The 52672-nt window shown below is 33.3% G+C and overlaps 4 protein-coding genes across 8 annotated transcripts; 3 read left to right on the forward strand and 1 right to left on the reverse strand.

The window, feature by feature from the left end:
- Positions 1-18435: 18435 nt before the first annotated feature.
- On the forward strand, positions 18436-20827 carry LOC114184135 (Pentatricopeptide repeat (PPR) superfamily protein). Its single transcript, XM_028071388.2, has one exon. The coding sequence runs from the start codon at positions 18526-18528 to the stop codon at positions 20083-20085; it is 1560 nt and encodes a 519-aa protein (XP_027927189.1). The 5' UTR covers positions 18436-18525; the 3' UTR covers positions 20086-20827.
- A 3747-nt stretch (positions 20828-24574) lies between these two features.
- On the reverse strand, positions 24575-30251 carry LOC114185655 (KH domain-containing protein At4g18375-like). 4 transcript variants are annotated; one of them, XR_003604881.2, is made up of 9 exons: positions 29561-30251; positions 28473-28889; positions 28127-28384; positions 27757-28020; positions 27589-27656; positions 27381-27446; positions 26649-26754; positions 25021-25122; positions 24575-24936 (listed from the first exon to the last, which is right to left on the reverse strand). XR_003604881.2 is itself a non-coding variant. In XM_028073516.2 (7 exons), the coding sequence occupies exons 1-6, from the start codon at positions 30131-30133 to the stop codon at positions 27401-27403; spliced, it is 1626 nt and encodes a 541-aa protein (XP_027929317.1). In that variant the 5' UTR covers positions 30134-30251; the 3' UTR covers positions 24575-26754; positions 27381-27400. The 4 variants fall into 4 exon arrangements, 2 of the variants coding, with proteins under 2 accessions (XP_027929317.1, XP_027929316.1); XR_003604879.2 differs by having other exon boundaries at positions 25021-26754; XM_028073516.2 differs by having other exon boundaries at positions 24575-26754.
- Positions 30252-35205: 4954 nt separating this feature from the next.
- LOC114184985 (polypyrimidine tract-binding protein homolog 1) lies at positions 35206-41618 on the forward strand. Of its 2 annotated transcripts, none has more exons than XM_028072435.2 (10): positions 35206-35570; positions 36534-36743; positions 37874-37936; positions 38020-38093; positions 38200-38295; positions 39438-39495; positions 39570-39674; positions 39762-39843; positions 40462-40574; positions 40808-41618. In XM_028072435.2, exons 1-10 carry the CDS (start codon positions 35388-35390, stop codon positions 41285-41287), a joined length of 1464 nt encoding a protein of 487 aa, XP_027928236.1. In that variant the 5' UTR covers positions 35206-35387; the 3' UTR covers positions 41288-41618. The 2 variants fall into 2 exon arrangements, with proteins under 2 accessions (XP_027928236.1, XP_027928237.1); XM_028072436.2 differs by having other exon boundaries at positions 35207-35570; positions 36538-36743.
- An 8551-nt stretch (positions 41619-50169) lies between these two features.
- On the forward strand, positions 50170-51781 carry LOC114183408 (expansin-A1-like). Its single transcript, XM_028070422.2, has 3 exons — positions 50170-50457; positions 50557-50845; positions 50999-51781. The coding sequence occupies exons 1-3, from the start codon at positions 50316-50318 to the stop codon at positions 51306-51308; spliced, it is 741 nt and encodes a 246-aa protein (XP_027926223.2). The 5' UTR covers positions 50170-50315; the 3' UTR covers positions 51309-51781.
- The last annotated feature ends 891 nt before the right edge of the window (positions 51782-52672 follow it).

Below are 52672 nucleotides of genomic sequence, written 5' to 3' on the forward strand. Positions count from 1 at the left end.
TTGACAATGCCTAATTTTAAAGAACCATTTGTCTTGGAAACCGATGCCTCTGGCAGTGGAATAGGCGCTGTGTTGAGTCAGAACATGCATCCTATTGCCTATTTTTCCAAGAAGTTATCATGTAGAATGCAGAAGCAATCTGCTTATGCTCGAGAATTTTATGCCATTACGGAAGCGATGGCTAAGTTCAGACACTATCTTCTTGGCCATAAGTTCATCATTAAAACGGATCAGAAAAGTTTAAAAGAATTATTGGAGCAGAGGTTACAAACCCCAGAGCAACAACAATGGCTTCCTAAGTTCTTAGGATATGATTTCACTATTCAATACAAGCCCGGGAAAGAAAACATTCCAGCAGATGCGTTATCCAGGACTTTTTTTATGGTTGTTTCGGGACCCATTCATGTTTGGCTGAACCAAGTGATTGATATGACTCAAGCAGATTCTGAAATGAGGAAAATTTATCAAAATTGTGTGCAAGGGAAACCGCTTTTCGCAGACTACATTGCTCATAATGGGTTATTGATTTTCAAAGGTAAAATTGTTTTGCCTAAAGATGCAGCTCTGCTAAAGCAAATCATACAGGAATTTCATGCTTCCAAAATTGGAGGACACGCTGGAATTAATAAAACAGTAGCTCGAATTGCAGCACAATTCTTTTGGAAGGGCATGCGCAGCGATATTACTAAATTTGTGAGAGAATGTTCCATCTGTCAACAAGCTAAAGTAGATCATGTCCTCCCTGCGGGGTTGCTTCAACCACTGCCAATTCCACAACAAATTTGGGAAGATATAGCCATGGATTTCATTGTCCAATTACCGGCATCACAAGGGTTTTCCACGATATTGGTGGTAGTGGATAGACTCTCAAAATTTGGATATTTCATCCCTATGAAAGCTGATTTTAACAGCAAACTCGTTGCAGAAGTTTTCATTAACAACATTGTCAAAATACATGGGTTTCCCAAGACCATAGTATCAGATCGAGACAGAGTTTTTATAAGTTCCTTCTGGCAGCAATTATTCAAGGCTCAAGGCACAACTTTAGCTATGAGCTCATCTTACCACCCACAGTCAGATGGCCAGACTGAGAACCTCAATAAAACGCTGGAAATGTACTTACGCTGCTTTGTTTTTGAGCAACCCAAGTTGTGGGTTTCAATGCTTCCCTGGGCTCAGTTTTGGTATAACTCTTCTCATCATCAAAGTTTAGGAATGACACCATTCCAAGCTGTTTTTGGCAGGCTTCCACCATCCATAAGTCCATACATAGAAGATGGTCGAGATCCTAGTCAGTTACGAGACTCTTTGAAGCAAAGAGATCAATTATTATCCCAACTGAAAGCAAATTTATTGAAAGCTCAACACTATATGAAAATGCAGGCGGATAGAAAGAGGAGGGATTTGCAGTTTAAAGAAGGAGATTTGGTTTTGGTGAAACTTCAACCTTATAGGCAACATTCTGTTACCTTAAGAAAGCATCAAAAATTAGGAATGCGATATTTTGGACCTTTTCCAGTGTTGGCGAAGATTGGCACGGTTGCATATAAGTTGCAATTACCAGAATCAGCAAGGATTCACCCGGTTTTTCATGTGGCACTACTTAAACCATTTCAAGGAGTGATTTCGCAGCCTTATGTTCCCTTACCTCTTACATCAACAGAGATGGGTCCACTCCTCAATCCTGTTAAAGTGTGGGACGTCAGAATTATAAAAAGAATTAACAACGAAGTTTCACAAGTATTGATTCAATGGGAACACACTGATGCCATGGATGCTACATGGGAAGATTTTCAGGACATTGTTGATTCTTATCCTCTGTTCAACCTTGAGGACAAGGTTTGTCTCGATGAGAAGGGCAATGTAACAGGTGTCAAGAAAGAAGGGAAATTAGTGTCAAATGCTGTTAGAAAGGGTGGACACGTGGCTGCTGATCCAGGTGAGAGGAAAATTAGGAAAGGCACTAGGCCAAGAAAAGAGAATATACGGCTAAAGGATTACGTGGGAAAGACAGTCCAGGTGTTGCTCCCCTCTGCTTTGTCTCTCTGCTATTCTTTTCCTTTCCTGAAACCCTGATCATTCTTCTTTTACCCATTCTAATACTGGCTGTAATATCCATTGGTACAGGTGAATTGCAGAGCATTAGTGGAAGAAGGCAAACGGCTGATAGAATAGACTGAGTGTTGATATTCTATTTCACTGTTTTATTGAACCACTGCACTTTGTGCTTTCCTTTTCAATAAAATAATCAGCCTATGTTTCAACCATTCACGGGATAATTAAAAATTAATGTTATACGACATATTTTAAAAATGTTTGTTTAAACCTTTTTGAAAAAAGTATAAGCAAAAGAAATTTGAGATTAGAGAGTAACTTATTTAAATAAATTGTGCAGAGACAGATGTCAAAAGCACGGGATGCCACTTATAATTAAAAAAATAATTTTAATGGTAAATAAACAAATAATTTCTATTTTTTAAAATTACTTATTGATAATCACTTAAAAAAACAATTATTTTAAAGTTAATATAATCTTCTTTAACTGTTGTTAAGAAAGTTATCACTTTATTCTTCATATATGGAAATAATGATAGTTGACAAATAATACATTATATTAGATAAGTTATTACAAAACTAACATAAAGAGCTGTAACATTTTCGTAAACAAGTAAATAATATATATTAGCTTGTGAAGTTCAAATTTTCTACCCTTTTTTTTTGTTATTTTCTGCTAAATCTTCAAAATACATTAATTTTAGTATTTTAAAAACTTTATAATATTTTTAAAACATCAAAATAAATATATTTATCGGTGTATCTTAAACACAACAAAGTAATGTCTGAATATTGATTGTATTAAGAATATGCATGGTATGTTTTTCCTTTTAGAAAGCTAATTGTGTGTTCCTTGGTTTGCACTTTTTTTGTCTTTCAACCTAATTGTCGTTTTTGTCTTCCTCTAATTGCATGTTTGTGCCATCACTTGTGCCAAATCTCATGTCATCATCACACATCTGTGGTGGGATAGACAGTCGCAACGGTGGATCTCTAAAAACATCAAAAAGGGATCATGACTTTCCAAAATGGATAGAGACACACATTAAATTCTATTTCTCTAAAATTCTATTTCAAATTGTATTTACCATTTTATAATTTGTTTCAAGTTTTTATCTTTTCTAAAAATTTTAATTGTTTTTTATCGCATGTAACTACATGTGACAAAATGTATAAATTTGCTCTCTTATTGATAAGTAAAAAATAAAGCGGAATAGGTTGATCCGTCAAAGAAAACGGACTTGAAATCATAACTTATTTCATTGACTCACAATAAAACAAAAAATTTATTTAAAAAAAAAAACAGTACAATAGGTCTAGGTTCTTACCAAAACCGAAGCAAAAAGGTGGTATGTGGCTTCGGTTCTTACCATAATCAAGGTCAAAGGCTTTGCGAATTTTGTAATTAATTAAAAATGTTGTGAACTTATGACTTCGGTTCTCGTAGACCCAAGACAAAAAAGAATGTTTATGGCTCTGGTCCCTCTACAACTGAGGCATAAAATAGCATCTATGGCTCTAGTTCATTTACAACTGGGGCGTAGAAGCACTTCTATGGGGCAATAACTGAGGCCAAAAGGCACTCTTTTTGGTCTTATCCCAATATACCGCGGTTATAAAATCGAGACAGAATAACGAAAACAATTGGGACAAAAAGGACTTATTGTACCGGTGAAATTACATTGTTTCATATCTATCTATAAAATCCTTCAACTTTCATATCTTTAATTACACCACTTAGTGTCTTGTTCCAATTTTGTATTTTTTTTTTTTTGTATTTCTCTCTACATATCAACATATAAATAATAAGACACTGCTTAGTGTCTTTAATTTAAGGCATGATGTGGGATGAATACACCATTCAACAAATGAAAATCCTGCCTTTCAATATTTGTTAGTTATCCAACTTCACACTTTTACTTGAACTAAATATATATCTCTATTGCATCTAACCTAGCATTTTTGTAGATGATTATTTTTCCTTAGCTCTTTACTATTACTAATTGAAGATCTCATGTTATTAAATGGTGAAGGCATGCAGCTTCTAATAATCTATTTTGTTATTGCAATAATTTATGTTCATTATTGGCCAATATCATATAAAGATGGTCCCAATCAAAAAGTATCTTTTTATTAAATGACCAACATTTCATACATAGCATAAGGATTATAGCACGAGATCGGGTACTAGCTAACCTATACAATTATTTATTATTTTTTTTAGAATACTTCTACCTGAAAAAAAAAATACATCTAATTCATTAAAAAATATAAGAGTATTTGTCTTTTTTTTCATCTAATGAGCAATAGAATATACAAAAGATGTTTTAATATTAAATTGGATGATGGTAAACTTAGTCAATTAAATAATTGACAAGAGTTTGAATCCTAGACACTTTCGTGTAAAATAATTTACCTCTAAATATTTTTAAATAAATTTATATTAAAAATTATTATGAATTTTATATCTCAATTATATTAACTAACACATTAAAGTTCATCAGTTATTTATTGTTACATAAACAATTATTAAATATACAAAATATGGAAATATCACACAAATACTACTAAAAAATTCATATTCTTTGTCAATTTTGTTTTGAATTTTTTTTCATAGGAAATATTTACAAATTTTGTTGTAAAAAAATTTACAAGAAATTGGTACCAATTTTCTTGCAAAATATTTTGTATAAAACACTTTTCGAAACAAATTTTGTATGAAATACTTGCAAATTTTATAATTTTGTAGGAAATGATTACTCACGAAAGAATTACCTGCCAATTAAAATTCTTAGAAAAATGGTAGAAAAATATTTTTTCTTGCAAATTTTTTTAACAAACTTGTAAGAAAAATCACATGTAATATGAGAATTTCTAGTAGTGAAAACCCATATAAACATACATTTCATGAAATATAGACAAATTAAAAATTATAAATAAATATTATTTTTTTGTAAATAAACAAGCATATATATTAAAAGTTAATAATTTTTAATGAGAGATTGAAAATAGTGCTTACAATCATAACTTACCATAAAAAATGATTTTGCAATTTACATAATGGAGCTACAATAAATATTAGGGGTGGATACAAAAAGGTTCATCTTGATCTAATTTCCTTGAAATTGATTGTGATATTATTACTTGGAAAAAGCACATGACCTAGCTAAACCAAAAGGGCATAACAAGAGCCATGTTTGTTCTCACAAGTGTTGAACAAAAAAAAAGGGGGCAACATTGAGGTTCATTGAAGAGGGAGGGGGGGCAGTTTAGTAATTTGGGAGGTGTAGGGGCAATTTATGGGGGTGGGACTTTAGGGTTGGGGCAGGGGTTATTGAATGGTGTGGTGGTGAAAAGACCAAAAAGGGGCCCCGTGATGAAAAAAGGGGGCGAAAATAGAAAACTTAAATGAGGGTGTGTGGTGTGTGAGGGAAGGTTTGAAGGGACAATGGGGACACACCCTTAAATTTTCCTTCATCACTGCCAGCTCCAGCATTGTCATATGGTCCAATCTACTTTTAATGATCTTATTTAATGATCACTGTGCCCATGCATGACACGTGTCGCCATCGTATCCCTCCACTGTGGTAAATATCTATATGTAAATAAAAACTATTTATATATCTTAATTATCACATCATCTAAAACTTAAAACCTAACGTTAACATAAAGACTCATTTATGTAATTAATGCAAAATTTAATGATGCAGTGCCAGCAATTGATTGTAAAATTATTTTCGTGGTTGTTGCATTAATTAAACATGTGTAATAATAGTACAGTTTTATTTGTACATACTATTTGTTGTACAAGGTTTAAGCTTAAATATCATTAACACAATTTAATTATTGTATTTTTATAAATTTATTATGGTTAATGAGTGATTTCAATGTCTAACTAAGACCTATTTCAACTATAATAATAGAAATTATAAATTGTACTGTAATTGGAGTGAAAAAATAAACATAATTTGAAGAGTACTTGGTTTAATATAAATAAAATATATTATATGTATTTTAAGAAAATGAAATTGATGACTCAACCAATTGAATCTGGACACCTCAATTCTTAAATACATATAAATTTGGCCATTATATATGCAGCAGTTGTGATTTTATTTTTATTTTTTTATAAATAAGAGAGGAGATATATTTACGTTGTTGAGGAGAATATTGTTTTTAAATTTATTTCACTTGATATTTTGTTCTAGATATTGGATTTTATTCACCCAACTGTTGCAGTGGTTGATATGAGAGGTTTTTTCAAAATTATTTACTATTTCAATTAATCAATTTTATTTTAAACGTACGATAAATATACTTTTTGAAATAAAAAATGTTGAATAAATGGATCATGAAAGATACATGATACATGAAAGATATATGAAAATTAAATTTATATAAAGTTTAACATACGTAAATATAAAAAAAAAATTATAAATATTAAGATGATATCTCATGGTATAACGATTAAATTTATTAATTTTTTATTCTGTATAAAAACTATTAAATAAACGTTATAGAATTTACTTATGGAGGAGGAAGTTAATCCTTTCCATTAAAAATATATTATATCATATATATATTTTTAAATAATTGTATCTCTATATACATATTAGAAAAATGTATTAATTTAAGTATTATTTATTTTTATCTCTACGAATCAAATCTTTTACAGATAAAATATATATATATATATATATATATATATATATATATATATATATATATATAAAAGTCCATATTTATATAAATTTTCTTAAATATTTAATTTATATACATAATATTTTTTTTTCTTGTCTTTTACTAAAAGAAAACAATTGAAGTATAAAATTCAATAGATTAACACATCGAATATATTATGGAGAAGGGTGCAGTTTTTTTGGAAAATGTTACCTAGAACCAGTTAAAACACAAAAATGTGGAGACAAATTCTGTGACATTGTCCAGGAATGTCTTCTTTTAATATTCTCCTTGGACCAAGATGCACTAATTATATTAAAGAGGCGGATAACTATCATCACCTTTTACCTTCCGTTGCTCCTCCACTTATACTAGTAAATATATTTCTATCCTCAATGTAAAACTAAGGGGTAGCGGGGCTTAACAGAGAAATAAAACTACCGGCTAATTTTCATTCCAAAAATTTTAGCTTATAGATTTACGGAGACTGTGCTAATAAGATTATCATACTTAATCAAAATAGTTTTTTTTAAAGAAATAAGTGTTAAATATTGTATTTGTATTACTTCTAAAGTTACTAATAATGTAACTATTAAGATTTTTATACTATCAATTGAGATTTCTTAACTTAAGTGTTGAACTGTTTTGGTTTTCATGAAGGTTTTTTAATGTGCATTCTTCGTATTTTGCAATATGCTCATCTTTTTATTTGGGTTAATGATGGTTTGGTTGATTACTTCACTTGTGGTCTAATATTTCCTCTGTTTTTTGTTTTGATGAGGAGTTTTGAATAGGGGCATTCTAGAATTTATTTCTAAGAAGTTTATGTTTCTTATGATTGGTCATGAGAGATACAATTTCCTTGTCATACTTTCTATGTTGATGATATATTTAATTTTTGTATACGAGATACTAGAACCATGCAATATCTGAAATATTTCTTACATGAGTACTACACTTTCTCTAGTTAATGGGTGAGTCCTGCAAAAAGTTGTTTTTACACTACTAATGTTTATGTTTCTTTTGTGAGACATCTCAAGTGTCTTCTCTCTTATAATCAAGGATCTCTTCATTTTTCGTATTTAAGCGTGTCAATTTTTGTGGGGGCTCCTAAGGCACGATTTTTTCAGCCTTGGTTGATAAGATTCGTAGTAAGTTTGTTTTTTGGAAAGAGATATTACTTAATATAATGGGAAGAATTTAACTAGTAAATTCGATAATTGTTGGCTTATTGCTTTATAGCTTCCAGGTTTACAAATGGCTTAATATTAAGCTTTTTTTCTTGAGGTGGAACAATGGAATCAAAATTTTGTTTTTGGACTAGTGATACACAAAAACAATGATTGGTCACAGACACTAGTGCATTTTGTTAGGAATAAGTCAAAACTGAACCTTAGTTAGTTAAAACAGTTAGTACTGTCATATGATAGTTGCTTTCATTTTTTTTTGCTTTTGTACTGTGTATAAATACGTTCATTCATTTCACATAATATACAGACTTCCATTCATTCTTCTATATGTGTGCATAGTACTATTATATGATATCAAGAGCAAGGTTGGTTCAGAGGGGGGGGGGTCTTCTAGTACGTGCGTTGAGAAGTGGTTCTTTTGTCTGTGATTCTGTCAGACTGTGTGTGGCGTGTCTTGACGATTCAGGGTGCTCTTTGTGAAGCACGTGTGAGGTTCAAGAAACCTATAGCGATTCTTCAAGAAACGTTCAAGAATCATGGCTGGACTTGGTGGATTCATTCCTAGAGGGTTGCCCATGTTCGATGGAAGCTGTTTTGATGATTGGAAGATAAAAATGCGCACGGTGTTTGGATTCCAAGATGTGGCCGAGGTGATCGAAGTTGGCGTCGTCGATCCCGGTAGCAAGGCATCATACGAAGAGAAGAGGAATTACAAACACATGCAGAAGATGGATAGCAAAGCCAGGTATTTGCTATATCAATGTGTGAATTCTGAGATCTTTAACAAAATTTCAATGGCTGAAACGGCTAAAGAAATATGGGAGATTCTCATCAAGACTTACGGAGATAGTGACAAGCACAAGCGAGTGAAGTTGCAGGCCCTACGTAGAAGCTTTGAGTTCTTGATAATGGAGGACAACGAATCTGTGGCGAGTTACTTCAACAAAGTTCAGAGTGTGGTTAACGCCATGAAAAGCTGTAACGAGACATTGTCTCAAGAACACGTGGTAAACAAGATTCTTCGTTCTTTGCATCCAAAGTTCGATCATCTTGTTATCACAATTGAAGAAACAAAGGACATCGACACGCTGAGTATTCAAGAATTGCAGCACTCGTTGGAGGCTCACGAACTGCGCATGAGTGATCGCAAATCGTATCAGGAGTTGGTTCTTCAAGCAAGAACTTCATCGAAGCCAAAGAAAGATACCAAGAAGGGTCACAAATCCAAGAAGAAGACTGATCCAGAGTCGAAAGATGGTGAATCGAAGCAAGGCGGGAATGGGAGTAAAGACAAGGTGTTTGACAAAAAGCGAGTGAAATGCTATAACTGCCAGAAGTATGGCCACTTCGCACGCGACTGCTGGCATGGTGATGGAGCGAAAAACAAACCCAAGCCTCAGTCCCAGGCAAATCTCGCGCAAGAAGAGTCGTCCGATTCTAAAGCTGTCTTACTCATGGTTCATACCAAGAACGAAGACAATGATGATGACGCATGGTATCTTGATTCTGGGTGTTCTACCCATATGACTGGCCAGAGGGAGTGGTTTGTGAAATTGAGTAATGAGACTCAAGAACGGGTGCAATTTGCAGACGACAACTGTTTGCATGCAGAAGGGAATGGACGGGTCGTGCTAAGAAGCTTCGACGGAGAAGAAGTCATAGTCGACGACGTCCTGTATGTCCCTGGGTTACGAACCAATTTGCTGAGTCTTGGCCAGTTAATGCAGAAAGGGTTCAAGATGGTTCTGGAGGAGAATTCCCTACGGGTCTATGATCAAACAAAGAAGCTTGCCATTTGTGCTGCACTATCATCCAATCGTACGTTTAAGGTAAAAATGACTACGTTAAACCATAAGTGTTTTGCAACTGCAGTGAACAGAGAAGAGTGGCTGTGGCACCTACGCTTTGGTCACCTGAACTTCAAAATTTGAGTGAACTGAGCGTTAAAGGAATGGTTGAAGGGATGCCTCGCGTGTCTGTGCCAGAAGAAGTGTGTCATGACTGTGTGCAATGCAAGCAAATGAAGAGCAAGTTCAACAAATTCGTTGCCACCAAAACAACGAAGGAGTTAGAACTGATATATTCTGATCTTTGCGGACCATTGCTTGTGGAAACACCTGGGGGCAGTCGATATTGTGACCTTCACGGACGACTACACCAGGAAGTTGTGGACGTTTTGCCTAAAGCGCAAAAACGAGGTCTTTGACACATTCAGGAGGTTTAAGACTCTCGCTGAAAAACAGAGTGGTTGCATGATACAGCGACTACGGTCTGATGGAGGAGGTGAGTATAACTCACTGGAGTTTCAAAACTTCCTGGCTGAAATGGGAATCACACACGAGGTTACACTGCCTCACACACCGCAACATAACGGAACCGCTGAGAGGAGAAATAGAACTCTCCTCAACATGGTTCGATGTATGCTCAAAAGTAAAAACGTGCCTATGTATATGTGGGGAGAAGCAATTGCAACATCAACCTATATTCTAAATTGCACACCTACGAAGAGGTTGGAGGGAATTACACCAGAAGAAGCCTGGTCAAAACAGAAGCCAGATGTCAAGCATTTGAGAGTTTTTGGTTCCCTGTGTTTCCATAAAGTGCCTGAAGTGCAGCGAACCAAATTAGACGACAAAGGAAAGCCTATGGTGATGATTGGTTATCACACTACTGGAGGATATAAGCTGTTTGACCCAGAAACCAAGAGTGTAACTATCAACAGAAATGTAGTTTTTGATGAAGCCTCTAGTTGGGAGTGGGAGGAAAATAAGGTGAATGAGGCAGCAGAGGTGGTCCCAGTTATTGCGCTAGAACCTGATGATGTAGCAGATTCTGGCGAGATTGAACCCGAAGAAGATGTTCAGCAGCTTCGAAGATCCCAACGTCAAGGACAACAACCAACTCGTTTCAGAGATTATGAACTGTTTGGTGTTGTTACTAAAGAAGGAAACCCAGTGCATTTTGCATTGGCAGTAGAGGCGGAGCCAGTGGAATTTGAGGATGCTGTGCGGGATGAAAAATGGAGAAAAGCGATGTGTGAGGAGATAGAGTCCATTGAATGTAATGGAACGTGGAGATTTGGTTAATCTCCCACCGCATAAAAGGCCTATAGCACTGAAGTGGGTATTCAAGGTTAAAGTCAATCCCAAGGGAGAAGTGATAAGGCATAAAGCCAGGTTAGTGGCTAAAGGATACTTGCAAAAGGCTGGAACTGATTTTGGAGAAATATATGCACCCGTTGCTAGGCTTGATTCAATCCGAGTAATTATAGCTATTGCAACATTAAACAAGTGGAGAATGCATCAGTTAGATGTAAAAGCAGCTTTTCTAAATGGGTTGCTTGAAGAGGAGGTATACGTAACTCAACCGCCAGGATTTGAGGTTAAGGATGATAAACTGAAAGTTTACAAGTTAATCAAAGCTCTTTATGGCTTGAAACAAGCCCCGCGGGCTTGGAACAAAAGAATTGATCAGTTTATGCATCAGATTGGCTTTGAAAGATGCACCACGGAGCAAGGATTATACGTGAAGTATTGGATCAGCAATGGTCAAGAAGAAAAGTTGCTCGTATGCCTCTACGTGGATGACATGCTTGTCATAGGAAGTAAAGCGGAATATATCAATCAGTTCAAACATCAGATGACCACTGAGTTTGAAATGAGTGACTTGGGGGAACTCAATTATTTTTTGGGAATTGAGTTCATGCAGACAGATCATGGAATGTTAATGCACTAGGCGAAGTATGCGAAAGACCTGTTGAGCAGGTTCAAGCTTCAAGACTGCAACATAACAGCTACACCGATGGAAACAGGGTTGAAGTTGGGAAAGAATGAAGATGATGAACCTGTGGATGAATCAGAATTCAGGAAAATGGTTGGGTGCTTGAGGTATTTATGTTGTACAAGACCTGACCTGAGTTTTTCAGTTGGAATAGTGAGTAGATTCATGCAGGAACCTAAACAAACCCACATGAATGCTGTGAAACGTATCATGCGTTATGTGCAAGGGACAAAGAACCTTGGCTTGCTGTTTCCAAATAAAGGGTGCGAAGGAAGTGTTGAACTGAAGGGGTACGCAGATGCTGATTGGTGCGAAGATCAGATTGATAGGAAGTCCACTACTGGTTACATATTTTTCCTCTGTGGGTCACCTGTCTCATGGCATTCCGTGAAAGAACCTGTTGTAGCTCTTTCCTCTTGTGAAGCAGAATACATTTCTGCTTCTCAAGCTGCGTGCCAAGCTGCATGGTTAGCAATGCTCTTGGAAGAGTTAAAGGTGAAGATGAATAGCTGTCCAAAATTAATGGTGGACAATAAATCTGCTATAGATCTAGCAAAACATCCTGCTACTCATGGTAGGAGCAAGCACATTGAAACTAGGTTCCATTTTTTGAGGGAACAAGTCAATCAAGAGAAGCTTGAAATTGTTTACTGTAAATCTGAGGTTCAGTTGGCAGATATCTTTACCAAAGCCTTAAAAGGGGAGAGGTTTAGGTATCTGAGACAATCTATTGGAGTTGTAAAACCTGTTTTGACTTAAGGGGGTGTGTTAGGAATAAGTCAAAATTGAACCTTAGTTAGTTAAAACAGTTAGTACTGTTATATGATAATTGCTTTCATTTTTTTTGCTTCTGTACTGTGTATAAATACATTCATTCATTTCACATAATATACAGACTTCCATTCATTCTTCTATATGTATGCATACTACTGTTATACATTTTAGAGTTTTTACACTGCAGTATATGCCTTGGTTCCTGCTAGGGATGTTAAAAAAATTCATACCCGCTGGTATCCGCGAATAAAACCTGCAACGGATAGAAAATGGATATTAAAAATGGGTACCCGCTACCCGCGGGTACGGTTATTTTTGATACTCGTATGTTAACGGGGCGGGTATGGATATCATAGTAGGTATGGATAAAATAGTATCCATACCCGTGGATACCCGTACCCGCTAAACTTACACACCTTGACATTCTTCTCTTTTCTTTCTTTGACATTGCACATATACATCAAACCTTATATAGACAATGACGTTTATGATATGCTTGTTGTCAAATGATAGAATCAAAATAAGAATACTTGGCACGCGTCAATTGAGGTTTATTATTTGTTTATTTTGTTTATATTTTAGGAATCAATAGGAGAAAGTGAGTTTGTTGATCAAAACACTAATTAAAGAATTTCCATCGTGTTTAACGTCATTTTATATTTACTTTTACAATTATTTGGACTTGTATCAACTTGAATTCATTTGAACTTTATTTAAAATTTATGATAGTGATGTATTTTTATTTTATTTTATTTGAATTTATAATTAAATATTTGTTTTTTAAATAATTTTGCAAATACCCGTGAGTACCCATGGATATCCGCGGATATGAAAAAAATAGGCGGGTATCCGCATAACGGATACTCGACGGATATGGATACGGGTACGAGGCCGATATTTATCCAGCGAGTAGGGTACGAGGGAGCTATTACCCGTACCCTACTCGCCCCGTTGACATCCCTAGTTCCTGCGCACCCGCTGCATATAAACACGTGGTGGAATTTTTGTAATTAACCCGAAGACAAAAGTGGAAAATAACCGCTATCGTTTTCCTTCCCTGTACTAGTGAGAGTTAAATGGTCCATCTTGTATGGTTCTAATTAATGGTGGTTTGGAGGTTACTAACATTCAATTGGAGAATAAAGCCTATCTATTATGTTTAGCTTGAGAGTTTGCTTATGAAAAAATGACTTGGACTGAACTCATGCGTATTAGATTTGTTAAGTCTAAAAGTATAAAAAATATATGTTTCCTAAATCATTGTCAAGTTGGCATGGTATAAAGGATGCATATGATATTGTTTTTGAAAATATTTTTTGGAATTAGGTAAGGATGATTGTATTAATCTTTAGAATGATCATTGGTATTCTCACATTTACATATCTAAATTTGCTAGTGAAAAAACAAACTATATGAATTTCTTGAAGTGCATATAATCACTGGGCCTTAAGGATTGTCCATGATGTGTTGTGTAAGTCTCTTAGGATAGAAAAGGAATATCTGGGCTATTTTCAAGGAATCTGAAACTAGCAAGATTATCTCTTAGAAGAGTAAATAACCTAGGAAGGAAAGAAAGAAATAAAACAAGATAAGAAAATGAGAGAGATGAGAAAAAGTGTGTTTTTGGAAGAGGATTGAAGCATTTATTTATAAGTGAAGGATGAGAATAGGAAGGGTGAAATATCCCATAACTCATTGAGAAAATCTTTGTAACAAACTCAAAAACTCTCACGCAACCCTTACGGCTCAAGCTCAACGAATTATTGCACCATTTTGAAAACCATATATCTGCGGCAAAAAATCAGCTATGCATGAGAGACATGAAGCGAAACTAACATAAGAGAAACAAATTTAGGTTTCCGATATATAAGGAATGAAGGAAGCATGGATATCTTTTGCGATACCTTATTTTCCAACACAATATGCCTTATTGGATTCTAAACAATACTGATGTGTTTTTTCATAAAGTTACAAAAACTTTTTACTTTTTTAATATAAAACATGTAAATTTAGAGAATTTGATTTGATTGTATAATGTACCACGAACTAAACTTTAGTTCTTTTGAAATTATTATATTGTTTTACCTATTAATTTGAAGGTTAAAAAAATGAGTAATTATATGCTCTATGTATTTTTTTTAGATAATAATAATATTTAATTTTTATCTTATTTGTTCTTTTATTATTCTATTATTATACCGTTGTTAGAATGGTCGAAGAAAGTTTTTATATATTACAAAGGAACAAAAGGTGTAAATCAAAGGAGGAAATTAACTTACCCTAACTGAACTTAAACCACAAGTTTTTGTTTGTTTTTTTCTTGAACAAAAATTACGAACTAGTATATAATAAAATTAGGTGCATGATCCTGTCTCTATATACAGAAACATCAAACTAAACGAAAATAACATTTTTTTTTTTGTTTACAACTTTTTATGATTCTTCAGTAAAGTTGATGTTGGCAACACCATTAATGCTCATAGTTCTCCTATCGCAAGGATCCCTGAAAGATCTTCCACCTCATTATCTACTCCGAATTCCATGTATTAGATTGATATCTACAATTAGACATGTTAAAATAGTCAATACACGACTTATATATAGAGATAAGAGGTTAGACAGATCGACTCATTATAAGTCAGGTTAAAAATGAGTGAATCTAATCCAATTTATTTTATAATGAGTTAGAAATTTTACATTCCGATTTAATCTATTATAGGTTGGTGGGTTAAGTGGATTGACTCACTAATTCACATAAAGAATTATTTATGTATTTATTTTTAAGTATTCAAATACTTAAATAATTTTTTAAGCAACCCATGATATGACAATTACAGTAAAATCAATAACTAATATTTTCATCATGCTCATCAATATATGGACCGCAACACATTTTTTTTTAAAATAATTAAATGAATAAAGTAATAATAATTATTTGAATAATTTTTTTTATATTAATAATGATAAAGGATGACGAAAATGGTACAGTAAACTTGTATTTTTAGAAAAAAAGTGAAGTATAATTTACTCTATTTTTTTAAGTTAATAACCAATTACATCTAAAGTTGTAATCTACCTCAAGTATGCACCGAACAATTCAGAGCCATCAACAAACTGCATAAACAATTAATAACCAATTACTGTAAAAACAAACTGTCAATCCAAATTATATTAACTGGTAAAGACAGATGGCTACACGCATGTAACTATAATTAGTTCAGTTTAAAAAAGTAATTAAATTTAAATTAACAGTATTTAAAAAACAAAATAATAAGAAAATTATTACAATTTAAAAAATAATTAAATTTAAAGAAAAGATCATTTAAAAAATAAATGATAGGATTTATTTTAATTTAAAAAATAATTATTTAAAGAATAAAATTAGAAAAAAAAAATCCTCTTTATTAATAGTGTAGATTCAATGGCTTCACTTAATATCGGCAAAACGCAATGTACTAACTCAAAACAATATGCTTGTAAATGTTACATGATTCAAAATATTTATAACCATTTCCATATTTCTTTCACGTACATGAGTTTATACAAGTAGTTAAAGATATAAATTTAACGATCTAACTTTATTTTTTATAAGAGTAATTTAATTATTTGTTATTAAGGACATTTTTTAATTTTAAAGTTATTTTATTTTCTTAAAGTTTGACGACTTTATAATATAATATACATAATGATAAATTTTTATCGATATTTTATATTAGACAAACATGTATAAATCTAGATAATAAATTTGGATAAACCTAACAAAATTTGATTAAAAGGACTAAATATTCAAAAAATGAAGAACTAAATTGATCAAAAATTTTGAAATTGACTGAAAGTTAAAGAACCAAAATCACATTTAACTCTTGTATATAACAATAATGAATCTTTAATCACAATTCTAATAGATTAATAATGAAATCATTACTCTTATTCGAAAGAAAAATATAAATATACTTTTTGTTTATTTATATCTGTTTGATGATAAAAATTTATTAACAATTATATATTTATGTAATAACGAGATTTTATTAGTAATTATATATTTATATAATAATGAGTTTTTACCAAAAATTTTAGAAACATACGACACATAAGCAAATAGTATTAGAAATAATTTAATCTTTCATCACTTTATTTTTAGAAAAATACACGTATTTTTTTTTATCTTATCTATACTAACGTGATAATGGAATTTTAGTGACAATTACATTTACAAAGTTGTAATGTACCTCAAATTGACAATTACATCTAAAGTTGTAATCTACCTCAAGTATGCAATGAACAATTCAGAATCATCAAACTTGTTTGTTACATCTCGTAATAAATAAATCAATATATTACTATATAAAATAAATATTTAATTTTGGGGTATGTGTATGTTCGATCCAAATGTATGTGTGATTATAAATTCTTATTAATGATTTTACATTTATATAATAATGAGATTCAATTCAATCATTCAAATTTTAAATCTAAGTCTACAACTCAAATAAATTATCAACATTAATAAGAGTATCAACATTTAAATCCATGTCTAATCATCCTATAAATTTCATTATATACCCTTATTACCTTGTTAAAATCAAAGTTAAAATGTCTTTCTCTTTAAAAATTATCCTTGTCGGAAAGAAAACTAGTTAAGGATACTTAAAATCCTTCATGTATCGTTCACAAGAAGATAAACCTACCAAATAAACACACCACAAACTCATTGATTCTTATTCAAATTAAATTAAATTAATTCCAAACTAAAGTTCCTTTAAGAAAAAGAGAACGTGCCTTAAAAAAACAAAAGAAACATGATAAATCACTTTTTATATGTATTGAAATAGGTGTGTGGAAGTGAAAGAGAGAATGCATGAAAGCTAAGCATGCGTATGCATATTCGTGGTAGAAGGATAATATATATAAATTTGTAGTGGTAACTACATATTAACTAATTATTTTGTTATTTTGTACATGTATATTCTGGTTGAACTTGACATGACACAAACTTATGTAAGAATATGGAACATCCAAGGTGCAACTTATTATAACATTACTGTTTCATTAAAAAAAGGATTCATTGCAAATCAAAACTCGGAAGGATGCAAAGAATCCAAAAAAAAAAAAAAAAAACCATTTATTTTATAATAATATAATACGTCTGTTTAAAGTTTCTTTTGTGAAGGTATCGGCATAAAGGTACTCTAAGAAATCAAACTAAACTAAAATTCCACGAACACGGCTTAAGTGGAATAGATACATGTTATCGAAATAATAATTTAATTACTTATCACTACACGTTTTTAACACTTTTACGGATTTTCAAAATTATTAAAAATTGTGAAAACAATTGGTGGAATCTATGACATTTCGTGAGTCTGTATTTTTATCTAACTATATATATATATATATATATATATATATATATATATATATATATATATATATATATATATATATATATATATAAAGAATTAGTGTAATTTCAACGTATTAATTTTAAATCTTCATGGTGTTCTACTTGTTTAAAAAAGTAAAAGTATATTATTGTTATTTTGTTTTAACTGTTCATATATTAATATATTATTTATTATCATTATATTTGGTTATTTTTATTAATGTGATTATTAATTACAATGTTTTCTGTGACTTACTTCTCAAATATTTAGGTACATTTTTCGTTTTTATGTTTTACTGACTTTCTTACAATTGTCATTAGTTTCACAAATAAATATAAACGTTAAATTTATAAGGATTTGATAATATTAAGAATTACATTAACTTTATGCTATTAAAATTAAAACAAATGATGAATAATGAAATTATATATGATACTATGAACTAAGAATGCAAAGGAAAAAGTTAAAATTAAATACTCACTACTTTTTGTATTTTTGTGAAATAAAATATTTAAATTGGATAAATATGTATAATCTGGATTAATTATCTTTGTATATTGGGTTCACAGAAGCTGAGTGTCCATGTCCATATTCATGCAGCTTTTAACAAACTCAGTGACAAAATTAAACTTTCTTGTAAAGAGAGACCTGTGTTTGGAAGAATGATAAGAAAAAGAACAGGCACCACCACTGCTGTTACCAACGTTGGAACCCTCAAACAAATTCGCGCCTTAATGATCGTTAATGGTTTCACTTCCAACGTTGGATTCCTCCGAAAACTTGTCCTCGCCGCAGCCATGTCAATGGTCGGCCCCGCAGCTAATGCCGCTGTGACACAATACACACTCCAAATGTTCGCTCAAATTCCCCAACCAGACACCTTCATGTGGAACACCATCATCAGAGGCTCTTCTCAGAGCCGTGATCCCTCGCACGCGGTGGCACTGTATGTCCAGATGGACCAGCGTTCGGTTAAGCCTGATAACTTCACTTTCCCATTTGTTCTCAAGGCTTGCACCAAGCTCGTCTGGGTCAAAACTGGTTCCGCTGTTCATGGTAGGATTTTGAGGTTTGGGTTAGGTTCAAATGTGGTTGTGAGGAACACCCTTTTGCTTTTCCATGCCAAATGTGGAGACTTGAAGATTGCTACTGAGATTTTTGATGATTCGGATAAGAGGGATGTGGTTGCTTGGTCTGCACTCATTGCTGGGTATGCCCAAAGAGGGGACTTGAGTGTTGCACGGAAGCTGTTTGGTGAAATGCCAAATAGAGATTTGGTGTCATGGAATGTGATGATCACAGCCTACACAAAGCATGGTGAGATGAAGTGTGCTAGAAAACTTTTTGATGAATCTCCTATGAGGGATGTTGTAAGTTGGAATGCGATGATCGGTGGTTATGTGCTTCGTGGCTTGAACCGGGAGGCATTGGAGTTGTTTGATGAGATGTGTACAGTTGGGGAGTGTCCCGACGAAGTAACAATGTTGAGCTTGGTGTGTGCTTGTACTGATTTGGGGGATTTAGAGAGTGGCGAGAAGGTTCACACCAAGATCATGGAAATGAGTGAGGGAAAGTTTAGCACGTTGTTGGGAAATGCTCTTGTTGATATGTATGCCAAGTGTGGAAATATTAGGAAAGCAATTCATGTGTTTTGGTTGATAAGAGATAAAGATGTGGTCTCGTGGAACACGGTCATTAGTGGGTTGGCCTTTCATGGCCATGCTGAGGAATCACTTGGTCTGTTTAGGGAAATGCAGAGTACCAAGGTTTGTCCAGATGAGATCACTTTTGTTGGTGTTTTGGCAGCTTGTAGTCATGTTGGGTATGTTGATGAGGGTAATCGTTATTTTCATCTTATGAGAAATAAGTACAAGATTGAGCCAAACATTAGACATTGTGGGTGCGTGGTGGACATGCTGGGACGTGCTGGACTTTTGAAGGAAGCGTTTGATTTCATAGCTTCCATGAAGATTGAACCAAATGCAATTATTTGGAGGAGTTTGCTTGGAGCTTGCAAAGTTCATGGAGATGTGGACTTGGCAAAACAAGCAAATGAGCAGCTGCTCAGAATGAGAGGGAATCAAAGTGGGGATTATGTGTTGTTGTCAAATGTATATGCTTCACAAGGTGAATGGAATGGGGCTGAGAAGATAAGGAAGCTGATGGACGACAATGGTGTGACCAAGAATCGCGGCTCTAGCTTTGTTGAGGCCCACAGTTGATGATCGTCAAGTATTATGTGGTAACATGAATGTTGATCAATTATTGAAATATCTTTTATTCACTTTGGCAAGACACCAAGTAGTAGGTGGATCTAAAAATGATCTACGTTCAACTCCACACTGTGGCACTGATAGCCATAAAGTGAAACTTCATAACTGCAGGAGGAAACTAGTTCTGGCATGTTCATGCAAAGATCAATTTGTTTCTGCGGACTGAACATGATTGGGTGGAGTTACATTTGATCTTTGGATCTGTTAAGATGTTTGTGCCTTCAATGTTTCAAGTCATTGAGAATGAATCAATTCCATTACAAAGTTCTACATATCTCAAGATTTGAATTCATAACCTGGATGAGGATTGTCCATAATTCAGTGATTGGAATTTCGATGGACTTTGCTTGGAGCTTGCATAGTTCATGGAGAAGGGACCAGGGTGGTGAGTGGAGAATATTTGATGTGCCTGGGTTGGAGGACAACATGCATTTTATAGGCATATGCTCTTCAAATCCATCAATGCACTAACAATGCTAAATAGTTCCTTTTGAAAAAACAAAAGTTGAATAGTTGCTGTCAGTGTTGAGAGGCTGACTTCCAGGAAATGTAACTGATCAAGATAAACTAATCCATTGCTCAAGACTTTTGCCTTCAATTGACAACACATCTCGCAACGGGCTTTTTGAGAGGGATTCATATGGAAGATACATTATTAATGAGAAATAAGATTAGTCCACATAACTTCTAATTATGAGTACCTTTTGTTTGTACAGTCATTTTTCATAAAAAATTTATCAGCAACAAACAAGTATATTATTAATGGCACAAGGTGCCTCCCTTAAATTACAATATTATATTTTATCTAAATATGTTTCTCAACCCTCCGAACATTCCATCCTTTCTTATACATCTTTTTATTTTACATTCTCAATCTGTTTACATATTACTATGAAATCCACCTATATTTAATTCTACATATTGTTTTCTGTGTAATAGTGTTTTTTTCATTTTAATATCTCTTACTCCATCATATCTTCCTTATTCTCTCCCCATATTTTCATTGAACTGGTACATAATGGTTCATACTTGTCTTACTCTCGTTAGAAAGACCTTTGATACATGTATTTGTCTGAATTGATTACCAATAAACTTTCGATCCAGATATCACTAGCAGGTCTTTCGAGAAAGATTTACAAAAAAAAAAATACAACAGAATTGAAACATGAGTTTAATTTACATAAAAAATTAACACAATCTCCGATTTAAAATCTTAAGTTTATGAATTTTCTTTTTGTTATATAATTCTTTTTTTTTTCTCTTCTTATAAGACTTAAACTCACCTGCTCAAATTTCCAACAATCACGATTTTTTTTTTTACAATGCCTTGATGTATGAGGGTTCTTGTACCCTTTACCCATTACAGACTAATATAACTTGTCGTTGGTGATAAAAAAATGGCATATTTTCGTTTCATGCTGGAAAAGTTGCTAAAGCCAGTTCTTAAAGTGGAGTAACTACTAACTAGTGTACTAGTTCTATTTCTATAATAATTTTTAAATTAACTCCACAGGTTCCCACGATTGGAAACTTTCTTCTTCGGAAACTTTAACTTCTCTGTATCTTTCTATTCTATGTTCACTATTTTGATAACTTTTTCTCTTTATTTGACTTTGAAGTTCATAAGGATGAATGTACTTTAAATTTTGTATTTGTAAATTCTGTATGAGACAACTGGATAACCGATGCTTAATCAATAATGGAACCACACTTGTCGAAAAATGGGAAGGGGGGATATATACCCTCACATGTTTCATTTTTTTAAAACTATTCAGTTAGGTTTTGTCATCTTTAGATTTGTATTATCAACTGAACTCTATTAGTTTAATTTTAAAATATGTATGCATTAACAGTGTAAAGAAGTTACATTGATATCTAATTATATATTGGATATATATGATACGATTGTTAACTTCTGTGCTACATATATTTCAAAAATTATATTAAAGTGACAGATTATTGATTAAAACTGCTTACATTACAATGTATCAGAAACAAAATAGTATTACAAAATAAAAATATAAATGTGACAATTTATGATAACATAGAAATACAAAAAATAATAGATCGAGTGTTTTTTATATTATCAGTTACACTATCAAACAAATATAATATCAAAAACAAATTTAATAACCAACCACACCACTTGGAACATTGTAAATACATAAGGAAAACAATGAAATGCAGATCAATCTCATTTATGAAATAAATTTTTGCAGTTTCATCAAAGACTTCTCCAAATCATGTGATTATTCTCTCAACTGCACCATGTATCAGGTATAGTGAACTAAGTCTGGAAATGAGAAAGAACAGTAAATTAATTAACCAAACTTTTTGAAAAAGTTGCATGACTTACTCTTGACCTAGATCTGTGCATTATTTTATCTTTGTGGCGTTTCTTGGTGCATGAGCCAGGCTCAACATGTGTGTGAATGGAGTTGACCATATATTGAAAATGTTCATCCAATATCTGACATGGGAGAAGGAGGCCTTAGCGTAGCCATAGTTGACTTGCCGGTTAACTAGTTAGCATGGGAAGATGATGAAGTAGGTTTTCATAAGAATGCCAAAACAAGCTTAACGGCAAGTCATCCTTGGCTGCACTACAAGACCTCATTCCCACATGCAAGACAATTTGGATGAAATCTTAATTGCGTCAAAACTCTCTCAGAATTTAGTGTGACCAATCAAAAAGAGAGGTTTTTTTTTCCCGAATGGGGAAGACAACATTCTGAGCTAAGAGGAAGGGAAAAGGTGGAAAAGAAGAAGGCAATTGGGGTTGAAGGGTTTGGTTGGCAGGAAATGAACGAATAGAGTTTGGTTTGAAGCGAACAGAAAGGTTGTGATTAGTTGTTGTTATATAGAGAAATTGGTTATGGTGTTAGTCAGAGCAAAGCATTAATGCATCACTGCAATGGGGACAGCCAAAAACTGTCCTTTGTCTAAGGGAAATTTTGAAAAAGGAGGGTAATGTTAGGGTGGTGTTAGTGGTGGATGTGACTTTGCATGGGTGAAAAAGCCAAAAAAACACACTTTATTAGATGCATCCCCATCACCAAAGTCTGAGTAGCTAGTTTCTCAGATCTCTTATTAAAGCTCATTTAAGGGAAGTAGCAGCTTTTGACCAAGTTGAAGGACCATCCTCTAACTAGGACCCTACTGCTGAGTTGGGTGGAAGAATTTACTGCATTTGGCTACCACAGAAACAAAGCATTAGTGTGTTACTTTGGTGAAACTTACTCAGAAAAACACTTGTATGTTTTTCTACCTACCATTGCCCATTTCACGTTTTCAAAGTTTTGCTGTCGCATTCATTAGGAAGAAAACCCTTCCTAGAACATAAAAATTACCCCTTAAGTGTATCTTGTTGATGTGGAGAAATGGGTGTGTCCCATTGTTGAAAGCATTGGTGCTTGTGGATTAACTGGAATTAAGAGAAGGACAGTTTTTGGTAGAAGTGGAAGAGCAAAAATTTGAACAGTTACTTGAAGAGGGTCGCACAACAATTAAGAGAAACCGCAATTGTTGTAAAAGTTGGGACAATTGACGTAAGACAAATATCTCTCCTTTCTGATAGTATGACACATGTTTCCTACTAATCCCGCAAGGGTATTATTAGTTTTGTTTTAGATAATTGAAGGAACTTTTATATTTTATTTTTGTAAATTTAAAATTAATGGATTATTTTAAAGTTATTTATATAGTACTCATGTTAAAATTAATTATTTTTTTAATAAATATATAATAATTATTAAATATCATACACATGTTTAATTATTTTAATGTTAAAAAAAATTGTATTAAGAAAATTATTACATTTTATCTTCTTTTTTTTCATTTTTTAACCATTAGAATTTATCTCTAAATATTTAAGTGTTACATACGAATTGGCGTTTATCTCTAAATAACTAAATATAATAATATTTTATCACTAAATTGTTATTCGGTGGAAGAAAACTCTAACTCATTTAACAAACTCATCAAACATAAATATCATTAATACTTGTGAAGAAAATACATAAAAAACATTTATTAAATAAATGGTCTAATGACGAAAAAAGAAGGAAAATGAATCCTTTGTTTGGATGTAATTTTTTTTTCAAAATCTCTATTTTTAGAGAAAATAACAACAAAATTAAAAATAATATTAAAATTTAAAAAAAAATAATTGTTCCTTCACCAAACAATTGATATTAAAAAATTCTCTTAATTCTTTCTACTCCAATCTTGTGCTGAATTATTTTGATTAAATTTAAGATGCAACATATTGCGGAACCACATAATTGTAAGTCGTATTACTTGCAGTAACTAATGTAGGGTATTACAGAAGATTGGTTCACACAATCTCGTGTCGAGCCCTTACTATAATCTTTTTTCCATCAGCCTCGTCTAGGTACACCATCAGATCTCCTAATAAAAAACGATAAATGGATAAATGTCGAAAAAGATACCATCTAACTCATCCTTTAGAAACACCTTTTTTTTTTTTTTCATACACTAATTTGCCAATTCGTTTAACAAGCAACCCGAAAAATAGAAGAAAAGCGATGAGAACAGAATAAAAAAGAAGCTAAACCTACAATTCAAGTTTCGATAATGAGACATCAGATCTTCTCTATACTAATTGTTCAACGTAATCCATCACCATCAAAATCTAAATATCATCACAGGATTTAGAAAATTCATGAATTTTAGGCTTGTGAATTCCCAACTCACAGAAAAGCACATTTTGCTGCTGGCACAACCGTGCATTGTATATAACCTTAAGCCAGAGCTTACCTGTTCCATAGTTGAAATGACCTGACAAAATGAGTAGCATAAGTGATTCCGCTGATTCAATAAAAGTTCCAGAGAATAAGGGTTGGAAAGAAAAACAATACATACCACAACTTTTCCCACGATATTTAACATTGCTTGATTTCCAAAATCACAGATCATCAAAATGACATATGTTAGCCTTTGATTCGACCATTTTTATCCAACTGCCTAAACAAAATACAAGGCAAACATCTAAAATAAATTCAGATCCTCCACGCCTCCTGTTCATTACAGCTAAATTTCTAGACACGTAGTGGGTAAAGTTAGTCAACCCATATAATATCCAGAGAGCATACCACACTAAACAAAAAAAAGAAAATAGAGAAAAACCTAGTTAATTTTTCCCTCTTTTCTGGCATTTACGCTAGTCCAATTGGAGCACTAGTTCAGGTGCAGACATGAACTAGCACATTTGCCAACATCGGGTTCCAAAAACAAACATCAATATGCGACAACTTTTTACCAACGCTATGTTAGGCCTCTAAAACAACGTTTTAGGGCAAAAACTTCAAACACTCACTGCAAATTGATTAAAATAGCCTGCGTTTTTCACAGGCTGTAAAAACAATTTAAATACCTAAATTATACTTCAGAACTGTGTTTCACCTTCAATTTCCCAAATTCAATAAACAAATATCCTTCAGTTCTATACGCAACATACATATGGCTAACCATAATTCATCTAGTAGGAACCAAGCTTTCACCAATAAATTAACGATCTCATGTGGCCATTTAATGAGTTTCAAAATTGTACACTGGCATGCTAGAAATTTGCTCACTTCCTAAATAAAAAAAGCATGGATTGTAAGATAAATGACTAAAAAAGATACATCAGTAATATTTTCTTTCTCATCTGACATCAACTTTTAAAATAACCATCCCAAATAATGTTATCTAAAATCTGATAACTTAATTATACCATTTAATATATTTTTTTCAATAATGTACAATGGTAGAAATAGGAAAAAAAAGTTATTTTCCAAAAATACTAAATCACAGTTTTATTTCGGATTAGATATTAATATTTACAATAATTTAAATCAATTAATCATTAATTTTCTGATTCAGGATAAATTTCAATTCCCAATTCTATATACAGATTTCCCATCTAACAGTTCGAATCCCACGATCCCAACAACCGTGATTATATAGCAATTGCTCGACCATAATCACATAAGGCCTACTTTAAGATCCAAAAAAAACTATGTTTCTTTCGTTGAGGGTCTATCATCTATTATGTGACAAGTGGACAATAGCAAATGCCTAAGAGGTAAAACTAGTTCTTATTTTGGTAAATAGTTTTTCAATTGACACCAACTGGAACCTCTACCCTCAGAAACGAAGACACGTCTTTGAATAGAATTATAGGTCAGACTAAATACTTCTGCAAGTTATCTAATGGGCTACACATCAAAATAAACTGGTTTTGGTAGGAAAACCCCAAGGAAGTCAAGTTAATAACTTCTCCGTGCAAAAGAATTACAATTAGGCTGAAATTATGACTGGAACAAGAAATTACAACAACGACCAGCCATGTACTATATTGGCCTTGCGGAGAAAAGACAACAAACAAGATATTAATCTATTTCTCAATCGTGAAAGATTTTGCATAACTCCAAATGCACGTTACCTTAAGCCAAGAAAGCACTAAGCTTCAATGCTACAATCAACTTCATATATAACACATAGCATACCTCTAATTCATCATATCTGAAGTACTGAACTAATTCCATAAATATGAATTATCATAGTCAAAATTTGCAGCACACCCTCTTGCTTATGTCAGGAAGATATTGATACCTGCAATACAGACAGACACAAGCTCTACCACATTTTGATGCATAAACACGGGGTCAACTTTAACCAGGAATCGACATAAATTTAATTCATATAACTACAAAAGTGCATAGTTCAAGTAATAGTGATCTATCAGGAAAACAAAACCCAATAATATAACAAATTAACAATATAGGTATACAACTGTCAACGGATGATAGCTACAAGGTGCTTTAAATCTAAAGATAACTGAACAGGAATTGAAAAACAGTTGAAAAGGCAAGCCATCTCTATATAGGTTCTTGGGGTAGCATTAGTTATCAAGCTTGTGAAATAAGGTAAAATGGACATGGCCAGTTTCACTAGTCTTCACATGTTTGGTCCTCTAGGTAGAGGTGTCAAGGTGGGCCATGAGTTTGTGAAACCTTGGTTCATCTGGTCTTCCGGTTTAGGCAGTAGGCATCAGGCTTCACAGGACTCAGCTGTTTGGATGGGAAGGGAGAGGCAACAAAGGGAAAATAAGAGCATCAGAATTCTAAATGGTACACTGGTCAGGTTAAGATATCAATCTGTTACATACTAATGTGAATGACCTATATTATAAGAAGTTGCCAGATAAAAAACAAAAAATAATGAAAGCTGTAATATACCTGCAGGGACCCATCAAGTTTTAGTAAGCATGGTTTCTCCTTCGAGAAGAACCATTCTGAGTAGACCTGACAATAGATGCTAATTATTAGTATTGATGAGTTTAGGAACTCTGATTACTAATCAATGAGAGTAGCTTTCACTCAACATGGCAGGGAAGACTTTAAAATAACAACTATACGTGGAAAATAAAAGAACATAATTAGTTACCCATAGCCACTAGTCCGTCCCAAAGAATAACTTCCATAAGCTCCATAAGCACCACCACCACTACCAAGCTACAGATATATGAAATCAACAAATTAAGAAATAACAGAAGAACTGGAAAAGCTAATTCACAATAAATTTTCACACGTGTGTGAGTATGTAAAAAATAACCTGTGAACTTCCATAGCTTCCATAACCATCACCAGATGCCAAATCACTTGAACCTCCATAGCCACCAGAATATGCACCACGTCCATGTCGCTTACCATCTCTACTGTCATAGTTCAAGCCATCTGATCCATCAACTGAAGTTGGAAGATATGGAAGCACCGGAAGGAATCCTGAGACAGCGCGCTCCTTATCAAAAAGATTTGCCCTCAGCCGTGTAAGTGCTTGCACAAGAGCATCCTTGGCAACATCAAGGTCTCCTGAAATCTAGTCGAAAGAAAAATAAAAAAACACCACAGTCAGAATTATAGGGCCTTGCAACTTTTGACCACACAGAAAACAATACTACTAGTCAAATTAACAATGCCCTTACCTGCACCATTTCATCATCATCAGATGCAATTTTTGGAAGATTTTCCTTTGAAAGGATGCGAATGTTGGCTTTTGTAAGCCTTCTCATTTCAGTTACAATTGTCCCTCCTTTACCAATAAGGCAACCAATTCTTGAGGTTGGCACAAGAAGACGGGTGGTGAAAGAGACAATCCCTGAATCTCTTTCCACTTTCTCGCTGCAGCGGGGCAGCAATCGCACAGCAGCTTCTATTGTTGGAGAGAAAGAATCCTCAAAGAACTGCATTATCACAATTTAAAAACCATCATAACTGCAAAAATCAAGTTTTCATCGTTTCATACCACACTTGATAATATCTATATCTCACCTCTTTAGTCGAAATGATTATCAAACAGTCATCTCCTTCTGTCACTGAACTATCAACTTTGATGGTAGCCCCGGAATCCTGCCTGATTTGATTTATTATGGCACCACCTTTTCCTATCACACCACCAATGTTGCCAGTGGGACAAACAAACCGCACAGTAAACTCTCTCATAGACGCATCATCCCTTTGGGCAGGATACAGAGACCGGGACCAATCACCAGCATCACCTTTATATCCTCCATAAGCACCCACAAAAGGAGCCACTCCAACAATGGGAGCCCCTGCACCAGGACCACCAGCTGCATACCCACCAGGAACTGCAGAAGCAAGCAGATGCTGAGACCGTGAAGGATTATCACGGATCTGAGCTGCAATTTGAAACAAAGCCTTCTTCACAACCGCACCCTCACCCGAAATCTGCACTTTCAAAGCAAATAAATCAGCTTAAATCATTCCAGAACATTTCTACGCAAAATTTTCTATTGAATGTGCATGCGCGGAACATAGTATTCTTGTGAAGCCCTATCTACTGTGCAAACTACTCCAAGAGTTAGGTAATCTAACTTTCTGTTATCAGTTGATCCAGTTTTACAACAGATTGCGTAACCAAGTTTAAATTGTAATTGCAATCATTTGCTGTGATCCTTAACGTTGTAAAAAATTATGAACATGATACAGATGCAATTGTAATCTCAAGTCACAGAAAGAAAAATTAAAAATTGATATTGCAGACAAAATAAATCTTGATTGGTTGCAGACAAAGTTTTTAAAAAGCTGTAACTGAGATTTTGGCCAAAAGATATTTGTACAATGTAATAAAGGATAGCATGGAAACCGCGACAGCAATTTACAACCTTCCCAGCAGAGCTTTTTCAATTGTATTCAGTTAAATAGTATTCCTATTTGGAAATTAAATCTATCTGACTTTCCAATCGTCTCTCCACTCGTCTTATTAAAGCTTCAACATACAGTCTCAGTCGTACACGCTTAAAATTTCTCAACTTCTCGCTTATCGAATTCCAATATAAACAAAAAAATCATCATTATTTTTACTCAGAAAAAAATAAACCAAGGAATTAACAATTCACCTGAACAAGTTCATCAGAGCTCAACGCACAGGGAGGCAACCGGTCATCCTTAAGGATCCGAATCTGCGCGCCGGTTTCGCTCCGGATATTCTGCACAATCTGGCCGCCTTTTCCGATCACGCATCCGATCTGATCGGACGGCACAAGAAGCTTCGCAGTGACATGGTTCCTCTCCTCATCCTCATCGTCACGTGCATCCTCAGCTATCACGCGCTGGTGAACCCTAAACAGCGCGTCCTGAGCAGGCGAGACAAGATCACCAGTGTCGTCAATTCGGTTGGTCTCCTCGGAGGAACTGTGGATAGTAACGACGCGCTCATCGCAACCGGGGAGCGCGTCACCGATGCGGATCTTGGCCCTGGTGTCGGCGCGGAGTTGCTTGACGATGTCACCGCCGCGGCCTATGACGCTGCCGATCTTGCGGACGGGGCAGAGGTAGCGGAAGACGGTGTCTTCGGCTGTGATAAGAGACGAATCATCGGCGGCAGGGTTTCGGCGCTTGTTCTTGGAACCGGCGTCGGAATCAGAGTGGGAGTGGGAGCGCTTGCCGTAAGAACTACGTTGACCGGTCATCGCAGAGAGTGGGGACTGTGTTGTGCTATCGCCTATGGTTACGTACGGTTTCTTGATATAGAGAGAAAAAGAAGAGTGGTCGCGCTAGGGTTGGAGATTTGTTTCAGAGTCGTTTTATATTTTTATAACATAAATTCTTTTTTGCAGTTTCCTATCTCCTAAAAGTCTCCGTTTTATGCCATCCTGTCATCAATCACTTCATATGAAAATATAAAAATAAATTTTGTAACAACAGAATCTTATCGTAACAAATTAAATAAGTGTATTTTTTACCATTTGACGGAAAAAAAGAAAAAAAAAAGAACAAAGCCATTGGTGAATTAAATTGAAAACAACCTTTAGAAACACTTTGATTCCTTTCCTCCTTGACCCATATATACATTCAAGATAAAATAAAACTACACCCAAAATGTCTCATGATAATCAAAATTAACATGCATTGAACTGCTGAATGGTAGGTTGCGAAGTTAAAACGTATAAATATAACAAAATACTTTGCTTACCTAAGAATTTCCTTCCGTGTATTGGTGGAAAGTAATTTACTTTTTTAAGTAATATATATATATATATATATATAATAAAATATTTTCACTAATATTGTTGTTTTGGGTTATTACCCAAGGTTAAAAAAAAGAAGGTAATATAATGAATGATCACAAGGTGCCTGAAAAAGTTTCAGAATTTAAAAAAGACGAAAAAATGTTTGTTATTGAGTCTCCTGATCAATAGTATATTTAATTTAAATAATAAAAAGATAAATATTAGTCTAAAAAATGAAAATTTATCTCTAAGTAGATTGTTGTCGTCTTTCTAGGTATCTAGAAGTTTATTTGATTGGTGACTTTGTTAGTGATTTATTCATATATGATAAATATGTTTTAGTTTAGGTGTTATTTTATTTAATATTTATATTTAATGACCATTTTAATGTGTAAACCACTTAATCTCATCAACGCGGACTTAATATTCTGTTGCCAGTCCAGCCCGCTGATTATCTGTAGCCTCGGCCTAAAAGCACTCAAATTTTCATCATTATTTTTATGGGGCTTTTTCCTGCACCCCACAAATGTCTTCCTACACCCCCAAACTTTCTTATGTACCGAAATTACCCATAGCAGCCTTTTAGGCTTTGACTCTGACCAGGGTTTAAAAGCCTATTTGAGACCATTCAGAACTGCCGGTGCATCCCTCATTTATGTTTCATCCTTGCATCTCTTTCGTTCCTATTGTCATTTTCCTTTATCCAAGATTAAGATGAAATCTTTCTCCTCATCTTTACACATTCCTAAACCGGAATAAGAAATCGTGTTAACTATTTAGGGATGTAGTTGTCGGATTTTAAAATCGGGTGTATAGTTAAGTGTACTGGATTTTTAAATCCGGTAAATAAGAATCTCAAGAAAATTTGTATCTATATGTATCCGAGGATAAAATCACAAGAAAATGGATAGTGTAAATGAATATTCGTGAGTAACGGGTACGAATATATTTTATACTCACATGTTGATAAAGTAAATACGGATATTTTTTATACCTACGGAACAGATACAGGTATCATGATATTCATATTCGTGGATACCGTACTCACTATACTCTAATTTAAATTAAAAAAAATAATTAAAATATTAACACGTTGATTTTTACTGAATTATTTTTATCAATTGGTTTTAAAAAATCTGCATTTCTTTATAAATTGTCATTCAATGTTATTTAAATAGGTTATTTGGATTTTATTTGGGATTTATGAATATTATGTATTGTATTTTATTTGAATTTATGATTAAAATATGTTATTAATTATTTTAATTTTTTTTTTAAATATTTGTGAGTATTCATACCTGCATAACGAATATTCGCACTGATATAAAGTGATATGAGGACAGATAATTTAGAAATCTATAAATTTCAAAAACAAATCTTAAAATCCAAAAAAAAATTGAAACCAAATTTTTAGATCCATATATATATATATATATATATATATATATATATATATATATATATATATGTGTGTGTGTGTGGTTATAATGAGCATCACAGTGAAATTTTAGAGTGTAAAAGAAAAGCATAAGGTGTAAAAGTAAAGAATTTTTTATATTTATAATGCATACCGCATATTAGTCACCAAGCAATATTAATCTACTAAAATTTGTAGATTTTTGTCATTTTTGTGAGTAATTTAATATGAAATTGTTCCGACAAAAAACTAAACGTCTTTTATAGAAATAAAAAATATGAAGAACCCTCGTGACCTGACCTAATGTGAAATAAAAGTTACTAAGGTCAAAAAATAGTTTCCCGACTATGAGAGTTAACATTTAATTTATAGACAAATTAGTTACACAATAATAAATGACTAACAATATATCTCATCTTCCCTATACAATGATATCTTGATATCTGGGATGTCTTATCCATCTTCAGGAATCATGTCGGCTGGTGGATAATCAGGACTATACATAACCCCCTAGTCTTGAGTCTTAGTATATGAGGTGTCAAGGCTGGAAAAAGAAGTCCTGATTTTGTGGTGATCATCTTAACGGGTCTTCCCCGCCCCCGAGCAAAGCTTGAGGTTAGTCATCTTAACTGGTCTTTCCTGCCTCCGAGCCGAACTCGAGGTTGGTCGTTTTAACGGGTCTTCCCTCCCCCGAGTTGAGCTTGAGATTAGTCGGGCTTTTTTGTAAAAAGGGGTCACTTTGACCAAGAATTTGTAAAAAAGGATCGTTTGAATTTTTTTTTGCAAAATAGGGTCAAGTCGTTGTGGTGGAGGACGACATTAAAGGTGAAGTCGTCCTCCACCGTGCCGGTTTCTTTTTTTTTTTCCAAAAAGCGAAACCGTGCTCTCAGAAGCCGGTTTTTATATATTTTAAAAGTGAAGTCGTCCTTGAGCCTGACGACTTCATTTTTTGGTTTTTTTTTTTTACCACATTCAGCTTTATATATATATATATATATATATATATATATATATATATATATATATTTAATTATATATTATTTAGTTTTTTTTTTAAATATTTGTTTAAGTAAAAATATGAAAAATAGTTTTAAAAAAATTCTAAAATACTTAATCGTTAAACCTTAATACAAAATTAAGAAGATAAAATGATACAAATTAAAAAAATATTAAAAAATCCTTCGATAATTATATTTGAATATTTAATTTGTTAATGTTTATTTTATTTGTGGTTTAGTTAGTTTACTAACTATCAAGTATCATTTAATAAAATATTAAATTTGTAAAATCAAACGAAGAAATAGAGAACGTTTTGACCAAATCAGAAGAAACTGGCGAAAAAATCGTCATTGAGGATGTCACTTTATTTCTGTAAACAAATATTTAAAAAAAAAGCTAAATAATATATAATTAAAATATATATATATATATATATATATATAAAGCTGAATGTGTAAAAAAAATAAAAAAAAAACCAAAAAGTGAAGTCAGGCCCAAGGACGACTTCACTTTCAAAATATATAGAAACCGGCTTCTGAGAGCACGGTTTTACTTTTTAGAAAAAAAAAAGAAACCGGCATGGTGGAGGATGACTTCACCTTTAATGTCGTACTCCACCACAACGACTTGACCCTATTTTGCAAAAAAAAAATTCAACTGACCCATTTTTACAAATTCTTGGTCAAAGTGACCCCTTTTTACAAAAAAGTCGATTAGTCGTTTTAATGGGTCTTCCCCGCCCTTGTATCGAGCTCGAGATTAGTCACTTTAACGAGTTTTCCTCGCCCCCGAGCCAAGTTTAAGGTTAGCCGCTTTAACGGGTCTTTCCCATATTCGAGCCGAGCTGGAGGTTAGTTGATTTAACGAGTCCTCCTCGTCCCCGAGTCGAGCTCGAGGTAAGTCGCTTTAACGAGTATTTCCCGTCTCGAGCTAAGCTAAAGGTTAGTTGCTTTAACAGGTCTTCCCCATCCCTAAGCCAAACTCAAGATTATTTGCTTGAACTGTCCTCGAGCTCGGCTTGAGGTTAATATATATTTATCGATGACATTTTGTAGATATGTCAAAATGGGTTTCAACCCGTGAGCCAACTTGACTCACCACGAGTTTGAGTCGGGTTAAGTTGAAAAAAATTCAGTTTTTTCAAAAGTGGGTTGAATTCAACCCGACTCATTTAACCCACAAGTTAAACGGGTTTGAGCCGGGTTGAAGGTGGGTTAACCCACTTAACCCATTAACATTTTTTTATAATTTATAATTTTTTTAAATAATTATTTATTACTCATAATTATATAAGTTCACAATTTCATATTTTTAAATGTCACAATGTTGCTAAATAATATTTGAATAGTATGAATGTTTAATTAATTCGATTATCAAGTTATATACGTTCATACTTTAATCTTTAACTATAATCTTTATTGTAAATTACTCAAGCAACCATTTTATAAGCAAATTTTTCTAAATTACCATGACAAAAATGTGTAATTTTTTTATTTATATTTTGTTGAATAGCATGACAGAAAATGTATACTATTGGCTATGTTTTCTTCGACTATGTGAATACTTTTTTGTTAAAAATTCATCATATATTAGCGGTGAGCATGATAAAGATATTAGTTATTGATTTCACTTTGATTGTCATCTCATGAGTTGTTTAAAAAATTATTTAAATATTTGAATGCTTAAAAATAAATAAATAAATATTTTTTTTATGTGGATTGATGGACCAACCCACCAACCCATGATTTGGTGGGTTAAGCTGGATTGTAAAATTTATGACTCACAATAAAATGAGCCAGATTAAATTCACTTATTTTCAACCCGACTCAAATTTGACATCTCTAACATTTTGTGACCAGATTTAGAAGTTGATTTTAATTTTTATATCTTACCAAATGTATTACATGTCACATATTATAAAGATAATGTAAGATAAAAAAATGACACCAACCATATCAATGTAATGTTTTATACATTTTTCATGAATTAATAATACATCAATTATTGTCTTTAAGTTTTTTTCTTTAATTTTCTTTGAAAAAAAGTGTTGTTTCTTTGATTTTGTATAAGGTGGCAGTTAAATAAGTCTGATGTAAAGAGGTTAAATACGGCATCGCAATCACAATCACAATCACACTCGCAACCTAGATAATTCTTCACATATTGTGATAGGAAAAATATCCTCACTTTCTACAAAACTAGACGAAGCTAAGGAGTGGCTCCGATTTCACCCTAACCAATCATCTCGCATCTTGCATCTTGCATCGATCGCGATTCCACCATCGGAATCTGGAAGCGATGTCAACCTCGAGCCAGCACCAGTTCCGATACACTCAGACCCCCTCGAAGGTGCTGCACCTTCGCAACCTCCCCTGGGAATGCTCAGAGGAGGAGCTCAGAGAGCTCTGCAAGCCCTTCGGTAAGATCGTCAACACCAAGTGCAATGTCGGCGCCAATCGCAACCAAGCTTTTGTTGAATTCGTAACTCTCTCTCCCCTCTTTCTCCTCTTACTGTTTTCAATAGCTCCTTAATTTTAGGGTTTTAAGCCATGCGTTTGTTGATTCGTGTGAACTTCAGCTCCGTGTACCCGTCTCTTGCTTTTAGAATCCTCGAATTTTTGTTTGCTATCGTGCTTTATTTTTTATCAGGATATCCTTTCGTTTATATCCATTTTGTTCTCATTTTCACTTGTTTTACTTCTGAAATATATGCCTTGATTAATGTACATTTTAAAAAAATACGGCTACGAATAGCCTAGGAATGGCACCAACAATTGCATCCACTTATACACTGTAGTCCATGGATAAATTTAATCAATCTGCCCTATCATAATGGATTGGGCAAAAAGTTTGGATGGCTAATAAAAAATAAACCATTGATTCTTAAACCAATAGTTAAGATGTTAACAGTTATTGTGAGGAGTGAAATTTTGGAGAGAATTTTTTGTGACGGGAAAAATATGTTCATCATATATTTTTTTAGCATAGAGGTCGGTTTTGTGGATACCAGTGATGACCAAATTGTACTGCTTGTTAGGATTACTTGTAGAGGTATTGTCTTCATAGCCTTGGAACACCCATAATGTATCTAGGTGGAGCCAAAAGTCTTGTTACTTAAAATTAACTCCATGTACTACTATGGCTGTTCAATTCTCTTTTATTTGAGATAGCTTCTGAAAGAAGTTTTCTTCCTATGTTTAGACTGGAGCTTTGTTATATTGTAAATAAATATTAAGTTTTTCATTTAATAAATTTGTCTGGACTATAAACTTCTTTTTTTCGCTACTGTTCATCTGTTAGTTTCTCTTGAATCTTAATTGGTATTTTAAGAGATTCCTGAGTGGTCGATGATGTATTTTGTTTTCTTACTTTGTGATACCTTGTCCCTTTTTTTTTTTTTTATGATTCCTACTTGGTTACTGAACTTTCAAGTATAAATGCCAGGTAGATCTAAATCAAGCCATTTCAATGGTTTCCTATTATGCTTCATCTTCAGAACCTGCTATGGTTCGTGGCAAAACTGTTTACATTCAGTATTCTAATAGACATGAAATTGTCAACAACAAAAGTCCAGGAGATATTCCTGGAAATGTCTTACTGGTAACTATTGAAGGTGTGGAAGCTGGGGATGTGAGCATTGATGTTATACATTTGGTAAGTGCGACTGAGTTTTATTTCATTTCTCCAGTTCACTTTTTTGTTTGTGTGATTTTTCTAGATTCTTGTTTGATTAGAGGATGTGAAAAAAAATCACAATCCCAATAAAACAGGGTTATTCTTAAAGTAAACATCATGACAACTCCTAATAAAATAATCAGATGGTAACATAAGGATATGATTGTTTTTTATTTTTGGTTAGCTTATAGAAATGTATCTCTTTCTGGATCATGTAATTATTTTTCTCCAATTTGGGAAGTTTGAAATGTTTAAATAGTGTGGTGTGGGATGGGATACATAAAAAAAGTGGAAGGAGTATTTTGAATGTGCTTTAATTTCTATAGACACAAATTTATTTTCTTTGTAAAAGCTTATAGTTTAAAGATCTATAGTTGAATTTGATGGTCTGGTTTGGAGTTGAAAACCTGTTGAAAACAGAGACACGTTCACACTACCTTTAGGAAAAAGGTATGTCCAGTGGGATCATTGCAGGACCTTTTACTACATATCATCGTTTTAAATGTAAAAATATTTGTTTCTTATTGGTTTCTGCTTATATTTTTTTTTTGTTTCACCCAGTGGGAGGCATTGAACTCTTATGCAAATCTTTCATTCTTACAATTGCATCTTTTTCTTTTCCTTGTTGGGAAGGCCAAAGTTTTCCCGTGAAGTAGTGACCCGAAATCTGAGTTTTAATACCTTTTATTTCTGTACAGTTCCTTTTTTTCTTTTAATAATACAATTTTTTATCTTTTGCCCTTGTTATTTAGAGTTAGACAGAATCCTGATTAAATCATGTCATTTTTTACTGAAATCGGTTGAACCACAGATGGTGATCTCTCATATTTAGATACTTTTGTTGGAGACAGTTTGGAATATTTGTCATGTACGTCATACACCTTTCTAAGGTCACGCATATAAGTACAGGTGTCATTCTGCACTTATTTCTTATCTGTTTGGAACTTATTTTTCCTTCCTGACATTGCTCTTGATTGTAAATTCTGTGATGGTTTTCTGGATTGTCTGCTGAACTATAATCTTCTAACATTTTCATTGAAGGAATAACCAAATAAAGATTAAGGTTGAAATAATATGGTGTATGAACTAGTTATTTATTCTTTATTCAGGTGTTTTCTGCTTTTGGCTTTGTTCACAAAATCGCAACATTTGAAAAGACTGCAGGTTTCCAGGTTAGTAAATTATCAGTTGCACTACTTCAACATGTCCCTTCCCTATTCAATTCTAGTGTTGACAATGTTTAATGCCATGCCAGGCTCTGATTCAGTTCACTGATGCTGAAACTGCTTCTGCCGCTAGGGATGCACTAGATGGAAGAAGCATACCAAGGTAAGTATTATTTGTGATTTTGCTTCTTATTCTTCAAACCCATCTCTGATTTGGTTATAGTTTGATAAATAATAATTTGCTGATTCACTTATGCTTTGGTTTGTAGATACCTGCTTCCAGCCCATGTTGGTTCTTGTAATTTACGTATTTCTTACTCAGCACATAAAGATTTGAATATCAAATTTCAATCAAATCGCAGCAGGTAATGATTGAAGTAAAGACAATTATGATATACCATTCTTTAGTTGTTTTAACATTGTCTTCCATCAGAAACTTAAGCAAATTGTGAAAGCTAATGCATATTATTTTTGTGGTGTTCTCTATTTTGCTAATTGATACGTGTGCTTTTATCCTTTAGGGCTTACTGAAGCTTGGTAGTCAGGATACAGTTGACTTGCCATGACCACTTAGTAATTTTCTTGATCATTTTCCAACTGTTCGATGCATTTACTGTCAATATTATTGAAACCATTGTTCTTATGTTATTGAAATGTATTGGCAAGTTTTTTTTTTTCTTTGGTGGGTTTTGTTATATCATGTTGACAATTCAATACTAATTTTTGTAGTTGTTGTCAATCTAATCTGGTTTTCATCTTTGCTCTGGAGGCTACTCTGATGTTTGCAATGTGTTGCTGGGTCATAATTGTACTCAGTATGTGTACTGAATTACAGTTGTAGAAGCAGCTTCTACTTATGTCATTATAGTTTTTCAGTTGAAAACACAATGGTTTTTGGTTACTTCTTTCTGAGATCAACTGGCTATGAGGTGTTACTTTCCAAAATATCTGTATATTAGCTGAAATCATTGTTTTTTGTTTGTCTTGGGGCACTAAATTTGAATTATTGTTTCCTAATTCTTTTCACAATCTAGATATCAAGAAGAATTTAAGAATGAAAGTTTGTAATTCCCAAATCTTGTGACCACTATGATTGAATTTACTTTTTACATAATATTCTCAATTTCAGGTGAACATTTCTGTTAAAACAATTTGACATAGTGACACTCAAACTCCAAGAAATTGTTAGCTAGGCATAGTTACATGAATAATTAATAAGCATGTATTGTGAAATCAACGTGTCTTCTATTAGTCTAATTAACATGATAATATCACAAATTTAACAGGCTTGTTTACCACTATCGTCATTTAAAATTTTACCAGTGACATTTTGGTTCCATGCCTCCAGACCGTGGTGAAATCCCTATGTTTGTTTAATGTGCACAATTGGTTTCTAAAGCCTTGATTCAGGCATAGCTTTTTCAACGTGCACAGATAAATTTCTCTTTTCTATTGTTTTACTAGTCTTCTGTCAATAATGAGTATTATTTTCCCTGTGACATTTCAGGGACTACACAAATCCTATGCTTCCCGTTAACTATACTGCTATTGAAGGCACAGTACAGGTATTTTGTTGTGTTATACCTTGGTACATCCTGCTTTTACTATTAGTATGCTCTGACAAACATATATTCTTCAGACGGCTATAGGCCCAGATGGGAAGAGGAAAGAACCTGAAAGCAATGTGCTTTTGGCTTCCATTGAAAATATGCAGTATGCTGTTACTGTTGATGTTCTCCATACTGTAAGATTTTGTGCTTTCCTGTAAAACTTCCAAATTTAAAAGTAATTTATACTCTACAATCTAAACATCATTGGGCAATCTTTACAGGTCTTCTCTGCATTTGGTACTGTCCAGAAAATTGCTATATTTGAAAAGAATGGTCAAACTCAGGCACTAATTCAGTACCCTGGTATTAATCGTTTTCAACTGTTACTCGCACTAGTACATTGTGTCCCATATATATATATATATATATATATAACAAGTATGTATGTATTTATGTACGTACGTAAAATAATAAAATTTAGACACCTGCTTTAACATAAATGAGAGGTTCCTTTGCCTGTAGTGGATTTTGGGTTAGGGAACATTAGTGTCCTTGGAATAGGAATGCATGTTAGATAGACATTAAGTATGATACTTTTGGTTTTTAGATAAGATGCATGTGCTCATGTTACTTTAGAGGAACTTCAGTTAATGACACAAAAAGAAACTGGTCACTTTTTGAGCCTTCTTCTCTAGTATTATTTTGCTATCTGAAGATTTCTTATGCACCCATTGTTTATTTTCATATAATATTTGATTGTTTTGATAACATTTTTTTCACGCATACTTTTGTGCCATAGTCTTGCATACTTGTGTCATAGTCTAGCAGATTAGGATCCACATCATAGGTTACATTCAACTCGTTTAAATGTAATTTCAGGGAATGGAAGTGGGTGGGTAGCAGTATATACTAGCCCTCCCATCCCCTATTTCATGATAAAGCATTTTTTTTTCTTGATCGTGGGTGGACATTTTTTGGCAGATGTCATAACGGCAGCAGCTGCTAGAGAAGCTCTAGAGGGGCATTGCATATATGATGGTGGCTATTGTAAGCTTCATCTATCATACTCTCGTCATACTGATCTCAATGTAAAGGTATAAAAATATGTGTTTTTGAGTTAATGTTCATGAGTGGGAAAAATGAAAAAGGGGGGAAAATTAAAGATATCCTTAGAAGCAATGTGGACACTTGATCGGAAAGAGATTTGATTCTTAAACGTATGCCTCTTGACACTTGATTGACCTACCTTTTATAGTAATTTGTTGATGACAGTTGAATAATTATCCCAATTCTGAGTATTATATTATATAATACGTTTTGGTTGTAGGCTTTCAGTGACAAAAGTAGAGACTATACAGTGCCAGATCCTAGTCTACTTGCAGCTCAAGGTCCTGTAACGGCTTGGCAAAATCCACAGGCTGCACCCATGTACCCTGGCAGTGCTCCTGGTTATCACACTCAAGTTCCTGGTGGACAAGTGCCATCATGGGATCCATCCCTCCAGGCGGTTAGACCTAGTTACATATCTGCACCTGGTACTTTTCCTGTACAAACGGGTACCGTTCCTCCAATGCCATCCTATGCTCCAGCAGCTTCCTCACCTCATGCACAAAGCAGCCCCATTGGTCATAATGCAAATCCAATGGGAATCTCTCAGTCTGGGGTTCCACCCAATGTAAATTTACAGCCCAGTGGTGCTCCACTTTCAGTTCCTGGTTCCTCACCTCTCATGCAGACCAGCCAAGCGGCTCAGCCAAATGCAAGACCTGGTGCTGCTTCACCTCCTGGCCAACATTATTATGCTTAGAAAATCAGTTTTACTGTCACATGAATGAAAGGAAAATGCAAGATGATAGTATGATAAATTTGTTGTTGGGTTGGAAACTTCATCAGCATCATCATCGTTGTTTTTGAATGATGTAATTTAATTTGCGAAGAAAGCTCCGAAATAGTTGATCTCTTACTCTTCTGAAATTCTTGTCTTCCATTGAATATTCACTGGGAATGGAGATGTTAAAATATCTTTCTCCGCTCAAGGTAACTTAGAACAAAAAAATCAAATGACGCAGTACTTCACCATGTGGACTTTGGACAATTCAGTTTTGTCCCATCAATAAAACTGAGGGGTTTGTATTTTATTGGGGCCCGGTAGGCTCGTCGTCGCATCTGCTAATCATAGTTCCCGTTGAATTTCTTATCTGCAAGGATATTTCCTCCACTTCTCAACATTAAAGTAGAATGAGAAAAAAAAAATCATTTTAAATGTCGACAGCGATCGGCTTGATTACGACGATTGTACAAGGATGTGCTTTTATGTAGCCAAAGTAGTTGAAAAATGCTTTGTTTTTTCTCTTTGAATGATGAAGTTAATTTCTCAGGCATTCTCTCTGACGCGTATATGTATCAAATCTCGTGTGATGAAGCCGAAATTGATATCTATAAAAAATTAAAGTTCATATGATCTGGTGCCATTTCAAGTATTTGTATAAAATACATCACCATTTAAATAAATTTGAATTTGGATAGTGCATGTGCGTATGCATGTCCATTCACTTGGGAACACGAGAGGGCGAGTGAACATATTTTTATTATAGGGTCACATTTCTCATAAAAACCGAATAGATGAGACTAACGTGGCAGTTTCTTTTAGGAAAGGAAACTATAAAAAGATTAATCTAATTTGAGTACATAATTGAAGGATAATTCTCATCAAATTACTCACCATCTCTTTCCTCTACCAAAGGCTTCCATTTTATGTACTATGGTCGGTGAGGTCAAAGTTAACACCAATCAGTTTCCAGTTGCTGCAACCATCAAAGTTCTGTAATTCAGAACGGGAAAGTGTCTAGCTGTCAGTGATTTGAAATATAACCTAAAGTTGCCTGAAACTGCACACACACAAACACGCAATCAACAAATATCAACTTTTAAAGTCCCCCATATAGAAAAACAACATGAAAAGCCAACAGAAACACTTTATTTTCCTCTGCATTGATTGATTAATTAGTTTTCAGGACCTTTTGTAATTACTCTAGATACTTAATCACGAAAAACCAAGAATGTTTGTATTCAACACTATACACGTGTATTTGCTTGTTGATCTTCATAATGAATTCACAATAAGAATGTAATTTTTCGTTCGAATAAGATCGAATCGCAGTAGTTTATGAACACAACTTTGCTGAAACAAGGAAAGTTTGGTACGATAATAATGCGATTGATTGTACTGAAATAAAAAGGAAAGCGAAAAGTTGCAAGAAAAGAGAAGAGAAGAGAAGATAACACATAGGCATGTGCGAGGCGAAGGTGTAGAAGAAGGTACGTGACAAGGTCATGTTTTGATTATGGGTCATGTTCCATTATGATGATGCAGTGTCCCTGTCTTTAAATAATGGTCTTAATTGCAGAGAGGGACTACTCCACACTGCACTCTCTCTCTGCTAGTAACACCATGCATCTCTGCAACATAGCAAAACTGACCCATTGGTTCTCAGATTCTTCTCTACACTGTGTTGACATAGATAGTATCGTACGCGTAGTTTGCACCCTTTGTTCATGACACCTCTGAAAGCAACTGCTACCACAACGTTAGATCCCACATTTTACTAATCTATCTGCAAAATTATATTTAACATTAACACTGCTCTTAAATACCTTGGATTAACCTTACTTTTATAATTAAGATCCGAATCAGAATCTAATTTTTTTAAAACTTAACACAATAATATATAGTACTAATAACATTATACTAAAAGCTTATTAAATAATACTTTAACTATTTTGTTCACTTAATTAAATCTTGTTTTTTAAGTCTAAAGCAACTTTCATGTATATATCAATTCCATTCAATGAATAAATAATTTAGACATATACATAAGAAAGTGTTTTCTCCTGTGTAATAATTGAAACTTCAAAAAGAATTATAATATTAAAAGCTTAACCATTCATTAACTTCATATTGTTGACAATGAACATACAAACGTCCCTACAAATTAAGTTTAGGATATTAAGACATTGATTGCAGTCATTCTTATCACATGGAGTCTTGTATATTGAAAATTGTTAGGAATCCAAGTGTGAGTCTAAGTCCCACATTGACCAGAAATGAGAAAGTAGAGCACTATATAAGAATCAAGACCCATAAACCCATTGCCTTAAGGTTTTGGGTTGAGAGTGGTGTCAGTGTCTTATGTGGTTAGGCTCAAATCTCATTGGTGTTGTTCTCCCCAGTGAAACCCCCTCTGTAAAACCTGACAAGTGGTATCAGAGCCGATGGTTAATGCCGGCTCAGACGAGTGCAGTACCAGTATGGTCCTAGTATCGAAAGTCTTCCTGGCAAGGGTCCCAGATAAGGGTTCCAGGTAAGCGTGTCCCGTTAAGAAAAAGAACGGCGGTACAGAAAAGGGCAGAAAAGGAGTACTCGTGGTTGGGATGCTTCCGCTGGAGGGGGAGTGTATCAATGTGGTTGAAGGGACTCACCCTTGAGGGGGAGATTGTTAGGAATCCAAGTGTGAGTCTAAGTCCCACATTGACCAGAAATGAGAAAGTAGAGCACTATATAAGAATCAAGACCCATAAACCCATTGCCTTAAGGTTTTGGGTTGAGAGTGGTGTCAGTGTCTTATGTGGTTAGGCTCAAATCTCATTGGTGTTGTTCTCCCCAGTGAAACCCCCTCTGTAAAACCTGACAAGAAAATAATATATGAAGCATGTGTTTCTTGCTCTTATAGATTTTAGCTTCAAAAGGCACACTTCAATTGGGTACAATTACCAGCTTTAATTTTAATTAAGTTTATGGGATAAAGAATAGGATCACATAACTACAAATTGAATCTCTGTGTATTAAAAGTAATACATATAAAATTAGGTTTGGCTCTCTATTCATGTTAATTTTAGCCTCAAATGACGCTTAATTATGCGGAAACTTTGTAACTTTTTTACTCAATAGGAACATAAGATGAATAAAATACATGAATTGAATTAAACTATTTAATAATTAAATAAATTTTATAAGTTATTAGAAAACAACTGAAAGTAAAACATGTAATGTTTTAAAGGGTTAATTATATTTTTGGTCCTTCAATTCTTGGTGAAAATTGGAATTAGTTATTTTCGAAAACTATGAAGCAATCTAGTTTCTCAACTATGTAAATATGTGTATTTAGTTCTTTTAATTAAATTTTATTAAGTTTAGTTGACGTTTTAAACATTTCCGTATAGGATTTTAGTTTGTTTACACCTTTTCACACATGTTTGCTTTAATATTAGTTGAAAAACGCATCTGAAACGTCAAATAAACTTAAAAATATTTAATTTAAAAGATTAAATTCATGCATTTATAAAAATAAATGATAAATTGGTTTAAGATTTTAAAATTAAACTAATTTCAATTTTTACTATAAGGACAAAAATATATTTAACTCTATTTTAAATAATTTAAGTGAATTAAAATAAGTTGAGTTATTCCAAACTATTTTTTTAATTGTTTTAACTAATTCACTAATTGAGTAATTTTGACCGGATAAAATTTATTGTTATTTAGATTTGTTTAATAATTTTGTGAGTGGATATTTTTTGTATAGTTCTATGTAAATCGTTGGGAGTTACCTCAAGAAAAAAAGTAACTCCTTGCACTTTTGGAGTCACGGGTACCAGGTAAATTAACCTAATAATAAAGTTGAGAAAAAAAAAAGAGAAGATGTTCCTCTCGTGTATTCAAATTTAAACATCATAGTCTCACGTGTTTGCAAAGAGATTGTGTTTTTTGTCTTGCAAAAGTAAGCAACGAGCAATTTATTGCTAATGATGAACATGAATAGTTTACAAAAGTGATTTGTACAGTGTTTTCATTACTTGATATGTAAAAAAGGACAAATAAATGTCTTTAATGGTAAGGTTTGTGATTTTTATATTAATTAAATAAAATAATAAATATGAGTAATACTTGACTTTTTAAATTAAATATAAAAATAAGGATGAGTATATACAAATTTATCTTTAAATTTGTCTCTATTTGTTTTTATTTTTGTATTCGTTTTATTTTAAATTAATATGTTTAATTACATTTCAAGTTATTTATAAATTTGTATTTTTAGTTAATTACCTATTGAAATTTTTATTTTTATTAGATATTCAAAAAATTTAAATTTTTTAATTGAGTGTATATTGTTTTTGACTACTATCTTGTCATCTTGTTTTACTCTCTCCACGTATTAAGAAATATAAAATTTTGTGCTTAATATAACATAATTGGTTAATTTTCGTTTTACATTAACAACAATATTTATAAAATCTCATGTGTCTTAATGTATAGAAACAAAAAAACAAGATAACATGATAATATAACAGTTACATCATCTAATTAATAAAAAATTTAAGCAGCAGACAGTGTATTGAAAAATAATTTTGAATACCAAATAGATAAAACAAATTATTAGAGACTCAATTTAAAATATACAATTTTTTTTAAGGACTTGGAAACTTTTAAACCTTAATAAAATACTCATAATTTATTAAACAATCTAAATAACTTATATTAATCGTCTTATTCGGTCATTCACATAGTTCAATCAACTCTACTAGTAATTTTTCTTTTATTATAACCTTAATTACATTATTTTCTCTTTTTGTAGTTTTGTTCAAATTGGATATTGAATTTTATAAAACACAAAAATCAATTTCATTAAATAAAATAATTTCTAAGATTTTTTATACTATTTTTTTAATTATTTATTATTTTTTTTTTCACATAAGGATGTTTGCTTCTAAGTTTTAAAAGTTCAACAAACTAAATTTAGTTTTTGGGTAACATAAAGAAACTTATATTTCATGTTCTATTTGATCCTTAATTTTGTTTTCTATAAGAGTTTTTCTTTGGTAAAAAAAAATTTATTTCCTCGTAATGACTTAACTTGTCTGATATCCATCATTTGTACTCAAATCTTCAACGTATTTTTTTCCATCGTAACCTTTTGTGAGATTTCATTCAATAATGTATATTCAATAATGTATTTGTCCTCAATTTTATCAAATTAATATATTTTGTCATATTTATTATTTTTATAACCATTTGTCTTTTATTCAATTACTAGTACTCAGATTTAGTATTTATATAATTGTAATTTTTTTCTTAATATTTAAAAATTAAATAAACAAATTATTAATATTTTTTTACTATTGAATCTTTAATATTATTATCTTTAGTTGTGTATTTTTTATGATTTAAAAAAACTATTTAATTAATATTTGGACAGTGTCTTCGTCTCTAAATGTGTGAAAGTGTATAATTTGAGTTCGGACAACAAAGATGTGAAGGATCATGAATATTTGATATTTTCACTTGTAGCATTTTATTTCCCAGTCTCAATCAACCTGCAACATATCGTTATTGCTCCTGTTATGGTTGTCTCTTGTTGCTTTAAAAATAAATCAAGAAATTGTTTCATTAAAAAGTGGCAACAATCCCTTTTGTCTAATGATTCAGGAAAATTAATTAGTAAATTCTTAATTACGTCATTCATTCAAATTAATTTAGTAACAAAGAAAAAGTTTTCAAAAATACCCTAAACTAACAACGTTCAGATCTATGATCCATAATCACATATGTAAGAATATATATATATATATATATATTTTTTTTTTTTTTTGCACATGACTCAAGAAATATATATGAATATATAGATAGATTGTACTGACACAAAGTCAAAAAGCTTAGACGAGTTACTGACCATAATAATAATATTAATTAAAGCACAAACATAATTTTACAATAGATCTACCATTGAATACACTAGGTGTGTAGTTGAATCAAAGGCATAACAATAATAATAATAATAAAAAGTGATGCAAAATATTATAGGTATAAAGTTGCATGTGTCTGCATCAATGTGAACGCTTATTAATTACAGGATCTATATGAATTACTAAGCAGTGATTTATTTAAGCCTTTCACATGCTCTAAATAGTGATTACCAAAAGTTCACGTTATTAACACAAAGTGTCCTTTCACATTATTTAATGACTTTAACCGACACTGAACCAAGCCCTATTATATATTGTATACTATTATGGCAACAAATCAAAGTCACTCATGTTCAATTTTTATGAACAAGATCAAAGCATATGACACATATAGGGAACTTATTGGATCGTTACTATATACATGAGAGGGGACAAAAAGATCCTCTAAATTGCAATCATAAATAGTGTGAGCAAACTTCTATGCATGCAATTATTTTTCTTAACTCATTCTATAACTTCTCAATGCTCTTTATGTGAAACAAAAATATAAAGTGCTATTTATCTTTCAAAAATGTAATATATATTTTTTATCTGAACATATTTTCTTAAATAACTTAAACTTATCTCAAATTATATAAACAAATTATAAAGTGAGGTTTGTAGTTTCACATCGATTAAAAGTAAGATATTTTAAAACATTTTTATAATATATAAATGAATGCAAATATTATTTTATAGGTCAATGAGATTGAGTTAGACTTAGAACTTTTTTTAACAATTTATCAATATTTACACTTATTTTATCTACAAAACCGACTTGTAAAATGAGGTTTGCACCCCACTTATATATTGTAAATTGGCCTTATTTCTAGTTGATGTGGGACTTCCAACACGCTCACTCACGCCGAGGTATATACATCTCGTGCGTGAGACTAGAAATGAATAGGTGGTCTATTAGCGGCCCGATATCGGGTGGGACAGAATGTCCAAAACAGCTCGTTAGGATAGGTTCTAACCTGACTCTGGTACCATGTTAAAAGTGAGTTTAAAGCCTAACTAAACCCCTCTATGAATCTAACAAATGGTATCAGAAGAACGACAGTACAGAAAAGATAAAAAAGGAGTACTCGTGGTTGGGAATGCTGGAGGGGGAGTGTACAAATGTGGTTTAATTTTATTCGAGATGGGACTTGTATCTGAATGAATAAGTATAGAAGAGAGGATGTGTTCCAAAATGCACACAGAAACGTCAAAAAAGATCCTATAAAGTTGAGGTTGTGTGGTAGGGCAAGAAGGGTTTGTCTTCCCATGTGAAAAAATAGCAAGATTGTATGAGTTAGACCCCACTTCATATGTGATCCTCTGCCGACGAAATGAACGAATCACAATGGCCAATCTGAAAACCTCTCTTTTTGCTTATTTAACTATCATCTTATGCATACATTAATTACATGCATATCCGAAACAGTATAGGGTTCTTACTTAACCATGGCATTGAGTAACCATGCATTATTCAGACTCACACCAAGTAAACTTCTATACTTGGAATAAACACGAGCTAACCCATCAACGCGTTTCATTTGTAGGCTTAATGCTTTTGTGGTGCGTAGCAATTAAGTAGGTACTTGTGTCTGCAGATATGAATAAATTTCACATGTTTGTATTTAATGTCTAAGCAACTTTGCATGCATGCCAGCCAAACATCGTGTCTTTGCAGATTCTGGATGAGTTATGGCCTCTTCTATTAGGCCATAGCACACAGGTTAAAGGTACAATATACGGATTTTTCTTATCTTTCAAACAGATTATGAATTTATGATGATTATGATCGTACCCTTTTGATTATGTTTGCTGCATCTTAATTAATTGCTTGATGCTAAGAGGAAATGAAGAAAAATCTTTGAAGCCGAATGAATGAAAGGCTGAGGTTGAAGTTGGGATTCTTACATTGGTAACTGAGGATAACAGAAGCAAATGAAAAATGCACTGTTTGTGGTTTTGTCATATTGCAATTTAAAGTTGACAAACGCCTTTCCTCGCATCCAATGTGTAAATGCCACTCATAAGAACGTTATGTTTGTTGTTATCTGATAAATAGTTGTACTCAGATTTTTACCACCACTATTCATTCACACTTTGGGTGATATTTATTACCATGCATCAAATTGTGCAAACAATTCAAGAAAAAACAAGAGTAATTTCAGAGAATTTTTTCTCGTGTAATCATTAGTAACCATTCGCTACATTTAATGGCTTGAATTCTGGTATCAGTACATAATTAGATACTGATAGGATAAACTTGTCAACTAGCATTAATAATACATCAAAAAGTAAGAAGAAAAACGTAACAATTAGAATGAGTTCATGTTTTAACTTTCTTAAGAATACATGTTCAGTTTCTGGATCAGGTGTTATATTTTTAATAAGCAAGCTAGTCTATGCTTTTATTCTCAGATGACAAAAAATTCATCTAAAGAGGTTTTGTCATTTTCCATAAAGAAAGATTTTATTCTTTCATTTCTAAAAAGGCTTCAGGTGAAAGAAAAAGGGGCTTTGGAAATAATGTAAAACTTTCTGAAACAGATTGTGACTTGTTTGGACTAATTTTACTGCAGTAAAAGTTCTGTCTTTTTTTTTTCTTGCAGGAAATTTGCAAGTTAGTTTAGTATGAGGAGAATTAAAAGAAGATCTTAAATTCATTCATAGGCTCCTATAGTGGACTCAAATTTCATTTGAATTGTATGAAACTGGTTTCACATTCCCGTTAAAAAAGCATAGTTTTCCACAAACCAGATTCCCTAGATCCCTTGCTCTCTCTCACAGTTTTCAGCATTTGCATGGTCCCAACAGCTCAAATGTGTCTATCTGTCTGTCAGGTTGATGTTGACTCTCCTCTATTTATTCCTTTCCAATTTCCCCTTCCATTTCCACAAACAACTTCCTTCAAGGTTCAGCTTCTTTGAACAGATTCTCTTCCCTTTCACTCTCTTTTTGATGTTCTCTTTCACTTTTTATACACTATTACCTACTCTACCTCTTCACCTAGTTCTCATTAATCAGAATTTATTGCACAATGCTGACTTATTCACACCCCAATGATTCATTTATGCAGGGAAATGGCTCTCCTTGGATTTCTTCTGGGACTTTTCTACATGGTGTCACATGTGAAGGGCTACGGGGGTTGGACCAATGCACACGCCACTTTCTACGGAGGAGGTGATGCTTCTGGGACAATGGGTACGTTTTTCTGCACAAAATGTGACTCACATTTTCGTTTTTACCGTAACTGTATATACTTTAGCAGTAACATGCATATGCATATCTCTGAAATTGCAGGAGGGGCTTGTGGTTATGGAAATCTGTATAGCCAGGGTTATGGAACTGATACAACAGCACTCAGCACTGCACTGTTCAACAATGGTTTGAGCTGTGGTGCATGCTTTGAAATCAAATGTGTGAATGACCCACAATGGTGTCTTCCTGGCTCCATCGTTGTCACCGCCACAAATTTCTGTCCCCCCGGTGGTTGGTGTGACCCTCCCCAACACCACTTCGATCTCTCTCAACCTGTTTTCCAGCACATTGCTCAATATAGAGCCGGAATCGTTCCTGTAGTTTACAGAAGGTAACTAACATTCATTCTCATTTCTCTTTTTATGGATCTCCTTTTCAAACATCCTTATATCAAACAAATGTTGTGAAAGATCAGAAAGAAAGTATCTTGATGTGAAGTTTATAATCCTTGAAGCTGAGATTTGTTTGTACATGGATTTTGAAGGGTGAGATGCAGGAGAAAGGGTGGAATCAGGTTCAGCATCAATGGCCACTCTTACTTCAATTTAGTGCTTGTGACGAATGTTGGAGGTGCTGGTGATGTGCATTCTGTGTACATCAAAGGGTCAAGAACTAGATGGCAAGCCATGTCAAGGAACTGGGGGCAAAACTGGCAAAGCAACTCCTATTTGAATGGGCAAAGTCTTTCCTTTGTAGTGACCACTGGCAATGGACACAGTGTGGTGTCATACAATGTTGCTCCAGCTGGTTGGTCCTTTGGGCAGACCTACACTGGGAGGCAGTTCAACTACTAACCAACCCTTAATTCATCAGTACCTACCTTTTCAATAATGTTCAGTGAGAATATTACAGGTGAAAGAAGCTAGTTACAGTAGAGGGAGATTATTAGTGTTGTGGGCTAAATATGAAGATGATTTAGTCCCTTCTTTATATATATATATATAGTATATTTGATTTGATTTACTTGTATAGCAAGCATTTGCAGATGATGTGCTGGCTTAATTTATGCTATGCCTCAGCAAATGGAATCCTTGCTCTCTGTTGAGAAAGATAAATTGTAAGAAAGATTCTTGAATGAGTGAGAATGGTTATGTTTGAGCTGCTTAATAAAAAGGAACACTTGCATGCATTCCTTTTAAGTGTTGTGTGGTGGACAAAATGAGTGATTCAGGTTTCTGCTCTGATCTCTTGTGAACCAGATGTAATCATTTGTTTGGGTTAACTCCAATTGGGCAAAGTAAAAGAGAACACATGTTCTTCATCGTTACCCCCTTCTATTGCATCTATAAAGTCATGTCTGCAGCTTTTTGTACTTTTCTTTCTTTTCATTTTTTCTCTTCTCTTTCTTTCTGCTTCATAGCTAAAACCAATTTCAATTACAAGTGGTTAGAGTTATTTCATTCGCCTAAAAGTGTGTAATGATGCCTTCATCTATTCATTAGTCAATTATTTACACTTTAATTTACTTGTTAAGGATAAAAGTAAATTAATTATTATTAGTTCCAATACACCTGGTATTTTCAAATGATTTAAAAATAAAAAATAATTTAAATACACGTTTTTTCTTTGATGTTTTAAAATATTTTTTAAAGGTAAAATTAGGACGGAACTTTATTTTTCCAAAACATACAATGTATCAAAAGTGATGATCGATAATGTTATCTCAAAGTATTTGGAATACTATGATTTCATTAATTATTGATGGGGAAAACAATAACAAACAATATACCAGAGAATGCAGCGGATATAATTTCCCCTAACTTGCAAGAATCTATGAGGAGCAATAATCAAAGAGCAGCAATAATAAACCACCAAAAGCACAAATAAAGGCACCAAGATTTTTAACGTGGAAAACCCCTCAAATCAAGGGTAAAAACCACGAGTCGTCCAGACCAAAGAAATAGCTTCACTATGATCAACAAGAGTACAAAAGAGTCTTAATCAATAGCACAAATTAGTGTCAACACCCAACCAAATAACAAAGCAACAAAGCTTTCAAATAGAGAAGAACAAGAGAGGAAAACCTCTACAAATCACTGCTGCAGTGCGAAATTAATATCTCCCAACTCAGACCTCGTATCAAAGATCCGACCGGTCAGAATGAAGAGCAATGAGTTCCGAACCTGCTGTAAAAATTTCAGCCCGATCCAACGGTGAA

This window comes from Vigna unguiculata, chromosome 5, assembly GCF_037176805.1.
Source record: "Vigna unguiculata cultivar grain cowpea cultivar isolate G323 ecotype 2 chromosome 5, ASM3717680v1, whole genome shotgun sequence".
In the NCBI taxonomy this organism is placed as follows: domain Eukaryota; kingdom Viridiplantae; phylum Streptophyta; class Magnoliopsida; order Fabales; family Fabaceae; genus Vigna; species Vigna unguiculata.

What these genes read in the sequence shown, in the direction of transcription:
- LOC114183408 (XM_028070422.2), top strand. Translation starts at nt 50,316, where the DNA reads ATGATTCATTTATGCAGGGAAATGGCTCTCCTTGGATTTCTTCTGGGA. An exon ending in TGATGCTTCTGGGACAATGG is followed by an intron (nt 50,458 to 50,556) that starts GTACGTTTTTCT and finishes CTGAAATTGCAG; the next exon opens with GAGGGGCTTGTGGTTATGGA. An exon ending in GTTCCTGTAGTTTACAGAAG is followed by an intron (nt 50,846 to 50,998) that starts GTAACTAACATT and finishes TGGATTTTGAAG; the next exon opens with GGTGAGATGCAGGAGAAAGG.
- LOC114185655 (XM_028073516.2), bottom strand. Translation starts at nt 30,133, where the DNA reads ATGACCGGTCAACGTAGTTCTTACGGCAAGCGCTCCCACTCCCACTCT. An exon ending in GCTCTGATGAACTTGTTCAG is followed by an intron (nt 28,890 to 29,560) that starts GTGAATTGTTAA and finishes TTGAAAGTGCAG; the next exon opens with ATTTCGGGTGAGGGTGCGGT. An exon ending in GGACGGACTAGTGGCTATGG is followed by an intron (nt 27,447 to 27,588) that starts GTAACTAATTAT and finishes ATCTATTGTCAG; the next exon opens with GTCTACTCAGAATGGTTCTT.
- LOC114184135 (XM_028071388.2), top strand. Translation starts at nt 18,526, where the DNA reads ATGATAAGAAAAAGAACAGGCACCACCACTGCTGTTACCAACGTTGGA.
- LOC114184985 (XM_028072435.2), top strand. Translation starts at nt 35,388, where the DNA reads ATGTCAACCTCGAGCCAGCACCAGTTCCGATACACTCAGACCCCCTCG. An exon ending in AAAAGACTGCAGGTTTCCAG is followed by an intron (nt 37,937 to 38,019) that starts GTTAGTAAATTA and finishes ATGCCATGCCAG; the next exon opens with GCTCTGATTCAGTTCACTGA. An exon ending in CTATTGAAGGCACAGTACAG is followed by an intron (nt 39,496 to 39,569) that starts GTATTTTGTTGT and finishes TATATTCTTCAG; the next exon opens with ACGGCTATAGGCCCAGATGG.